This window comes from Argentina silus, assembly GCF_951799395.1.
Source record: "Argentina silus genome assembly, chromosome: 7".
NCBI classification, from domain to species: domain Eukaryota; kingdom Metazoa; phylum Chordata; class Actinopteri; order Argentiniformes; family Argentinidae; genus Argentina; species Argentina silus.
This window is the reverse complement of record NC_139661.1, coordinates 17,824,851-17,894,740: the sequence shown is the minus strand read 5'-3', so window position 1 is coordinate 17,894,740 and position 69,890 is coordinate 17,824,851. Positions and strand designations below refer to the sequence as shown.

The window sequence follows — 69,890 nt, the reverse complement described above, 5'->3', positions numbered from 1 at the left end:
TATAATCCTTGCCCAAATTGTTTAAGACTCGTCTATGAAATCCCTCCTCTGGGAGTAAGGATCTTATGATGAGGCTGATGATGTTTTGGGTGTATGTGTGTGTGCGCACAAGCGACACACGCAATTGAGTGAGTGAGTGAGTGAGTGAGTGGGACTGATTGACAGACTGACGGACTGACGGACAGACTGGGACCGTGGCGTGTGCTCTGAATGTGACTGCCTCACCACTCTCCTTCAGATGAAGGTAACAGAAGAGGACCTGTGGATCCGGACCTACGGCAGACTGTTCCAGAAGCTGTGTTCCTCCAGTGCTGAGATTCCCATAGGGATCTACCGCACAGAGTCGCACATGTTCTCTACCACAGAGGTACAGTAGGACAGGCTGGACTAATGATTCAGAATACTTCTTTCCTCCCTTTCTTCCTCCCTTCTTGCCTTCCTTCTTTCCTTCTTTCTTTCTTTTTTACTTTCTCTCTGTGGTCCATACAGTATATGTGTGATGACTTCACCACCTGCTGTTCATTGCAATGAAGCTTGCCTCGTTGGGTTATTTTGCTGCTATCATTGACACGAAATTATTCTGTACCAAGTAAATAACACATATTTACTATTCACAGTGCTGAAGTTTCAATGTTTATGTTTGCTTGGTTTACATTCCATACTTCATTATGTCTCTGTATGTGTTTGGTCTGTCTGTGTGTCCACCTCTGCTCCTCAGTTCAAGGACAACCTGCAGGTAAGAAGACATCCTTGTCGCAAACGATGTTGGTTTCATATTCAGTCAACTGCTGTCATCACCTGCTGAAAGTTTGCAGTACAAAAAACACGCTGCTGTTATTTTTCCGGCATAATCGCTTCTTTATATTTATGAATGCAGTTATAGCCGTCCGCTTTATTTCTCCATAGTGCACTTGAGCCTTTTAGTCTTTTAGCCTTTATAAGTCCATAAAGGCTGATAACGCATTAATAATTCATTACAAGCAGGTGGTCCTATAAACAAGTCTACAACTCAATGCAAATACACACAGTTGACCCGTCCTAGCATTAACCCTTGACCATGCCTGCCCGTAGTCTCAGGTATCCATCAACGTTGATGAGGGCGATGACCCGAAGGACCGCCGTGAGTCCTGGAAGGAGAAGACCGTCCACCGGACCTCCACCACCAGTGACCAATCAGAGCATCCGCTGCTGAGGAAGAAGAGCCTCCAGTGGGCACGGCGCCTGAGCCGCAAGACTACCAAACCACCCAGCCGCGCCGAGCGCATCTCCCAGCAGCGGCTCAACCTGTACCGCCGCTCCGAGAGGCAGGAGCTCTCTGAGCTGGTCAAGAACCGCATGAAGCACCTGGGCCTGCCCACAGTGGGATATGGTGAGCAGAAAGCGTCAGTACACCTCTGTAGCTCTGAGGATATTGCACGGTGTTGTGTCATTTATTGCTTCTTTTTTTTTTTAAATCAGGAAGTCGATTTTCGATAAAAATGTTTGTGATATACTGTATATTACATATATGTCTATGACATATATGTCTATATGTATATGACTTTCCACTTACGTATAAGCCTACTTATTGTTAATCTCAACAGATGGAAATACTATCTTTAGTAATATTGTATAATAGTAATTTAAATATATAAACATAAAATAAACGTTACTGTACATACAGTAGCTTCTAACTGTTTTCACAATGCAATTCTGCCCTCCATTCACCTCACCTCACCTCACCTCACTGTCTGCATTAAACAAGGAAAGGCGGTGTGTGTGTGTGTGTGAGCCCTGTTAAATAGGAGAGGAGCTGAGGAGAGACATACCATTACACCCCACAACACCTACTGTACCGTATAAGCATTTGAGCATCCCCATGACAAAGACATGATAAGAACCCTCAATTGTACTCCATACTCATCTTCCAAGTGACATAACGCAAACGAATATGACAATGAATGCGCATAACACCTTATGAATGTGCATAGCACCTTATGAATGTGCATAACACCTTATGAATGTGCACAATCCCTCATGTTACTATGGATGAAAGGAGGGCAAGTCTTCCAGAAGCATTTGATCTCAGACTGCATTTTGCCTGCATATCCTACTCTTTCACTTCTTTTCACTCTTTTTCTCCTTTCTCAACTTCGTCCTCTTTTGCAAAGAAAAACAAATCATTTTCTGGCATTATAATCCATGCCCAAATTGTTTATGACTCATCTATGAAATCCCTGCCTTGGGAAAATTATTGTTAATCTTCTTATTAAGAAATATGAATAGCAGTTGGATGATTGTATTTAAATGGGACATTTGACAACCAGAAATAGATATTCTCCATATCTATTCATTTATCAATGAATTTCGAACTGACTCTGCAATTCTTATTATGAAACAGGCATTCTAGTGTTTCTCTTGGTCAATACCTTCAATACGATCACATACAGTACAGTATTTACAGTTATAGTACATACAGTATTTCTTTCAACGATGTAGATTTTATAAGAAAATGGTTCTTTTCTTGCATATTAGGTCACCTTTATTGCTCTTTGAAAACTTTTGCTGCTTGCCTGATCATTTCTTCTTCTCTCTTTCTCTTTCTTTGTCTGTTCTATCTTTCCCCTATGGCTGTAGAGGATGTTGCTAATCTAACCGCAAGCGATGTCATGAATCGAGTAAATCTAGGATATTTACAAGGTAATTCCTCATAGTGCTCACATACAGTACAACACATTTACGGAGTGGTCCCTCCCATCAATAGAGTTGAACCAGGGTAGTCTGAAGTAATTTGTATTTCATCACAAAAGTACAGCTCCACAGCTCACAGCTAAAACATTTCTACATCTAACATTCCTATGTTGAATTAAAAAAAAAATCATCCCTTTTCACACTGCAGTATTTGAATACTTGTTGTTTTGAGAAACAGATACTGACAATGCTTTGTGATTGAATTCTTCTAGTAGTCTATGAAGTTAACAGTGCTGACTTGCTTAGAGTTGCAGGGCAGTACAGAGAATCCGTTTACAGAGGAGACCAGGCCGTCAGGTTAGCTGGAGATACATACAGCAATACTGCATGATTCTGTGTTCTGGCAGAGTGGCAGATCAGCAGTCTCACTCTCTGTCTATCGTGCATTGTGTTGTTGACTGAAGTGACTCAGGTGGTGAGAGATGGCCAGAGTACCATGTTACTACAAGGCAGTTGCTGTGGGTTCAGGGCACTGCTGGGACAGAGTGGAGCAGAAAGCATTATGCATGTGTTCGGGAGGTTAATTATGCACAATATAACAATGGCTGTTAACAGAGAAACGTTAGCATCGTTAGCATGCTATCAAGCTTTCCTTCAAAATCCACCGGACACTTATTTATTTTCTATGACAAAAAATACACGTATAACCATTCTGTAAGACATTACAAGATTATCCTAGATTGACGTCATACGACCCCCTTCCAGTCCCACACTCCCAATGTATTTTGCTTCACTCTTGTTTGGTTTGAGCCGCATTTCGTTTGGTCGAGAGTGCCGGCTTCCAGAGCATGTCCTTGTGTCTGTGGGTGTGTTCGACTTCTGGGAGGCTGAGTGTTGTTGGCATGGCAACCTGGCGTCGTGATGTTCCGCCCGCGAGTGACCCGGCAGGTTTGGAATGCGCAGGAGGGAATGGGAATCGATGCGGACACTCTCTGCATGTATGTATACCGCGCTTGCCACAGCATGGGCCTACCCTGTACCAGCCATGCCCTGTCAGTAACGGCTAGACCTTCTCTCTCTTCCACCCGGCCTGGCAATATAAGCGGCGCACTCAGGTGGGTTTTGAACAAGCAGATACACTTTACCCCCGTCCCCCGTCCCCGTCCCCCCCGCCCCGCCCCGCCCCGCCCCTCCCGCAAGCTTGAAATCCCCCATTCTCTCCGAGGTACACAGTTTCTCAGACTCTGACTCAAACAGGTAAAACAAAGCACTTCATCTCAAACACTCGACACCCAGGGAGACAAGCACAGGACATGTGTGGGAAGCTAAAGCGTGGGGTTTTCAGTTACACACCATTGATTATATTTGAAGAGACCAGAAGAACACGAGCGTGTCACTTACAGGAACAGGGCACACCGGACTTACATTAACATGTAATGCATATGAATTGTTATGCTAGTCAACTGCAGAATAGGGACTGAGGGAGTCTTATATTTCCGTTGTTAAGGGGATCATTTGTTCACTAATGTAGTGTGTAATTGAGGAACCTGAGGGGACGGTTCTAGAGCAGCTGTGAAGGCGGTCTTCCCTCTCTTTGTTCCAGATGAGATGAACGACCACCAGAACACTCTGTCCTACGTGCTCATTAACCCCCCTCCGGACACCATGCTGGAGCTCAATGACATAGTGTGAGTACCAGTCAGACAGTTCAACAGATTGTGTTTAGACAAACTGTTTAACACCATTACTATGCTTATTACTATGCTTATTACAAACGATTACTTATTATTTATTTGTTACTAGAGTAAGAACATAGATACTACACATGTATAGCTTATAGTGGCTCAACGCCTCAAATCCTTCACATGATGAAATCCGAGTGTTTTTCGTCTTCCTCTCTTGTCTTTATTTGCTATTTAGCTGACGCTTTTATCCAAAGCGACTTGCATTGCAGTGAGAGCATACATTTTTCAGCATATATGGTCCCAGCGGGAATCAAAACCACAACCTTGTCTCCCCTCAGGTACATCATCCGGTCCGACCCGCTGGCACACGTGCCCGATGACCCGATAGCGGCCCAGTCCAGTGGCAGGATGAGGCAGGACTTTAGCACAGAGACGAGGGATGAAACCCACCTCTGAAACCCCTTCCTCCCCTTACCTCCCTTCTCCTGGCACGATACAGAGACAAACGGGGGAGACCCCCCCCCCCCATCACCCTTGCCCCTCCCCCGGCCTCCCACTCCCCCTCCCCACCCCTCAGACTGCGAAAGAGACGTTTCACTAAGCTGCTATCGAAGGATGCATGAAGAGTGCCTCGTCATTAACCGCTGAAAGACCATCAGACAGACAGACACACAGATATGGCGTCAGCTAAAGATAAACGATGTATCAGGCCATGTTGGATTACTTTAGAAATGCCTCCTTCCTTCCTCCCTTGCTTGAGGTAATGACTGATGTAACATGATTGGATTGGTCGCAGCAAGCTTTTCATTACATTGCTTTCACCTGTCATGTTACGTTAGATCAGTGATTTCTTCAAGGAAGGGAAGAAAGAAGTGTACAAGTATTCCAACATGGCCTAGTACATTGTTTATCTTTTGCTGATGCCACATCTGTGTGTCTGATGGTATTCGAACAAGGCCCCAGTCTCTGGAAAAAAAGACACGCCCCTTCCAGGTGGGTAACCAACCAAAGGAGAGAAGAGACTGATGATGTCGGAGGTCATGTGCCATCTGAATACTTTTGTGTGTGGAATGTGTGGATGTTAGAATGAGAAGTCATTTACGTGTCCAAGTCAGTCATGACATTTTTTCACAGAAAAGGGTATTCTTTACCAAAATAACAGCTAAATTACGAGCACTTTTCAAGTTTACATTATCGTTTGACTTTTCTTCAATCATTTTCTTACTTTTCCCTATGAGCACAAACCGTTTATGAGCAAAAATAGCATCTTATTAGTAAATGTATGGAGGGACTCTTATCATATCATGTCTTATTTATTTATAACAAGTGTCTCAATGTTCATTCAAAGTTTTAGACAGGAATGTTTAAGTAATTTTTCATGATCATTACAACAATCCAGTTTCATATCTGTTGACAGTAGTGGTGATAGTATGTTAGGATTAGTTCTTGATTTGCACAGTGACAGTACAGTCTAATCTGTTAGTGGCTAGTACAGCACCTGAGACTTAGACTACAGTGTTGCAAGCTGATAGCCAAGATGTCGTTTCTGAATTGTACAGGTAACACTTCTACAGAATATAGTAGTGTGTGCAGTATTTAATCATTATTTAAAATGTTTTTTTTTATTATTATTATTTTGTATGCCGTTTGTAGGAGTAATATATATGTTTTATCACTGTAAATACTCTGTGACACTTTGTGACCTCATTTTCTGTTAAATGTTCTATTGGTCTTCTTGAGGAAAATGAAACAGGACTTGAAATACTTTTGCACTAAGCTCTGTGGGCGTTTATGGAGCATAATAGCATGACCCTTTAACCCTAAACTATACAATAAAACAGACAGTATTCGCACAGTATGAAGAATCACTATACAGTTGAAAAGTGTGATATAATATATATAGATAAATATATATATATATATATATATATATATATATATATATATATAGAACCTGGTTGTACATTTGCAAAGTTTTAAATGAGTTGTCATTGTAAACAGAATATATTTTGATATGTTCCATTTCTGTCTGTTTGAAAACAAAATGTGACAGGAAAGTAGTTCAGATGGACAATGTTTTGCTCAACGTCGCATGAATGAGATCTGATATGACACTGTTGGAACAGTTTAGGCAGGGGGAAGAAGGTAAAGTTGCACATGAACCTAATTCTGCAGAACTTTTGATACTGGATATCATGACAGAAAACCCTTTAGGGTGTATTTTTCTGTGTTTTGGGTTGTGTTGTACAGTATTGAAAAGTGTCCAATTGAAGTACTGTAGCTCCTGGATAGTACTCTATGTACAGTATGTCCTGAACTAGCTAGGCCCCATAACGGGCAGTTTACAGAGTTGACGGACTGAAGAACAGTGCAGTTAATCATTATAGATAGAAGCAGTGTACAATCCCATGACCGCTAAGTCTTCCTGTGCCATCTCACAATGTCCTTCCCTATCACTATCACATCTTTAACCACAAGGGCATTCTCTGTCCAGAGAAGGGGCTATAGTTCAGTTGAAGACTGTTGTTTTTTGAAGGTAATACTGTAATATACATGAGAAGGGGCATGTAAACACAAAAAGCATGTTTTGAGATAAAAAAAAGCTTGCCAAACCAGATATGTTTTCTACAGTTAGCTGACCGGTGTGAAGTATCACGACTAGAAGATTCATCTGTTTTTGACAACGTGTCCCATTTGTCATTTGTAACCATGTTATTTGATCTATTTATAATGGGCCGTGCATGTCCTCCAAACTGATCCAGGACCTATGTTTACCCTCACCTTTGTTATGTTTTTAATTCATTGTCAATAGGATTGATCCATTTTCTACTATTTCTAATATGAATTCTGTGTTCTTCTCTACTGTATGTAGAATATGAACCAATAAATGCTGCATGCAGCCGGAGACATTGAGAAAAACACTGATTTATTGATTGAGTCCAAAGCTGCACACAGATATAGACTCATTACAGATTACTCATTCAATGCTCAAGTCATTATAGGCTACTGCATGAATTGTGACATTGAGGACATTGTCTTAAACTTCACCTCTAAAATCCAGTTCTAATCACTTGTCGCTAGTCTAATGTCCCTGTCGCTGGTGCTTGTTGCGTTGTTTGTTGATGTGAGTCTGTTTCCACCTCTCCCTGGTCCAGCGGCCCTGGTTCTGCACCACCTCATGGAGCAGGTCAATGTAGGTGTACTCATTATTCAGCAGGAGGTTCTCATCACCAGGGGAGCCACCACTAGGGGGAGCCTGGGAGCCAGCACCATTCTTCTCCCTACTTTCCCTGCTGTTGCTGTGTCCCTCTCTCTGTGTCTGTCCTCTCTTTGGCTCTCTCTTTGACAGTGCCTTGGGGTTAGTCTTCCCTTTACCCTGGCTAGCAGGCATGTCTGTTGTCTTTGTGGGGTCTTCAGGTTTGTTCTCCAGTTCTTCAGCATGATCAGGATGGGTCTGGGTCTGACTCATGCTGAATAGGCTTGACTGGGCCTCACCAGACTCAACAAGGTGTTCAGGTTCAGAACCATCTAGTGGAACGGCATCACACTCTGAGGAGGCTGTTTCAAAGCTCACTAGGCATGAGTGAAGCTCACTGGGTCCAATGGAAGGTTCGGTAGATTCAGGTAGGACTGGGTCATACTCTGTAGTACAGGCTGTCTCCAAGCCTGGCCCAAGAGCCTCCTCAATGTACCCCTCCCCCTCAGCATTGTCCACCCGGTCCCCCTCCTCCTCAGTGTCCCCCTCCTCCTCCTCAGCGTTGTCCACCCTGTCCCCCTCTGGTAATGACACATCAGTTGGAGATGTTTCCAGAACACTGACATGGGTGTCGCCTTCCATAGAGACTTCAGCTGAGAGATTCTCTGTCTCACCTTTGACTTCTGAACCCTCTGAGTCACATTCAAGCTTAGGCTTAGGTTCAGGCTTAAGCTCAATGAAGAGACTCAGTCCCTCTCTCTGCACGGCACAATGGGCCTGCCAATGGGCTGATGTTGGGGGCCAGGTGGACACCCTCCCCATGGCCCTTTGTAATGTTTGACCCTGGCTGTCACCATGGTAACCGTCATTGGTGTCAGGGTTTGTTTTGGTCAGATCAGCCCCAATGCTGAGGTAAGGTATGGTTTCTGTGTCCTCAGAGGCCTGGATGTGGCTTTTGCTGCTGTTAAGAAGGTTTTCAGTGCCTGTTGCGTCTCTCTGAAGTCCCTGACTCTCTCTACTGGTAAGATCATCATTCTCAACCCGCTGGGACTCTTCCAGCTCTTTGATGTTCTCTTCCTCTGAGGTTGTTACATCCTCTGATGGGCCCTCCAGCTGCATCTCCACCCTGTGGAGTTCTTTCACTACGCTACAGAACTGGGACGTGGAGAGCACAGCATTGGCAGACTTGGCTCTGATGGCTCTGTGGTTTATCCTAGCCAGCTCTGGGTCCCAGCTAGGCTCCTTGGGGTCCACATCTCTCTGAAGTGTATCTGTTGATTTACCATTCAGCTTCTCTGAGCTCTCCTGCTCTCCTCCGCTCTCCTTCTCTCTCTCTGGACCGGGGTTCACCTGTTTCTTCTCCCGTTTTCTCCTGTACATCACCGCTAGGGCACAGACCCCACAGACGAGGACACACAGGACCACTGCAATACAAAATGGTTTACAGTTAGTGGAGTACTGTGTTTGGATCAATATAATGTAGTCTAGTTTTGTATGCAGCACTGTAGGCACATTTTTCACAGTACATATCCTTTATCTGAGGCACTCTGATTGACCTCATCGAATTTTGCTGCTTTTATTGATTGGTTGGATGCCAACATGACAAGACACACAGCATGTATTGGTAATTATGTTGGAGAAATGGATCGATTCAGAAGGGTATTCCAGTAACACTACTGAATAACTAATAACCTACCAATCACTCCGATGAGTGTGGGGACTGTGATGGACGGTGCTGTGGGTGGTTTGTGTGTGTAGTATGTAGTTGGGCTAACGGTGGAGTTCACACACTCAGACACGTTCCACACAGGTTGACCCTTCAGGACTGCAGGGCTCTCACAGGTCACCTTTTCCTCTCTCTCCAACAGAGACGCGTTCTGCAGACCTGAACACATACAGTAGAAAGGTTAATACATCCATCTGTCAGGCTGGGATTAAGTACATCATAAAACTCATCTTATTGACTAGTTCCATTCTATATGATTTTGACATCATAGTCACTGGTGTTTGAGGAATGACCGTCATTATTTATCATTAGGTTACTGAGTTCACGTTCTCTTTTATTTATGAACTTTAATAAAAAACAAGGTTTTTCCAATATACTTGTTACTCTTGATTACTGTGAGCTGATTTGATTGAATCTGTTATGATCACATTCTAAAGCACAGGTGTCAAACTCATTCCATGGAGGGCCGAGTGTCTACAGGTTTTTGCTCTTCCCATCTACTTGATTGATAAATTAAGGTCACTAATTAGTATGGAACTCCCCTCACCTGGTTGACAAGGTCTGAATTGAAAGGAAAAACCAAAAGCCTGCTGACACTCAGCCCTCCATGGAATGAGTTTGACACCTATCACAGCATTTAATTATTTCCCAAAAAGACTGAATGAGATAAACACTCAACCCTTCAGGAACGCAACAAAATCCTCCACTCCACAGGAGCAGTCCCAGGGGTTCCCATCCAGCTTGATCCGGGTGGAGGAGAGTTGAGGGAACGCCTGTGGGCTAACTCGGGTCAGCCTGTTCCCAGACAGGTCCAAGCGTTCCAGATGGGCCTGGGAGCTAAAACTGCCTGGACTGATGGTGTGGATCATGTTCCTGGACAGGGTTAGGCTGGTTAGGCCAGTCAGACCCTTAAGCATGGACTCCCCCAGAACCTCAATATGGGTTAGATTGTTCCCAGACAGGTCCAAGTGGGCCAGAGAGGCCTGGGAGGTAAAACTGCCTGGTGCGATGGTGTGGATCATGTTCCTGGACAGGTTTAGGCTGGTGAGGCCAGTCAGACCCTGAAGCATGGACTCCTCCAGAACATCAATGCGGTTCCCAATAAGAGTTAAGTTTTGGAGGATGGCTGGTTGGCTGAACCAGGCTGGGCTGAACTCGGAAAGGGAGTTGTGGTCCAAGCTGAGGGTCTTGAGGTTTTGGAATGAGTTTAGTGCCCCGGGTGAGATGCCAGTGATACCGGCATTGTTGATGGTGAGTCTGGTCACGCTTGCCAGGCTGTAACTGTTAAACACAGTGGAGTCGATCTCTCCCACGTTACTGACGAAGACGACAAGCGAGGACAAGCCAGAAGGGAAACCTTGAGACAATAAACAAACAAACACCCATATGTGTGGTGCAATGACATAGCATTACACATCTTACAGCTGTATCAGCATAATGTAAATCTTAGCATGTTAACTTATTGTATCAGCTCTCTGTTTTTAAAATAGATGTTCTTACTCTGTGGCAGCCCTTGGCAGATGTAAATCTGTACCTCCTGTGTACAGACACTGGAGAGCCCCAGGCCTATATATCCGCAAAGCACCACCACAGCAAGCCCAGCAGCAAGCACTGTGTAGATACACACCCGTAAGACAAACTCACAGCATATGTTTGATCAAAGTACCTGCTGTTTAACAACCATTGGAGCCTGTAATAGCAGCTGTAGGAACTCACCATTCATGATGAGCTACCTCTAGATGAAGCCCTGCGAGCCAGCCTCCTAGGCTCTCCTATAATACACTATGTACACTGTCAAACACACAGATGGTAGAGGAGACCTGATGGGACCAGTGAGCCAAGAGTCGCTCACAATGACAGTGTGTGCATGTCCATCCTGTGAATGCCTGACACTCCGAACCACCTGCAGAGAATAAACTGTCCGTTGCTATGGCTGATGCATGTGTCGTGCAGTCGTTTACCATGGTTACGAGAGCTGTCGTTGAGGCATGGCTGCCGCTGTTACAGTTGGGTGGTGAAGTGGGAGACAGTTAACGCCAAGGGAGGCCCAGAGGATTCATAGCAGTAAGCACACACCTCAAGAAGTCGCCCATCTCCTACCCATGTCATTTGACTCTCGCTGAAGTACACTTCTATTAACAACTAGCTTTAGGTGGGGTTATAAAAGCATACAAATATCATTAATATGTTAATCTTTTAGTTTATGTGTTGTACGATGGACAATCTTTACTGTGTGTTGCACTACTTCATAATACGGCATCCACACTTTTCTTTGGTGTCCCTGATCGGGAAATATACTGTGAACGTGAATAGTGCATGCAAGACTAACCATGACACTACAGTTGGTGATGCTGACTACCCTGCTGAAAGTAAACATGTGGTCTCAGACTAACAATGCAGAAGGAAATGACAAACTTTGCAAAAGAAACAGAGAAATTAAGCCATGAGAATGAAAAGAAAACATTTCAAAAGATGAAAATGTGTTTTATTAACTTGTAAAATGTATTCAGTTTCAGTGCTTCCTTTTAAAATAAATATTTGGGATGACATCAAAGAAATAGTCAAATGAACAAGGATGAAAATTACACTAGTGTAACAAAAATGGTGATCAATGCCAATACAATCGTTTAGTAAACATAAAACACACAAAATGTACAAAGGTCTATCAAAAAATAAACCAAATGCAGCAAATTATAATCAAGTATTCTATGTGTTTTTGGAGACAGCAGTAGTATAGATGGAGGCCCTTTAGTTTACTGGTCAGTGTAAAATCTTAGCGTTTGGTTACATTAAAGAAGACTATTTCTCAGTTTGGAGTGCACAGAGGTTCAGTTTTAAAACTATACCATCATCGTTTGTTTTCAACCAGTTTAGTATGCACATTTATAGTTGAATTTCATCAGCGAGTAAAGTGCACGTGCAACACTTACGGTTGTTCTTGAGGCCAACATACGGTTTCTAGAAAGCACTTGAACATAAATGAGAGAGAGAGAGAGAGAGAGAAATGAGAGAGAGAGAGAGAGAGAGATAATGTGGCAGTGTTTGTTGACACCTTTCAGGAATGTTCTTTAATGTTGGTAAATAATTAGACGACAGTCCCCACAGAGTAACCCATTATGAATATATTAAATACTGTCATTCATCCCGGTTACAGCGCGCACACACACACTCTTCAGAACAAGAGCATGCAGCTCTCTGGGAAAGCTGGGTAGCTGACGTCACTCATGGAGGGAGGGGGGGGGGGGGGGGGGGCAGGTACATTGCATGATAGAAGCCTTTGAAACATGATCATGTGTGCACCTTGAATACAGGACATAAGAGTGCCCAGTGGAGAAACACGACTAGCTCTAGACATCAGAGATTCATGTTATGAACAAATAACATCAGCTTGGATACTCTAGACCACAGTAACCACACTGCTCAATTAAAAAAAAATATATAACATATAAAACAAAGAAAAAAAGAAGCATCATGACATTTTGTACCAAAGCCCATCATTCGTGCCCTTTACCCCTCTCCACAAAGGGGTTAAAAGGCGAGAAGAAGTATTTAAAACGACCATCATAATTCTATACACACACACCAGTGCTAACGGCTGCGGTTAAAAGCGGTTGAATAAATAGACGATAGTACCACGATGCGTGAAGGCCAACAGATGCCCGGGAGGGGAGAGTCCCAGAGACAGGAGACAGTTCAGAGCAGCAGGTTTGGAGAGAGAGAGAGAGAAACTGGTGAGGCAAAGTTGGCGATGCTTGTCTGATAGCTATGCTGGAGATTGGTGCAGCAGACTGCGACTCCTAACAGGATGGAAGCTGGTCCAACAGTATATATTCTGCAGCGGAGAGAACATCCAACCCCCTTGGAGTGGAGAGGAGAGGAACACACCCTTCTGTCCAAAAGAGAGGGTTGGGGGAGGTGTATACGCTGCAGCTGAGCTCTCAACAATCACCATCACCAACCGATAAATACTTCAAGTAAAAAGAAATCCACCACATGAAAAAAATGCCACATGCTCGAGTCGTAGAAAAACAGAACCAAATCAATACCCTGAACAGATCACATTGAGATCGCAGAGGATGTCCTAGTCTACTCTGATGACCTTCTCACTCACGGCTGGGCATCACGCCCACAGATGTATCCATCCATCCATCCATCCATCCATCCATCCATCCGTCCGAGACACACAACTCTGCATGTCCCTGTCTCAGTTCCACCTACAGGGGACCACATGTCCATAAGAGTGGTTTCACCTGGGTGGATGAGAGAGGGGAGGGTGGTGGTGGTGGTGGTGGTGGTGGTGGGGCTGAGGGGGAGGGGTTCATGGCTGTGGACATCAATGCAGTCTATCCAGGAGAGCAGGTTGGGTTAAGGGAGAGACCCAAGTGGGTTGGGTTGGAGGAGGGACATCTCCCCACCAGGTTATTTTACACCCTTCTTTGGCACAGTGGTTCTCTTGGCCTGCCACAGATGGTTGTGGATGGTGATAGCATCGATGCTGACAGACACAGTCTTGGCAGGGATGACGGTGAACTGCTTGCGGTCGGAGCTGTACTTGTAGAGCTTGTCGATCATCTTCTTGCTGATGCTCTTGGGGCCCGTGCCGGTGAGCTTGTGGATCTCCTCCGTGTCGGGGAAGAAGGAGTAGAGCGCCCGGAACTGGCAGCCGGCGTCACGGAACAGGATCATCAGGTGGTTGGAGTCACACTTCTCCAGCTCCTGCGGGTGAGGGAGGTGACAAGGGATTGGTTATAAACATAATATACTGTACAAATCAACACAGTCAACTCCTGATAAATGAGATGGCTTGAGGCTGTTGTGAAGGCTTGTACTTGTGTAACCAAATGCAATGTATTTGAATTGGGACTGGTGGAACTGGAAGAGACATGGGAGTTTATCAATAATGCGACAAATTTCTCTGACCCACTAAATCTGACCTGGATGCTGCTGAGCTAATTTTCACTGCTTGAGGTTTTACTAAATCAGCACAGTTAAAAATGGACAAATAGGACAGAGGCTCTACTAGACTCTCTGGACCAAGAAACTCCTTAGACAGAAAATACATCAAATGGATCAATTGAAACAATGGATCCTCCATTTTGGTGATGAGACTTCAGGACAGTGAGATTCACCAAGTCAATTCCCTGTATGTGCAAATATACTTGGCCAAATAAAAGAATTCTGATTCTGATTCTGATTGACAATAAGATGCTAGCGAACCTCGAGGATGGTGTTCTTCTGGGGCTCATTGACCTTCCCAGCCAGGCAGCAGTGGGCTATAGCGTTGTGGATGATTGGCTTGTTGGATTTGGAGCTGGGTTCCTTGAACAGCTTGGGACCTGAGGGACAATACAGAGGACAGGGCTTAGCATTAGCATCCAAACACCACATACAGGGACACAAGGAACACTGCCAAATTATTTGTAGCATATTGTACGTTCTTTGATGGATTAATCTTAATTTAAATTGTGGTATCTGGTATCAATAAGCGAAGTATTTAACTGAATAACATTCCCTCTGTACTAAAGACAGTGACTGGATATGTACTGACCTGTGTATTCTGCCATGGAGGTGATGGAAGAAGCAGTGGATCCATTGTCCCAGTCTCTCTCTGTGTGCCGGCTGGCATTCTGACTCAGGCCTGGGAACGACTCCACAGACTCGCCCCTGGCAGGAGACAGTTGCAGAGAGCACACAGCCATGAGCAAAACAAATGGTGCACAAAGGAATACGAAACACACACACACACACCACACAGTACACACACACAGTACACACACACAGTACACACACACACACAGGTTTTGAGCTCCTTACCGTTGGGAGCCTGTCCCTCCAGAGTTGACGCTGTCTGCCTCGGTGGCCAGGGACAGACTGGAGCCAGACTGGGCACTGCTCAGGTTGTCAGCTACAGAGGAACAGAGAGGCCACCTTTGTGTCATACACACTGCTTGGTGCACTCACACAGAAATGCATGGCTATCTAAAAAGTCAATTGAATTGCTCTGCATAAGAACCGTAGTTAGGGCTGGAATCCTCAGGGACAGAATCGGTGGAAAACATTTCCAATCCATATACCTCTAATGCAATGCAAATTTAAAAATAAATTCATGGTTTTTTTAGAGGTTTATGGCTTTATTCAGTTAGATATGATTTGTAACCACTTCCAGGAGCTTTTAGGGAGATTAATAGCTACCCTAGCATCTGTAGCAGGGGAGGCTTGTTGGAGGTAGAAATTGGAGGACGGGCTCATTGTAATGCATGGAATGGAATAAGGAATGGTATCAAACACAGTATTTAATCCCATTCCTCATTCCATTCCATTCATAACAATGTGCCCATCCTCTGATTTCTAGCTCCACCAGCCTCCCCTGATCTGTACATCCTGTCTGGACCTAGTTAGTTGTAATTCATAAAGGGCTTGGAGAACACCAGACAGCGGGCGGAGGTTCTTACGGGTGGAAGAAGAGCACTTGGAGACAGTATCGCTGGAGGACTCCTCTCTGAACAGAGATTTGGGTCTTGTCTGTTTCTTGGCCTTGGGAGTGGGCTTGGGAGTGGGCTTTGGACTGGGCTTGGTCTTGGGCTTTCCCAGACCCTGCTCCTCCAGCAGCTCCTGTTGCTTCCTCCTCAGGTACTCCTGCTTGATCAGCTCCCTCCTGGTCTTCTCCTCCTCCTTCCTCAGTCGATCCTCCTCAGCCTTCCGTCTGCCAACAAAACAAGAACACAGTGTCAACAAAGAGCCGCCTCTGAAGTTTGACAACGCAGGGCTGAAGAGAAGCGCTGCAAGTCTACTGATGTATTTGACTCAAGGTTTGATGTGAAAAGTGTTGGAGCAAAGATGCAATGAAGTGTTGATGTTTGAAGATACCACCCCTTTTACATAATCACGTGTGCTTGGATGAGTGCTATACTGGGGGAGGTGATAGTGTGGCTGTGCTAGACTAGTGCCAGTACTCCAATCTGTGTGAGCATCGCTCTGTCCAGTTCAATCCAAGCCAGATCGGCTAATCTAAAATGTTCCAGATCTCCTAAGGCAGTGCATAATATAATAATATATGCCATTTAGCTGACGCTTTTATCCAAAGTGACTTACATTGCAGTGACCACATACATTTCAGTATATATGGTTCCAGCCGGAATCAAACCCACAACCTAAGCGTTGTTAGCGCCATGCTCTACCATCTGAGCCACAGATTTCTGATTTGTTCAAATTAATATTTGACCAAGATTTTTGGAGGTATGGCTACGCCATACTCCGCCATGGCTACTAGGGGGCGCATGTTACCTGGCGTCGTCCCGTTTGAGCTCCGTCTCTGCCTCTAGCTGCTGCTTGCGTAGCCGGGCCTCTTCAGCCTTCTTCTGCTGCCTCAGGAGAAACACTGCTCGCTTCTTAGCCAGCTCGTCCTCCGCCTTCTGTTCGTCCTGCACCACAACACAACACGCTTACTCGCATCATTCCTCTCAATTACTTTTATTATTTTTTAATATTATTATATTATTACTTTTAATAATTATTATTATTTGATGATTAATTAACAGTTCCACACACACACACACACACACACACACACACACACACACACACACTACCTTGAAGAAGAAGCCCAGCCCAGACTTCTGTTCCCCATCGCCCCCCTCCAGGGTGCTGTCCTGGCTGTCCTCGCACCCCTCCAACTTCAGGTTCGACAGGTCCACCTCGATCAGGTGGGCTTTGCTCCGGGACATGTCCTCCGAGGGCACGTTCTCCTTCCCCGAGCCGTCAGAGGAGTTCAGCTCTCCCTCCCTCAGGGTACTGGACAGGCACTCGTCAAAGGACACTTCGGGGGAGGCGCAGGCCGCAACTGGGTCGATACGGGCCGGCACGCGCAGGTTGGCCTCATCATGCAGCCGGAACGTGGAGCTTCTAAGGTGGCTAGTGGGCTTGTCCTGCCCAATGATTGTCTCACCTGCGGATGATGGGGTTCTGGGGCTGTGGGTGTCTGGCTGCTCCACCCTAGGGGACCTGCCCCCGGGGAACTGCCTCAGGTGGGGCAGGGTCTCCACACTCTGGGTGGGGGTGATGGCCCTGGAGCCCATCCTGCCGTGGTCCTTAGCCAGCTTCAGCTCTGAGGGCTTGGGCCTGGGGCCTCTGGCTGAGCTCAGCTTGGGGGGTTTCCGGACCGGAGCGCTACCTGCGGCGGAGATGGGCTCCATGAAGTGAACGGCAGCCCGGACCTTGGATTCGTTGGTCTTGTCGTTAGCTGCGGGGGGTAGTGGGGCACCAGGGGTGGACTGTACATTCTGTTTCATCAGGAGGTCCTGCTGGACGGACAGCTGCATCATCTGCTGCTGGATGCTGCCGATGGCATCGTTCAGCATCTCGATGGATCGGTTACACTCGTTCAGGTCCAGCTCCTCATCTAATAGGAGGCTGCCGCTTCCCTTTCGGTCCACACTCGCTAAGGCACCCGGGGAGGTGGCAGACTCCGCCTCTTTGGCGCCCCATAGCGTGTCCACGCACGAGTCGTCCTTCGAGCTTCCCCCGTTGAGCTCCTCTTTGGAGTGGTAGTCGGGCCTGAGCGGGTGGGGCAGGGTGTCGCTCTTGCCCTTCTTGACGATGTGCAGGAAGGCCGCTTTGCCCAGCTTCTGCCTCTGCCGCGCGGACAGCACCTCCATCTTCTTCTTCTGGTGCTCGATGGCCCGCCGCTTCTCCTCCAGCTGCATGTGGAGCTGCACAAGCTCCGAGGCTAGCATGTTCACGCCGCTGCCGTCACCCCCGCGGCCCCCCTGCGGCGAGGAGGGGCTCTGGTCCCTCTTCAGCCTCCAGGAGGAAGCCAGGGGCAGGGGGCCGCTGCACTCGGAGCCGTCCGGCGTCGTCCTCTGGGAGCTGGAGGCGCTGGAGCGCAGGTCGTGGTTGCTGCCGAAGCGCTGCTGGGCCTTGCGCTCTGCGAAGCTGGTCATGCGAATGCTGCCGCTGGCTAGGCTGCTGGCCTGGGAGTGTGTGCTGAGGCAGGGGCTGGAGCGCCCGCTGCCACCGTCCACCGCATCCTTGTCCTTGTCCTCGTGCTCCTTCACGTTCATGTCCTCCTGCAGCTTGGCCGACTCCTCTTCCTCGTCTTCCTCCCCGTCGAAGGCTTTCCTGGGCCGGGTCGGGTCCTTGGTGGTGAGGGCCTCGTCCAGCTCTTCCTCGTCCACCTCGTCAAGCTCAGGTTCCAGTTCCTGGCCAGGCTTCTGGTCTTCGGTGTCAGAGGAGTGGAGGTAGAAGCCCCCAGCCGGTTCTGTGGAGGAGGGGTCCACACTGCTGGTGACCAGGGGCCTGAAGGCTGCCTGACCCTGGGGATTCCCCGCCAGAGAGGGCTCAGTAGACAAGTCAAACTCCCCACTAGAGGTGGGGGTGTAGGTCCGGTTTACACTAGAGGGGGCTTTCCTCCTGGCCACTGCTGCAGTTGACCCACCTCTACAACCAACAGCCCCCCGCGAGCGCACCTCCCCGCTCTCCTCGTCCTTGTTCACGCATACAGACTTCTCTTTCGCCGGTTTTAACACAGCAGGCATCAGTGGTTCTAAGTAAAAGCTATCAGGTTTGGACTCTGAGGGCTTGGGCTCGGCGGTGGCGTTGGGCTGCGTCCCCTCCCCCTGGATGGGGACAGCAGGCACCTCAGTCCTCATGACCGCCACCAGCTCCTCCTCCTCATCCTCCATGTTAACGTGCTCCAGCAGGCCGTGGCCGTTAAGCCTGCGGGGGCCAGGGGCCGGGGCCTGGGCCTGGACCTGGGCCTGGGCCGGAGGGGGACCATGGTGCTTAGGAGTGATGCTGACCACATTGGAGGCCAGGCTGTCCTTACTGATGGAGCGGGCCAGGCTCACGCTGTCCCCTGAGGCTATGTCAGCATCACTGTCGGTGGCCGAGTGGAAGGCGTAAGGGTTCAGCTGAGACATCGGCCTAGAAAGAAAGACATATCACATATCAACACATCAGGGATGTGACCGACCAGTCAGTTAGACATTGGGCAGAAAATAAGCTACTGAACCATTCGAATGATAAGATAAAGGCTAGACACAAAAAAAAACATTAACTAGCAAGCTAGCAAAAATAGCTGGAAACGTAGTCATTTCTTTTTTACATAGGTGACTGATGCTATCTTGGCAAAAAAAATCATCTATAACGAAACTGACAAAACTAAGAGCACAGATCTCTCTCCCTCACTCCTCCAGGGCAGTGCTGTGTGTGCGTGTATTTAAGTGAGTGCACGAGCCCCTTCCTCTGGAGCTTTCTCACAGCTGAGGAGAGGAAAAAAAACGTTTGCATTTCACATTCTCCCTCATCTACTAGGTCAATGTCGATCCACACAAGGCTTAGACAAAGCCTGTGTTTTTTTTTTTAAAGGGATTGAGTAGGGATTTTCCCTAATCGATTATGAGTCCAGGTACGTGTACTCGTGTACATGTTCACCCCCCCTAGTAAGGCCAGTTGTGAGGACTGTCCATACCTCTGTCTCTTCTCAGGCCAGGCCACCACAGAGCCTCGCGGCGGTCCATCTACCTGGGTCAGGGAGTTGGAGCGGTTCCTGAGGCCTGGTCACATGACACATCAACCAGGGACCGCAAACACACGTTACAGAATATATACACAAAATAACACAATATATAAAAAGAGGAGTGCCACAACCATATCATCATAAGAGGAATAAAAATAAAGGAAGCCCATGAATGTGATCTGAAAGCCTGTTGCAGTGGGTTTTGAGTGGTAGATGATAACTGTGATCTTCACTACCTGAGGCGTCCTCTCCCTGCTGCTGCTTCTGCTGTCTCTGCCTCAGAGGAAGGAGAGGGTAGGAGGGGCTGAACGCAGGGCCCCCTTTACTGCTGAGAAACACACACACACATTACACAATTGGAATCCACACAATCCCCATAGATTTTTTTCTTTATTCTTTCTGGGTTGTCTGAATTAATTTAGCAGGTCTTCCGTACCCAGACAGTTTAAGGATTAGCACACTAACACCTTGAGTAAAGTAGATGGGCTGACCCACATTCTCTCAACCCACTGTAACTGGTCTATAATAGCAGAATGGGAACAAGATGTTTACTGAGACTTTTTCACTGCTTGAATTGTAATCAGCATGAGTGAGGTCGTTCTTTTGACGTTGTACAAAACAGAGCTCAAGGCCAACAGACATCAGACATCCAGAAAACAAGAGTATTAACAGTAGTATGAACAGTTGTACAGGCAGTATCAACATCATGTCGTCATGACAACTGCCCACCCTACAGATGAATAGGCTGTCAGTGGCTGTTACAGCCTGAGTCTATATGTCCCTTTAATCCCATCAGATCATCTCTGAACCTCCCACACACAGACCAAAAAACATGCACACACACACACAGACCAATACACACACACGCATAGACCAACATGAACATGCACACACGCACACACTAGCCATGCAAGGAGTTAATGCTATAAATCTCAGATGCATTTCGAAATGTACTTTAGTACTCATAACCATAACACAGTGGAGGAGAGAGCAAAGGGTTAAAGCGTGAGCCCAGCAAATGAGTGAGAGGCAAGAAGACAGTCAGTCAGAGATTTCAGCTAATACCAAGAATACAATGAGCTTTTTTCTATATCCCTGCGTGGCTCTGGGGAAGAGAAACAGGTGGATGAAATGAGAGGAGGAGAGTGAGAGGAAAGACTTACAGAGGGTCAGACTCTTCAGGGTGCAGGAAGTACCTGTTACAGACTTCAGGACTACTCTGGGCTGAGAGAGAGGCCTCTGCAATGCCGGGGGTGACCAGGAAGCTGCGCTTGGTGGCGTTGGAGATGGGGACTGTGGGGCGGGTGCACTTGGGCTGAGACATTGCTCGGGCTGTGAGAGGAGGGTAGAGATGTCAATCAAAAAGGAGTGAGTAATCTGAGGGCGGGTCTCAAATACTAACTATAATAATCGTATCCAAAACTGTAACTGTTCTTCTTCTTGTTGTGTTCTATTAAGCTGTATTTGTTGTTAAGGTAAAACAATATATTTGTTTTTATATGTCAGACAGTGTGTTATAGAGACAAAGATCATATACAAATATCTACAGAAATGTCACATGGATTAGTCTAAACAAATTAACCTTTAAAAAGGCAGTAATGAGGATAAGGCACTTGACACACCAGTTGAACCACACATTACCTTCTAGAACATTTATGCGAAAAAAGTGACACATTTCTTTTGTAATTAATTTCAGGTTGAGTCAGTTGATCCCTTCCTTGTTATGCAGGTTCAACAGCTTTGTTGATCCATCCGCCCTGCTCATACAGATAAAATAACACATCCATGGCTTTCACTTCAGAACACATCCATACAGCTCCTCCTCACCGTCTTTCAACTCCTGGAGGTCCCTGGGCTGGACAAACTCGGGCTTGACCGTCTCAAACCACCAGAAAAGCTCAGCGATGAAGACCATCACATTGTGCTGCACAGAGATAATTGTCGTCAGAGAACTCAATACGCGTAGCATGGAAAAATTACAATAGCAGTATTGTTACACTGTGTGGTCACCAACAACGACATGCTCTCATACGCTCTTACCTTGAGCACTAGCGGAGAGTAAAGCATGTCTTCCATGGTCAGGTAGAAGCTTTTGTTGAGATACTCGCTGGAAAACTCCTTGAGCAGGTGGATGTTGTACAGACTGTCCGCTATGGAGGTGACCTCCTTCAGGCAGACATCTGACGATGGGAGATACAAAAGGTCAAGGCAGGAGGGAGTTAAACGACCCGCTGCTTAGAAATGTCACATAGAATGTTCCGGGCACTGTGCAACAAACAGAGCACACTAAAAGTGTACAATGCATGAAATACAATATGACAGACACAGCACAGAAAATAGGATTATGATAGTAAGATATAAGAAAAGTATTATAGATTTTCTGAGGTCAGAAAACAACAGGAATTCTTTGATTCGAATGATGAAGTCCCAGAGTTAGCAACAGTGTGTGTTAGAGTGTGTGGGTGTGTGTGTATTACCGTCGAGCTTCATGAGGTCGGGGCAGTAGTAGTGGACCACGGTGAGCAGCGCCGCCCCGTCACACACGTCCCTCATCAGGTCCTCCAACAGGGGGAAGAAGGGCAGCTGGCGTCCCGAGGCATGCTCCCTGCGATATCGCACCTGACCACCAGGGGGCGAGAGGGAGACGTTAAACAAGGAATAGCCATAACAAAACCAAAACAGACTGGGGGGCTTGTTCCATGGGGTGCAACGTTTAGGAAATCGCAGATAGAAATGTAATGAACAGAGCAACTCTTCTCTACAAAGACACTCATGTCTGATCTAGTCAATACATTTTCTATCTGGTCATTCTTTCAGGCACCAACGTTCCACTCTCTTGAACCTGCCCCAGTGTTTAGCTAGAGATGGGTGGGGTGAGGTGAAGTGGGCAGTGTTGAGCAGTGACATGGAGATATCAGCGCTCCTGGTCTGTCAGCCACCCTCAGGCCTCTCTGGCAATGATGCGTCACCACAGTCAAACCAGGCCACTGGCACACTGAGAGGGACATATGGGAATCAATGGCCCAATTCTGGTAGCTGTGTTGGGCAGAGGAACACACTCTCCCCTGCTGCTGTGATGAAGCTTAACAGCATTCATAAGACTCTCGCCTACCCACACCAAACATGAATCTAACCAAGAAATCAACCAAGATAATGTCACGACAAGGATGAGGGATATACTGCTATACCTGGTACTGGAACTAAAATAACATTCCAATGGTTTTGCATAAACAGTTTGCACACAGGCCACAAAAACAGAGGGCATGTCAAGCTAACTAAGAGCCTTCACAGTGACACAACACACACTAATGTTGGATCTATGCTACTGGGGAGGAGCCAATTCTACAAGGGTAAGAAACTAACAGAGGAATCCTATCCCCGCAGACACTCGGGAGGAAGAGCGAGAGACATCGTCTACATCTGGAGGAGTAGTTACAGTACCACTGTGGAGAGCTCCTCCTCTGGGTCCAACATGCAATGGGCCAGAGTGTGCATGAAGTCAGACTGAGAGAGACACACCATAAGAGAGAGAGAGGCCATAGAGACAGCAGAGACAGCGTGGGAGGGAGAGAGAGAGACCAGAGGAGGGGTGACACGGCAGAAGAGACTGTGAGAGGGTGGGCGAGGGTGACATTGATATCTCAGCACATGAACAGAGGAGGAAAAGCAAAAGCTGAGCGATGGAGACATGATGGAACACACTCTCTCTCTTTCTTCCCATTTTGCACACACTCACTCACACACACACACACACACACACACACACTTAGACAGTGCACGGGGGCTTGAAATGAAAAAGGCGGAAAAAAATATTGTTCACCAAATATCCAAAACCACCTGACAACACGGTGTGACATTCTCAACCAAAAAGTAAAATCAAACAGCAGCCTTCTCCAACTGGCTAGACTCACTGGCTACAAGCAGCACAGAATGGGCTTGGATGAGCCACGGTGGTGTGAGAGCACACATCGACACAGAACTATGCGTGCAGTGGGAGGAGCAGAGGTGGTGTTGGGAGGAGCAGAGGTGGTGTTGGGACTAGCAGCCAACTTACAGGTACTAGTTTCCAATACCATTTGGAGGGAGACTATCCAGAGAGCAGGGAGAGGGGGAGGGGGGAGACAGTTAGGAATAGGAGCAAAAAGGTCAATAGGTCAGAGGTCAGGTCACACAGAGGATTGGATCTGCTTCCGGGGTAAGAATACAAAGTCAGATCAGTTTCAACCTCAACGTTGAAGAAAGAGCTTTGCATTGTTAAAAATATTTGACCCTGCTGCAGTCTTGAACCAGGTCTCTGTTCAACAAGAGAGTAGCCTGGATAAACAAATGATGAGTTTAAGTTTTACAACTTTAAAACTGTGTCCCAAAGGTGTGGACGTAGTCCAGAGAAATCACCAGGACGGCCATTTTGGCTCTAGTGTTCCAGTTTCCTGGTTCTCTCTCTGTGGGAGTGTCAATGAGTGGGCCGTCCGGCTCCAGCCTTACTGTACCTTCTGGTGGCCGGGGGACTCCAGTGGGTGCGGCTTGACTTTGAGCTCCCTCTCTGTGATCTCCCTCATCTTCATGTTCACCTGTAGAAGAAGACAAAGTGTTCATTCTCAGTCTTCAGGAGGCCCACTCAACAGTGCACCTCCTCTCATGTTCTCCCCTTCATCTGAACCACCCTTCAGTCTTTCCTCAGCTGTGCAACCCTTTGTTTCATGCATCCTACACAAACAGTAATCATCTAAGCAGTGGAAGAGAACAAATACTGCACTGAAGTGCTGCTCACTCTCAGCATAGTGAATAATGGACACTGCGTCAGGGCCTCTGAATGTCTCAAGCCTGCAGTCACTGATGGACGACTGTAATACAAGCCTGAATGTTAGCCTGAATGAGTCACCAGTGTGTGTGTGTGTGTGTGTGTGCACGCGTAAATCAGTACTCCACAAACCACTGGCCTGTCTCAGACTCAGGAGCCTCATGCAAGCACATTTTATTATATTATTATACTGATACGGGCATGACCGCACATATCCAAGTTGTGTGTGTGTGTGTGTGTGTGTGTGTACTATACATGTATGTGTTGTCTGTCACCTTGTTGATCCAGAAGACCATGGCGTCCTCCAGGTCGAAGGGCAGCTCCTTTGAGGCGCTGAAGGTGGAGAAGCGTTTGACACAGGCCACCACCTTCTCTATGCTGATCATCTCCACCGTGTAGGCCATCATCAGGGCGTCGATCATGGGCATGTGGGAACTCTGTATGGGGGAGGAAGGAGGAGAGGGAGTACGGACTGAATCAGACAACAACCTTTAAAAAGGTAAACCATCATCAGGGCGTCAATCATCTAGGCAGTCTAGACAAGATAGAGGGGGCAGGGTGGGCACAGACAGAACAGGACAGACATCATCGTCGTCATCATCATCATCATCATCAACAAGCACAAGTCACTCTAACCATGCAAATTGTCATCCAAGGCACTTCATTGGTTTGCTAATCTGCTCTACACAACATGAGAAGGAAGGACAGTTGAGGGCTGAGGACAGACTCATTCAGAGGGATAATGATGATGATACCAGTCTTCAGGCTATAAAACAATTAGATAGATAGACAGAGATAGATAGATAGATAGATAGATAGATAGATAGATAGATAGATAGATAGATAGATAGATAGATACTCTATTGATCCCCGAGGGGAACTTAAGGCGTTACAGCAGCTCACATCACAAACAACAACAACAAAATAAAGTGACAATACATATACAGTGACAATAAAATAGACATCTGAAACATTATATACAGTAAGAAAAGTCCAGTATGATTTAACATCCCCCAGCCTGACTATGACCACCCTGATCGAGCCAGCCGGAGGAGGAGTTACGCAGCTCGAAATAACATCCTGGGCTTTGTCTCATCTTCAACTCTTGATCCAGCAGCGCCATCAGAATCATCACACTCACCCACCCACCCACCCACCCACACATACCCCAGCACCCACCCACCACCCACACCCCCCACCCACACCCCACCACCCACACCCCACCACCCACCCACCCACCCACACACCCCACCAATCACCCATACCGCACCCACACACATCCTACCACCCACCCACCAACACACACAAGTTTTCTTCCAGGACAACTTTGTACGTGGCTTGATTCATGCATCCTTCACAAAGACAAATCTGCCCGATTCCAGCCTTGCTGAAGCACCCCCAAATCATCACCAATCCTCATCACCAAATTTCACAGTAGGTGCGAGACACTGTGGCTTGTAGGCCTCTCCAGGTCTCCGTCTAACCATTAGACGACCAGGTGTTGGGCAAAGCTGAAAATTGGACTCATCAGAGAAGATGGCCTTTCTCCAGTCCTCTACGGTCCAATCCTTATGGTCTTTGCAAACCTCAGCCTGGCTCTTCTTTGCTTCTCGTTGGTGAAGGGCTTTTTTCTAGCATTGCACGACTTCAGACCTGCCCCTAGGAGCCTGTTTCGAACCGTCCTAATAAGTACCTCATTAAGTAGAATGAGGTGTGCCTGTATTGGAATTCAACAGACACTGGAATGGAATGGCTTTAATTTAAGAAAAAATTTGAGTGGTCTCGTAATTTTTTCCAGAGCTGTATATATATATATATATATATATATATATATATAAGAAAATAGGTTCTGTACGGCAACTTGATCCCTTCAAAGATGTTTTATTTGCTGACCTCTTTTCGTTATCTATGGTAGATTAGGACTTCATAGAAAATGAAAAATGGACAGCACTCCAAATGGATTAAACGTTAAACCACAACATTTTATGCACGGAGGCGTTTCGGTGTGTGCCTTCCTCAGTGTGAGTGAATAGTCGATTCGTGCTTCTCAGCACTGAGTGATGGGATAGCAAGTCAAACACCAAAGGCCTGTCCTGCAGGCCCAGTCTCATGGGCTAGTAATACAGGCGTTGTGGCTCAGTCTAGGCCTAAAATGGTGTGTGAGCGGGCTGCCAGCGCCATTGTCTAGCTGGTCTGAGCGACTAGCAGGACGGTAATTCACTGAAATTACTACAAAAATCATAGCTTGATGTGCTACAGAGGCACCACAGCTACAGGACTCTGCCCCACCCATCCACCCACACAAACACACACACACACACACACACACACACACACAGCCAGTCTCTGACACACAGTAATCCTATTGGCGTGGGGGGGGGGGAGGGGGGGGGTAATAGAGGACAAATCAGGATTAGCTCACAGAGCCAAGGGGAGTTATTCAGAGCCCTCACTCACAGCAGCACAGACCTACATGGACAGAGCCAATGTTGTACGATCATTGCTCAACCCTCACACACACACACACACACACACACACACACACACACACACACACACACACCTGGAGAAAACAAAGGTGCTTCTGGCAACTAGTGATCAGGGTATAAAACAAACGTGTTGGTCGACCAGCTAAGCTCCTGTCGTAGGCTTTAAGTTTCATGTCTATCCCTGTGTCTAAATATTTTCCTCTGCATATTTAACAGCTTTATTTTAATGCATTATTTGGCTGTAACTAAGAAAGCTCAGAGAACAAACGTGTGTTTGAAAGTCAGAAGCGTGAGTGAGTGAAATGTGCAGCAGTTACAGTCACCAATTTATTTATTTTATACAGTCACCAATTTATTTGTATTCGTAAACCTTTGTTGGCTACCTGCCAAAGTGGCTGGTAAGATCTAGATTCTAGATTTACCCACCAATGCCAAAATCAACCCACATTTGGCGGGTGTTTATTTTTTGCTCTGATTGCTGTGGTTCAAATAGAGGCTGTCTAACACCCAGTGCTATGCCCCCCGAGTCAAAGGGAGAGTGAGATGAACAATAGGATGTAAAAACAGACAATGGGCTGAGTTGTCTGGCGTAGGGGCGTATTTCATCTATTCTCACACACACACATAATCTTCAGACTTGTCTGTATTGATGGAACCCGGGAGAGTATCTGGTTGTGTTGCTATATTGCCTTAAGCTCTCAGTCTTCCCCGTCTCTCTCTCTCTCTCTCACACACACACACACACACTTCAAACTCGTCTGACCCAGGAGAGAGAGTACACTGCTGGGTTTTTTCTTTTTCTTTTTTTCCAAGCCCCAGCTGCTCCCCATCTCTTCTCTTTGGGCAGCAGCAGTCAGACAAGAGGCTTAGCTGTCTGCAGGTACACTGTCTCTCTCTCTCTCACTCACACACACACAGAACATGGGCGTTGCCATAGAAACGCCTCGCCAAGTCAGCAACCCGGGGGGGGAGGGGGGTTCTCATCCCTTATAAAGTCTACCAAAGCTAAGCACTTTCAACAGGATTGCACACTTTCCAAGCATTTGTGTCGGCTGCTTACATTACATGCCAGCCCCTGTCAACGGTCCCAGACACATCCCCGACTAGTCAGCCAACAGAAGCCGCCTAGATCAGGAAGCTGGTTACCATGGCAGCGGCGGGGTAGAATATTTGAACGTTCCAGAGCAGCGTAGCTACTGTAAGTGCTCTCAGTGAAATGGTGAGACACTGGATCTCATTCTCAGTGAGGAGGAGAGAGGACCGGAGTAATGCATGTCTATTCAATTCACTGTGCTATGGCGTGGAGCGGTGTTGATTCCAGACTAAAGCCTGATGTTTTCAGGGTGCGGTGGCTAGCATGTGTTAAAGCAAAGCTGTGAAAACAGCCATCAGAGTGGGTCAGGACCCCCAAGCCCCCCCGTTTCCTGCACTGATACACTATGACATGTCAGCAGGACTTGTGTCATAACACTCAATTTCCCCTGGTGGACACAGGGCCATCAGGGACCAATCTAGCGTACCATTAGAACCGAGTCACAGAAATACTCATAAAAGGCCCCATCACAAAGGACAAACTCAGCTAGATGATAACTAGTAGCCTATAGGCTATGTGCCGTAAGCTAGGGATGCTAGCAGAGAATTTATAGTAATCAATCAATACGTAGCCTTGCATATCCTCAACAACTTTTCCAAACAGGCCAGACAAAGATGAAAAAGTAGGCTAGATCAGCAGCCACAAATGGTCGATGTCTGTCCCTACAATCACTGATAGTGTCAGTCAGAGGGGACAGAGCAGAGGGCGGACCAAAAACCACTATGTTGATTTACTCAACTTATTCCAACATCATAGACAACTGTGCCTTTTCTCCATCCTGTGTTTACATTTACGGTATTTAGCATACGCCTTTATCCAAAGCGACTTACATTTGTCTAAGTGAGTGAATCATCTATCCCATCAGTCATCATAAGAAAAAGTAATCTCTGCTAGGACCAGGGGCTATTGGCAGTCACAATGCTAGAAGAAAGGAATTTATTTATTTTTTTTCCCCAGGAGAGAAACTTGCACAGGCAGGTAGTGGGGATGAATAGGTCTTTATGAGAGACAGTTAAGATGGGTCTTCAATCTGCAGCTGTGTCTGTACGGAAACGAGCTTAGTCAGAAAACACACGTATCAAGCACAACTCATTGGTCATCACTGTAACAGTGATACAAAGAAACCAGAAGACACCAAAAGCCCTACTGATGATCTTATCCAGTATCACCGGAGCTATGGGGGTGTCACAGTAAAATCCCTCCCCCTTATTTGAATACCAAAAGGTAGGGAGCGATAAGGAAGCCAAATAGTCGGGAACCAGTTTTAATAGGTCAAACAATGACACACACCAAAATCAAGTTGACTTGGGAATGATGAGACATGGCTTCATGGGGGGGGGGGGGGGGGGGCCGGACCTCTAACCCTACAGGATCTCTCTAGCTCAGGATTAAAGGTCATGTTTATCAGCCCAGCCCAGCAGTATAGTATGATTAGACATGCGTGAGATACCATGCTTCATAGTGGGAACAATGTCCACTTTCACTGGTTAAATCAGCTGAGATAAGACATCTACAGCAGGAAGAGATAGTGAAACTCAATAGCAGCCCTACCTACCTGCTCACTCTCCCTCTCTCTCTCTCTCCCTCTCCCTCTCAATTAAAGAACAATACACATTAGTCTGAATTATCCCAAAACTACCAGCCAGCCCTGGAAAGAATCCCTCAAGAACCTCCCCAGCTAAAGGGCATCGAGCATCAATAAGCAGAAAAACAAATGAAAGAACAGATAAAAGAAGCCATGGAACATTTGTGCTTTCCTGACTTGATTGATGTAGCTACTGGCAGAGTGCTTTGGTGTTGGGAGAATACACAGAGGCACTCCCCACTACCCTCTGTCTGTCTGTCTGTCTGCCTGCCTATCTGTCTATAGATCTATCTGCTCTGAAATGTCTACATTGTGGCGTAAAGGTGGCGTGGCGCAGCGCCCCTCTTACATTCTTTGGGGAGAACCCTGCATCCATCCATCCATCCCTCCCTCCACCCATCCACTCACCCACCAACAAATGACCGACGGTCCCACTCACCATTTTGATGGGCACACAGGCGAGGTCGCCCTCGGTGACGGGCGTGTCATCACTCTCCATGACGTAGATGCCCTTGCGGGAGAGGGCCTGGATGACGGACATGTGGGACTGCAGGGAGGCGGCCTGCTCCGTCTTGAGGATGAGGGCGCACACGCGGCAGTAGAGCTCGCAGGACAGCAGCAGGTGGATGACGGGGGGCTTGATGTGCTCCTGGTCATACTGGTCCGTGTAGAAGGGGTCCCGCAGGTCCTCGGGGATGTGGTCTGAAGGACGGGGAGGCAGAGAGGGAAGAGCACGTTAGGCCTACTTAACTAAAATCGTTGCTGATAGAGAGATTCAACTTCTCCAACACGGCTTGTCACTCTCCAAACTCCCTTCTTTTCTAAGCATATGTATGGTACTCAGGTATGTTTGTTCCAGTACAGGGAATAGGGAAGATCTCAGGTTTCAGCAATCAAAAGGAATGTGACAAAGGCAACTGCTTGCAGTGTAAATATGTGTTCTGCGCAGGGTTCACTTTACTCTGGGTAAATATAGTTGCAGTATGACACCCACATCAGCTAAACGGCATATATATCTCCATGTCTCAGGGGCCTACTCAGGAGTGTACTCGGAAACAGATACAGTGCCCTAGCTCTAGCCAGAACAGCATTCTCAGGTGACATCAGTTTCTCTTCCTGCTCTGCAACAATGACCACAAAGGAACACACACAATGACCTGTAACAGGTAAATCCTATTCTGACATTTTGCATACATGCACCCACTTGTATCAAACCACTAGACCCAGTTGATTGCTTTAAACCCTGGCCTTGGCTGAAAACAAATATATACAAATCCTTTTAGCCTAGAATTCAAACAGTAAGGAGCAGGGGCATCACACAGAGAACTGCAGGACTGTTCCAGCTGCTGCGGTCAGGCAAACGCCTTCGCTGTCATGCAGCAAGAACAGAGAGGTTTAGACTGAGTTTCTTCCCCCACGCCATCAGGATCATTAACGATGACCCCACCAGTGCCCCCCTCAAGTCACTCACACACTCACTGACATCATAACATATACGCACACACACAATTACCCATTGCAGACTCATCTTTCACTGTAATTAACCTGTCATTGCCATTGTATATAGCCATTCCATTGTGTACATTGCTGTTAATACTGCTGTTTATATCCTATTTATTTTTAAACTTATTGTTGCACTACTCTGTGGCACTGTCACTTTTGCATTTCACTGTATACTTGTATGCACGTGACAAATAAAGAATCTTGAATCTTGATGGTCATAGTGATTGTTATGACTATGATGAAGACAGTAGTCTTGTCTTCTTCTTGATGTGTCCTTCTTTGTACAGTAGCATATGATTAGTGTCTACAATGTCTATGTAAAATACTCTCCCACATTCACTGCATCTTCCGTCACTTTTGCATTTCACTGTATACTGTATGCACGTGACAAATAAAGGATCTTGAATCTTGAAATCTGCGATTGCGTCTGTGTCTGTTTCAGCTGTGTCTGTTTCAGCTGTGTCTGTTCCAAAGCAGACTGCTGCTCCACATCTCTATATTCCTAGAGCCTGCTACTATGACCGATGGCTTAAACAAGAGAATCACTTGTCAGCATTCTCCCATCTACACAAACAGGAAGACATGCAGGCAGGCAGGCAGGCAGGCAGGCAGGCAGGCAGGCAGGCAGAACCCTCCCTCCACTGCTGCTTAAAAGAGCCAGTCAATAATTCAGCAGGTAGATGGATACTGATTGTACTGCAATAATAGGAAGCACAGCAGAAAATCTGCTCGTGGAAGAGACGTTGAGTGGAACAATATGCCAGGAGATGACCATAACCCAGCGTGACTGTATAGCAGAGAAACGTTACAGTCTGTGATTCCTGGAGTAATGTTTGTGTGTGTGTGCGTATGTGTGTGTACAAATATATATAATGAGTGCAAGCGTACGATAACAAGGCTGTGCTTGCATAGCTTCACATTGTATAACACCGTGTCATTTAATTTGTAATTTGCATGGAAATGTGTGTATTTACAAAAGCAGCCTCAGAGCAATATCGAGTATAACCGTACATGATAATAAGCCTGTGATTGTATAAGAGAATAACAGTGGGTAATGCCTGGAGAGCTGTGTGTGTGCATTACAACAGAGACCCTGATTGTGTGAAAACAAAAGGCGTCTGGCTCGGGCCAGGCGGGTCTTCACGTTTGACTTCCCTCCGGAGACCCTGATGCTGTGTGGCAGCAGCTGCCCCCCCCCTCCTGCCACAGCGGGGCTGAAATATTCAACTGCTGGGGCAGGGGTAGGGCTGGGTCTGGGCAACACCCCCCTCCGTTGTTGTTGCCAGGACAGGCTGTACTGTGGTTGGGGGTCACTAAAGATCCTACAATTACCATCCACACCAGACTGGAGAAGGGCAGCACCACCAGCATGCCCCAACGGGTGCCCATTCTGCCTGGCACTCCTAACAGGAGCCAGGCCAGGTTCTGTCTGGCACACATCCACATATTCAGACATCACGCACACACACACCCATCCTGACCTGCATGCAAGCACACTCTCACTCGCACACAAACAGATTCTGCGCACACACACACACACACAGAGATCATGCATGAACGCACACACATATAAACACACCTGCCCCCTCCCTGATACATCTGAGTGGAGAGGGGGAGGCTGTTTTGTTTCAGGCTCATGCCTGCCAGAAGTCATTTTATAAGGCTAGGCCAGCCGCATCTGTGTAGCATGACCAGTAGGCCTGTGTAGCCTGTACTCCACTCAAGCCAACAAAGCATCGAGGCACAGGGTGATAAGCAAATAGGGCTAATACATGCGGTCCTCAAGGGGGAAGATAATTACTGCTGCAGCTGAGAACAGTCCCCAAGGCCACCAAGGCTGCTGGCTACTACTGTATGTTCCTTCCCTAATCAAACAGCCTCTTGTCTTCCCCCAGTTCATCTTCAGTCAATGAGCACAGTAGATGTACGGCCTTTTATGTGACGTTATCGTGCAGCTGCTGGCGCTGCCTCTGCTCTGTCTCAACCTGCATTGTCAGGGCCCTTAGAGCTGATGACTAGCAGCAGGGAGATTCCTCTCTCAGTCGGAGAGGAGAGGCAGGCAACATTCGTCATCAGCATAAAAGCCAATTAGGAGACTGCACTGACCAGGGATATACACTGGAACACAGAGAGCAGGAAAACGGGTGAAAAAAAAAAAGAGAGAAAAAAAAGGGAGGGAGTGGGACGCTCCGTCCATACGGCCTACTGTACAGCCCAACCCTTAAAAACTATGCCTTCAGCTTTGATCGTTTGTTCGCTGTGTGTGTGCAGGCTTGTTGAATCTTGAGTGACATCATGGAATCACTATAATAATGACTCCAAAAAATCCCAAAATCGAATGGGCAGACAGCCTATGTTATACTAAGCTAGGCCTACATAAAATGGCCCAAGTACTAGTACTAATAAAGGTGACTGCTGTACAAAACAAGGATCCCTCGAGGTGAGGGTTTAGCAGTTACAGCAGCCTACATGTAGACTAGTCACTGCAACTCGCTCAACACACACTATTCAAAGACAAATGGGCCTGCATGTCCAAAAAGGGCAATGAAAAAGAAGCAATAAACCAAATAACAATGAATGCATGTCATGGCTCACTCTGAAGTTCTTCCAAATGATGACACACGCCGATGGCAGACGCTATTGACGTGACTGTGTGTTTAGCAATTAAAGATTCATAGCCAGCGCAAGTGCCTTCTGAGTGAAATTAGGTCAACGGTCTCACACATGACAGGTTTCCTCTACTTGTGACAGCCTTGGGTCTTCCACAAGATGTTTGCATGTATTCTGCATGGACCTGCAAGCCCTCAAAACAACATGCTGAGCTAAGTGCTGTTTCAAAGACACCTGTATGGAGTGACAATGCTTGAGGCACTATGTGAAGTGTGAAGATGGCCTACATTCAGTATGCTCCTCGATTTATATCAGTTACAATAGATAGCTTAGGATAACTACCATGGAGAGGACGACAGCTGACACCTTAAGCTTATGTAAAAGTAACTGTAATACTGCACAACAGATCAGCAAGCTTCTCATGATATTGCTGCTTTGCTCCAGCCTCCTACACAACAGGGCTACACTGGGCAGTAACTGATGATGTTGATAGGGAGTGTGAGGGAGAGGGAATATTTTACGCTGACATTTTTCATGCCCTGACGACAGTCCAACCAATATATCCTGTCGTGTCTTGTCGGCCTCCTGTGACTCCTGTCTCACTGTGCTGGTAAAGGCCACTGCACAAACACAGAATAGCAGAATCTGCTGTGTCAGTAGGAAGGCGCTTCACTTGCCAAGTGAATGATGTGGGTGAACAGTCCACACACACACACACTTCAAATACAATCAACTGTATTTTCATTTTGAAAAATATAGATGATAATACATTTAATTATGTTGGGTTCCCCTCCCATGAGCTAGGCCTGCTCCAAACACTGCTCATTAACTGCCTGTCAATCTGTGGCATGGAGGAGGTTCCCGTCCAACAACAACATTTGGGCCTGGTAGCCTTGAAGATGGGGAACAAAGGTCGCTGATTCTCACTTTCAAGTCCATGTTAAAAAGAAGCATACTGGTGACCACTAGTGATGGTGTCCCCTACTGACAAACCTTGTCATTAAAATCCTTAAGTCAAATGTCAGGCTGCTTCTATACAAGACAAAAAGAGCTACAGTGAGCAGACAACTCAATGCCATTGGTACTCCGAGTCTGCAACAACGAGGGGTGTGAGGGGTGTGTGTGTGTGTGTGTGTGTGTTCGTGCAAAAGCGTGAAATAACTTACCAATGCCGTAGGCTTTGGCGAACAGCCACCGTAGGTTGGCGTCTATTTTTGCTCTGGCAGAGTCATACATTTCCAAAGGTACAACCTCCATTGTCCCTTCGCCAGCCCCAACCGAATCCATTTTCCTTCGGGTGCTTTCCCCACCAGTACACATATCCACATCCATCTTCAGACACACAGTGCACACAAAATCATAGTGAGAAACATTCAAGTGAATTCATGAGGGGAATAGTTAACGTTTACTATGACAAGCATGGTACAAGGCATGTGGGGTGAAGACGCACGTTGTTGTTGCAGCAGGTTGCAGCAGGTACCTTACATTCTTAGCTACATTCCAATTTAGCTAGCTAGCTTTTTAGCGCCCATCCAGTGTGGCAGATGGGCAACTTCTTTAACTAGCCAGCGTTAACCTTCCTCGCCGGGGAAGTTACAAAGCACTCCTCTCCAACACATATGATGAATGAATTGGGTGTTGCTGGCTGGCGAGCTAGCTGTCAAAACAGCTAACGTTAGCTAGCTGGATGAATCAAACAAAACGGCTAGCTATAATGGCTAATCAAACAATGTTTATAGATAGCTACCTTACAATACGTGATGTATCCTGAATCCAGCGTTCAGATCAGACAGGATAAACACTCCACCATAAGGTCTTTCCTCACTATGCAATTGCCAGAGCAAAGCACCAGCAGCACATCGTAGCGCAGCGAGATGAACGGTCTCCTCCCCAGCAACAAAACCCGATTTGCGGCCTGTCTGTGACAACCGCGCAACGGGAGACTAGGAGGAGCGTTTACCAGTGCCAGACAGACTATGTCAGACAAAGATAGCTAGCTAGCTCCAGAGATTACGAAATGCAGTACCTAATCATTCTCCGATTTACAATCTATCTCTCTACTTAGTGACTCATTTTACGGAGAATATTTACGTATTCGTGGGAGGCACCGCGGGTACCTCCGTGACCGCGCTCTGTCCGCCCGTTAGTAGCATAGGTAACCAGTACCAATACGCCTGCGTGAATGGAGACAGTGCGATCATAGTGGGATTCAAAGTAACAATGTATTCAAATATGATGCATAGCGTATGGTATTATGAAACAATGTTACATTGTGTATGTTATTGTAACACGCATATGTTTGCTTGTAAAAATACTCGGAATCATCCCATCGGCCACCCTTGCAGCTGCTTTCTCATTATTCTGAAAAATGTTGATCAATTGAATGCACTGAAATCTATTTAACACATTTGCTACCGAATGAATATTGAAAACAAAACAAAAACAAGAGATCAGTTGAAGAGAACACATTCATACATACACATTTGATAATCATGTTCTGTTGTATTTATACTGATTGGGCTGTAATGCATACATAAAGTGTTTGACCATACTATACGCAAGAACTAATGATGTCGATTTACAGTTGATCCATAGACTGTAAAAAATAAGTTGGAGTCTTATGAATCCAAACTTATGGTCTGCTGGACCATTGACTCATAGTGCCCTCTAGTGGATACATCTGAAAGTGTATGCTACTAGAAATTAAAACTGCTGGGAAGGATTTATGGGGCAACTGGTACTGGAAAGTAAATTATCACTTTTTATAATGGATGGAAAGAAGCCAAAAGGACAAATAAATAAAGCATTGGCTACTTATCAAACGACAATAACACACACAATAAGTTCACACACACACACACAGGTAAATTCAAAACCCTTTTATTTGTAGTAAACAAACTCGAGAAGTGATGTTTACAAGGCTTTTCACATTTCCATTGGTGAGGAGCGAACCATTTCACATTAAGATGATCCAGAGTGACAGCCACAGTGTGTGAAACATGACAAGATAGTGAGTGAGCACTTCTTCAAGTGGAACAAGCATGGGTACATCATACAGCCCAAGCATCAGAGCAACGTTTGGACAAACTGAGAGAAAATACCATTTAAGTCTTTGTTCTGTTACACAATCAACAGACATTGGAAATGACATTGTTTCAGTGCTGCACACAAACATGCATCCTGAGAGCTCTGCGTTCGTGTGAGGATGACTCATTACAGTTCAGGCCAGTGATGCTAGAGCCTTTGCACAAGTGCTATAGATGAGTGTCAAGTGTAGCCTAAGATGGCAGTGTTTCAGAAGTGGACAGCAGCATCACATGGCCTGGCTAATGCTAAAACAGATAGACATCCAGGCTAGTAGTTTCTCATACATTAACAAAACACAAAGTAATATATGTATTAAATGCACTGATCACCCATGGTTTCCCCTCTCATACAAAGATCAATACTTTCTCATGATGATTTTGATCCCTGTCCTTTCATTATCAGGTCAATACTTGTTCATGGAGTTGACAGGTTCCCTCCATTTTAGCTAAACAAAGCACAGGATTCAAAAGCATACAGCAGAGAAAATGCTTTTAATATAGTGATAAAGAACTGAATGACAGTGGCCTTGTGGCTACTCAGCTAGACAGAGTGAGAGAGTATATTGCATAGGAAGTTGGTACCCGACAGACCTGTATGAAAACCAGACAAAGAAATCCCACTGGCACTGCCAAAATGACTCAAACACCAAGCTGCCTCTAAGCTCTGATCACAGGTCAATTTAGCTTTTTTCACTTTGGGTTTAGTAAGATCACAGACCTGTAGATCAGTTGGTGAACACACTACTTGTGTTTTAATAGATACCTGTGGAATATTTTCCTCCAGCAGGCTACTGAAACAGTATTTGCATTCGCATATTCCTCTTCAACATTCAAAAATGCTGCATTGCTCTTGATAGACCTGACATTTTTTCTCAAATTCTTTATCCACTTTCTCAAGAAATAAACATTAAATAATTTGAAGGACAGATTTCAGATTTCCCTAAAATGTAATAATTTAGAGTAAGTAACTGTTTTGGCTTAAATATTGATAACACACAAATTAAGCAAATACTTCTCTTTAAAAAAAACATTTAAATAATTTAAAATATTGCATTTACCAACCCATACTTAGTTACGCTCTGTTTGATAAGCCAAGTTTGAATGATTTAGTTAAAGCCATTTAAAAATGCCAAACTAGCACAAACAGAGAAGTGTTTGCCTTATGGCAGAGCTAAGAAAAACAATGTCAGCCTCCCTGAGCAGAAAGTCACATCAACACCACAATTCAAATATTGAATAAAACACTCAAAGCTTGGCAAAAACACACCACCCCCATGTTCTTTTTTTAAGATGAAAACTGACAATGAAATGTAGGAGAGGCTTCACCAGTCATATTGAATCATATGTTTATGAAAAGCATTACAAGTGTCTCTGGGTACTCACTTGCAAAAGGCAATATTGTTCTAGAGCCACTGCATCACACATTTCTAACACTCCAATGAAATATATATTTTTCACAGGTAAACATAATTTTAAGTCCGTCATTAGAATCCAGCTATTGCACAAAAAAGTACTGTATTATTTTTTTTGTTTACTGGTCTATCTAATGAAAAAGCAAGTAATCTCACAGTCGATAATATGTGAATTATGGTTTGGTTTAACAGCATATCTACTTTGCTCTCAAAGGAGAAAGGCAAACCACTGGACTAGCAGTTTAGCTTAGCTCAGTATACCACTGAAATTCTTCAACACCAAAGCAATTAAAAGAATACACTTGTACTCAAATAGTTTGTTCATCAGTTCATTAAGATGACTGGTTTATCAACATCTAACCGTTATATCATGATAATAATTAAACTACAAGTGGAGGAGAAACTCTTTATATTGGAGGATTAAGGAATGATACACCTTCATCTCTCACATCAATTAAAATTTCCCTTCGAAAAATTCCCTTTTTTACAATCTCCCTCAATTTCCCCTGAAACCTATCATTCTGCCCAGTGTCAAAACATGAAGCAGATCATAAAGGGTACCATCACTGCAGCAGTCAGCCATGTTAAGAGCAGACATGGGTCAAAACAGTATTTGACATTTTTCAAATACTTTTGAGCATTTGCTTGAGCCTGCCTGGAACGCCATATGGGCGTGTTTTTCACTTTTTGGGACTATTCCATTGGTTCCATTGCACCAGGCAAAATCAATTAAACACAGCAAAGTAATAAACATTATTTCAAATACTATTTGACACAAGGTCTGGGTAAGAGCAGTGAGAATAGGCGCAGAATGAGAGTAACATGATGATGTGACATTCAGAGCACATTGAGAATTAATACATAGGCCTATATATATTTCTTTTTGTAAAATCATGATCAAAGACTGTTACACATACTTGACTTCACAGACACTAAAAGACAGCTTATAGTACACTTTTTCTAAAAGGCAAAACTTTGCAAGTTAAATAAATATTTGGGAGAAGCAAAAAGAAAACATCCTCCTCTCTGCTTTTGAGTACAGTGTGACTCATGGCAGCCAGACAGGTCGGCTCTCAGGGTGGAACGGAGAGAGAGGTAACATCTGACCACCTGTACCTCCACATTCTACTTTAACTATTGACTAACAGACTCATTGTGATAAGCAGAACCATTGCCCGCCTTTGTGTCATAATAACCATTAATGTTCACATGCAGGCTTGTGTTTAACAACATGATACTGACCAGAGTCATCCACCTCTCAGAAGAAACATTCATCTTGACGAAATGTAACAATTTAACAAGACAAATGAAGCTGTAATTGATATTCAAATACTGGAAAACATATAAAAACAGTTTTTGAAGTGTAAACATTGGTTTGATGCCTGATGGTCAATTTTTGTACATGGAGAAATTATATAAAATAAATCATGTACGTCAACTATAAATTGTTCTTATTAAAATGTAAAAAACAACATAATCATTTTAATAATTATTATTGTAATCATGTTCATGTTAACATTGTTTTGTACAAGGTTTTTCTGTTGTGTTATAAATAGATATCTTTGTAACATCTGTCTGCATCACTCTTTACACATTTCAGGCTTTGACTTTTCAAGGCAAAAACATTACTCATGTCCCAGCCGCGCCCACACACACGCGCATGCACGCTCACTCACACACCCGCTTACACTCGCTCAAACCCGCAAACAGTCAACGGGGGCTCTACGTGCGATTCAGTGTCTGGAAGATTCTTGAAATCTGAAGCATGACAGGCCCAGTCTCTGGGTCGTTCATCCACTGTGTGCTGTTCAAGGGGTTCTCCAACATGTCCTCAAACGCTGCACAAAAAAAAAAAAAAAAAAAAAAAAAAAGCAGAGGGGTGAAGATTTTAGAAACCTGTGGAAGCAATGCTATAACCCTTTTAGGTTTACATGCCCGTATGCCTGGCATATGCCTCTGAGCACTTCTGTATAAATGAGAGAACCCAAAAATACTGTAAAACCACAGTAGGTATCATTTCACATACTGGTTTCCGTGCTGATTTGAATAGTTACCGATGACTAACATCTAACTGAACCCTGATATGGCTTGGGTTCAGTATGATGGGTCTGGGAGACAGCATAAGCCAAGGGGATAATGAGTGGTGCCTACCCAGCAGAGTTTTGGGGTTGGTGAGACCCAACTGCACCACAGGATTCTCCAGGATGGCCTGGAACAAGGGGCTGTTGGTGTCGATGCCTTTGTCCAGGTCTTCTGGAGAGGGCTTCCTGTCCCCCAACAGCCACTCACACTGCAGGGCAAGACAACATCTTGATCAGTTATCTAACCATTCTGGTGGTTTTATAAAGTACAGGCAAAATTACATTAGGAGACAAGAATATAACTTCAGTGGGGGCTTTGCTTGAAAGTTTTGACTTGCGTGCGGGTATCAAACACCTCAAGTTCAAAAGTGAAACACCTTGAGTTGTTCAGCGTGGACAGTAAACCTACCGCAGCGTCCTGTTGGTTATTATTGACACGCAGGGCATCGATCACCTCCTTCTCATCAAAGCCCATTTCCATCAATGCAATGACCGCCTGCAGAGACAGGGAGACAGGGCCTATTCATTTCTCTGACAGTTTACACTTTATCCGCACAATGAGTTAATCACACTCTCCACTTTCAATCCTCTATGCAGACAGATTCTGTAAATAATACTTCACAATACCTTCTGATAATACTTGTATAGAATCAAGTTACGTTATAAGTCTAAGTCTATAAACTTATGGCAGACAGTAAGAGGGCACATGGCAACATCATAGAAAAAATATGTTTTATGCACGTTAGTGTTGTACACAAGTCAGCATTAGCTTCCGAACTCCAAAGGCCCCAGGGCACCGAGACAGACGCTTACCCGTGAGTCCGGCCTGAACTCTCGTTTCCTGCGGATCCTCTTGAAGATCTCTGTGAGCTCGTCTTGCCTGGCCTGGATGTCTTCTGTGCTAGACTGAGAGTGAGTACGCAATAGGAGGGGGAGGGGGATGGGGAGGTTGCCCAAGGCAGATGCGGAGGCGGAGGCTGAGACAGAGGGGCCTGGGGGGGCTGCCGTGGCCCCCACTGCTCCTGAGGCATCCTGACCTGGCAGTGGGGTGTCCACGGAGGGGTCGTCTACGTGCTCAATAAGCCACTCCATGGCCTGCGTCACTGACATGCTGAAAGGAGAGAGGGCTCGTTAGACTCTTCAATCCTAACAGACTAACCATGACTCATTTGAACCATATTGGACTCACTGATTCAAATAACTGGCATTGATTAACATATGTTCAAGCTAAAATACTCAGTTTAGACAGAATTGGTCTGATTACACTGGTGATAGGGGTTCTGAATGGAGTCACTCTTGTGCTTGATTCTGTGTATTGTACAAACTCACTGGTTCAGTCTCAGAGCTTTGATGGCTCTGCTCTCAGGAAAACCCATCTCGGTCAGCTGCTGAAGGGCCGTCTCATCCACTCGGTCCTCCTCATCCTCATCCAGCATTGCTGCCAGACACACACACACACACACACACAAACACGTTATTAATGTATTGCTCTGTTATAACAGGCTAACATTATCATAACAGTGTTTCAATGCTAACAGTACTAACAATGCTTATGACCAGGTTCAGAGTGGTCTGTAACAGCTGATCAGACAAATCTCCCAAACCGGTCCTTCAGATGTCAAGGCTAATCATTTAAAAAGAAGCGCACTGTACCATTAGCCTTTTTGAAGAGCTCAACAGCATCAGGGTTCAAGGCAAGAAGCTTCTGGGCCACTTCAATGAGGGAGACAAGTATTTTCCTGAGCTCCGTCTGAAACTGGTGAAAAATGTACACACACACACACACACACAAACACACAGACACATACCAGAATCAATAAGACTACAATCTATAGCACAACACTGAGACCATTATTATGCAAGTGATCATTGATGAGGAACAGATGTATTATTATTATCAACACAGTTGATTTCAGTCTGATGACATTGCAGGCTAATGAGATTCAGGAACCTTAATTGATTTCAGTGTGACCTGTCAGTGGTCCCCTAGTAGTGCCCATGTTTCACTGACAGGTGATGATGATGATGATGATGAACTTACGTCTCGGATGTTGTGCTGGGTAACAGTGCGGTCGGTGTGACGGATGGACAGGCTGGCTGTGGCTTTCAGGATGGCATCTTTATCTGGCGCCTTGTTATCCTGCTTCTTCTGACAGACATGGAGGACAAACACATTTAGAGAGAGGGAGAGACTTGCACAGTTATTCAGTTTGGATCTGAACAATATGACATCAATATTGGTATATGGATAGGACAATCAACTTTGAACCTGAACTTGTTTGATAACCCACACAACATATGACATTGACATTGGAGGACAATCGAGTTTACCTTTTCTTCTGCAGATATGTCAGCCATTTTTGGCGGTGGGGGCGGCGGTCTTTTCTTTATCAGCAACAGGACATCTGAAGACAAGGGAGAATGGGGTCACTTCATGCAGGAAAAACATAGTTAGATATAATTTTGGAAAATATACCCATTAATATTACAACATATTTTATCTTTACCTTTATCTTTTAGATTTTCATCTGCAACTGTTTTAGTTTCAGTGAGGATCCTTTCTGTAGCAGCGTGAATGAGTTTGTGGTGTGTGAGTGTTTTGGGGTCTTCAAGACTTCCATGTACATACTGCAAAATAAGCAAAATCTAGTTGATGTGGGACAAGATAAAGTAAAATATGGAAGAAGAAATAGGATAGAGAAAGAGTGAGGGTAGATGACAGGCATATTGTATCATATATTTTCATTAAATAACAAACAGTGAGGTTTTAAGAGCATTTGAAACCGAAACTCAGGCCAGAACAATCACTCAGTCTGCGATAGATAGCTGGAGTGTTGTTGTTTCTGGTATAACTGTAGTTACTAAGCTAAGCATAACAACAAGAGAAACAGACTATTGTCGCTGCTTGCTGTGACATTTCGCTGCCTTCAAGCTTACGGGGTTTGCAGACAGGCTTACCCGCCAACTTGCTAAATTATAAATAGCAATGTCTACCCAGTTACTATAAATACTGAACCACTGACACTGACACTGACAATTTCAACAGGGCCTGCAAACATCAGCAAACAGCAACACCAACAATGACTCAGAAAGCAGGAGAATAAAATTAAAACACACTGACATACATGTTTCAAGCACTTCTCTTTGAGTTTTTCAATAGTGGTGTCTTCTGTAACTTCTTCCAGCCACTCCGTACCCTCCATGGTACAAATGTGGATCTTTAATACTTTTCCAGCGAATATCTTCTCCTCTTGTACGAACATAGCTGTAGCCTTGATGTACCAGTTCAGTGATGTTGTTGGCTGACAGCTAGCTGCTAGCTAACGTTAGCACGTTAGCTGTTGTCTTCGAAAATCAACGACAATGGTGCAAATGCATGCTCCTATAATTGTCTAACCATTTTCAGACCGTGTGATCGGGTTGAAATGCGAAAGCAATCGATTGACGTTATTTGTGTACAGCCAATGTGTTTATTTTCCTCGAAGAGACGAGTAGCCAGCGAGAACCCTATTTTGTTGGTAATGTCTGCACTCTGAACCCAGGCAGTCCTGTGCAAACTGGGAGTTGTAGTTCTTCCTTCAAGCAAGTCTGCAGGAAGTTGGCAAAGGTGCAGCTAAAATCTGTACCATGCCAGGCTTTGATTATACCAGAGATTATCTGTACAGTAAATTATTTATCCATATCTTTATTGATATACGATATGCTAGTTCGCCAAAACAGTATATTTATTCATGTGTAACGGGCAGTCACATCGGCGTGTGAGCATCTTTGCAGCGAATGCTAGAGCTAGCTTGCTGGCTAAATATGCCAGACCTGTTACCTATAGATATCGGACTTGAACGCTTCTGTACTTAGTTCGAACGAGATAACACTTGTTTGATCCACCGCCTCTAAAAGGACAGCCCCAAGTGACAGGTTGCATAAGTCTGGGACCCCTTTGTCACGTGGTCGTAGCTAGGTGTCGTCTGCGTCGCTAACCTGGATTTGGTGCCACTACAGTAGAGCACACGGGAAGGTGGGCTGCTCCATAAGGTAGGCTTGATAACAGAAGTGCAATGCAATCAGAAGTATGAGGCGAAAATATAACCACAAAACAACCCAATCGAGTTCCTGTTGACTGTAGAGTCTGATTATTAAGTCTGTGGTCTCGTCTGAACATGCCACACAAAATGAGTAGTTGGTTGCTTTTGCCATCCTTGGTCATGTAGACATAGAGTTGGCGGTTCAGTCCAGGTGAAGGTTGAGACCAGACCACCACACACACAAATACACAGACACGCACACGAGTACACAACAGTATTCAATAATTGTTTGCCTCAGTCTCTCTCTCTCATCCATCACCAGCATTTGGAAATTGCAAACATGTCCTCTGAGGAAGAGAAGACATCCCCATCATCTTCATCACCATCCTCATCCTCCCACTTGATTGGTAGGAAGGAGGACATCATTCAGGCGAAGCGTGTGACCAAACTGGTGGGAGGAAGGGACATAGTGATTCTTTACCACCAGGGGGAGCTCTACGCCATAGACATGCGCTGCTACCGTAAGGATGGGTTGGCGTGTGTGGATGGAAGTCAGCATACAATTTAAGTCACAGAGAATAGACTCAATGAATATTGATATTCGTCATGAGCCTAATTCTCATTCGTCATGAGAATAAGGACTGAATGTTTTAACAACCAGTATTGTACTGCATTGTGGTTCTAGTCATCTTCTTATGTCTCCAGATTCTGGTGGTCCTCTGCACCTGGGAGACATTGAGGTGAGCTGTCGAGATGTGTATCTGATCTCATGGTCTAAGGTCTGAGACTGTAGTATGTAAATTGTAAATAATAAAACTATCCAAATTGACTCACTGTTGTGGTTGCTGTTCACCAATACTCAGTAAGTACACCATCTCCACCAATCCAGTACAATGCTCACCTCTCACGCTTTGTATCATAGCAAGCTACACCTTTCTCACACCTTTGCCATGCCTCTTCTCTTCCATGTCTGATGTGCCCAGGAGTTTGACGGGCGAATGTGCATCGTGTGTCCGTGGCACAAGTACAAGATCACCCTGGAGGAGGGGGAGGGGTTGTACGAGGCCGTGGACCCCTCCGCCAAACCCCTTAAACCCACCTGGCGCTCTAAGGGGGTCAAACAGAGAGTTCACAGGGTCACAGAGCTCAATGGGGACGTGTATGTCACCATCAGTGACATACCGGGCGCCATCGACTCAGATTTCTACCAGACGGAGCAATACAGGGCCAGGATGGACAAGGCCCAGCCCAAGACTAAGAAATGAGGAAGTGACAAGAGGAGGTGACAGCCTGATTCTCGACCCATTTTCTGAAGTGTGCACTTATGTACTTCCCCATATAGATGAACAAGTGTAAGATTGGTTTCCTATAGGATTGGTAACCTGTACACTGACATTTTTTCTCATCCTCCGTACTAAGACATCCTCCGTCTCCCTCGGTCTCTTCAGTTTTGTATGATTGTGTGACTTTTGACTGCCTATCTTTATTGTTTAACAAATTACCTCATGAATGACAACTATTAAAATGACTTTTATCGTTTTATTTGGTACGAAAGTGAGTGGTATGTTCATATGTACGTTATTGCATGTGGTTTCATTGTAAACAATCCTGGAGGATACACTCATAAAGACATGGACAGTATAGGGGGTTGTAGTTGCAGTTGGTCTCTCTCTTCAACAGACAGATGGAAGGTGAAGGGTCCTCCCAAGTACAGCTTGCCAGTCATGACTGAGTTAAAGGAACATACTATAGGGGGGCTGTGGAAAGAAGAAGACAGGTGAGCTTACTGATCTCATCTTATGAATAATTAATGTCGACCAAAGATAGAAGCATGTGAATGTGTTCAACCGGAGACGACCTGGACCTCATTAAAGTGCTCCTATGGTCTTCAGCATCCCCTCTAGTTTCCCGCTCTTGTCCAGCACCGCAACATCGCTGCCCCCGCCGACGCACTTTTCACCGATGAACACCCGCGGCACCTTAACACAAACACACAGTCATTAGTCGGGAGACAACACAGAAGTTGAACACAATTGGCTTGTTATGTACTATTTCTGTGACAACTACTGTATGTCTCATACGCCTATGTGTATAGGTACACAGGGGAATAGACGGTTGTCTATCCTACGGATGGCATATTATCTGACAAAATACAATGTGAAAGAATTCGATTCAGCGTCAACAAATTGTTATGCTATGTAAAACAGGTTTTAGACAACAGGTTTTTCAACGTTTATTCCAGATACCTACCGAATGTAATGTTCTTTAAGTGTCAGGTCTCATCATAACTATTGGAAGATATTTGACTATTTTCATTTTCACGATTACAATTGCAAGCAGCAATTTACGCGGGGAACGAGCCAGGTGCAATTAATCGATTGGAGCGCTGCATGCACCCTTTGCGCAATTGCATTCAAACCCGCTTTCATTTAGACATGATTTATTTGCTGAGTCACTGTGACGACCAGTGAACAAAATTAAAGTTTGGATTCACTGTGATCATCTCTTGAGAACTTATCCTGAAATGCATAAATGTCAAAGATCCAAAGTATAGACAATGGGGCTTTTATTACCATTAGCCTAGGCCGCATAGCCTCAGGACAAATATAACAATGAGATAATTGTCTTTAGTTAAATAAGTCCATAATAGCCTGCTTGAGACTGGCATGGCTAGGCTTTGCACTCTATTTTATGAGGCCGAATAAAGGAAATTCAGATGAAATGCAACACAAATATAGGCCTAATGAATGGTTCAGTCGTACTCTTGGCAAACTACTTCAGTGGCTTGAATACAACAGCCGACAGAGAAGGCTACTTTATGTGTATTTGTTTACAAAAAGTGCGTGCAAAACAAAACTGAAACTACATTATAACTCACCGTTCGCTCCCCCGTTATTTTTTTTAGATAATCCTGTATTTCACTCATGTCATCTCGTCCAGTGATGTCTATAAATTCTAAGTGTCCAGATTTGAATTCATATTTTGACAACACATCCTTGGCCATTACGCAATACGGACACGACGGTTTTTGAAATACGACCACTTTATTCCCTTGAATTCTGGCCGTAACGAACTCTTGAGCCATATTTGTAATTAAGGTGCAAGGTCACAGCTAATAATAGAGTTATCCTTTTGCAGATTCTATAAATGTTGACTGAAATTGTCAACGTCAAACTATGATTTCACAAAACAGGGGCGTGTTGCGAAAAGCAGTAGTAGCAAGTTAAAGTGAACAGAGTGGGATGGGCCACAATAAAGCGCTTCAGACAGATTCACGTCACATGTGGTCCTTCTAGAAACACAGCCAGAACAAATGCTAACTCTTAAAATCAGTTGGACAAAAGTTGATTTAATCTTTTTATGAAAGAAAGAGACTGGCAAAAGTAGATGCAGGTTATTAAATTAACCATATTTTATGAGATGTATTCTTTGTTAAAGAAACAGTTTGAGTCATTATCCATGACAGACCACAGCAGCTAATATTAACATAGCTAATATGACATCAATTAATCCATCAGCCATCACTGTTTTGCATTTATTGCATGTTATTTCCATAAGTTATTTCGTTTTATGACTTAGTCCTTGCTTATTTTGCCCACCAGAGTCCGCCCTTACTCAAGGGAAAGGGTAGCTTCATGTAAAAGGTTCACACTCATACTGAAAGCATGCACCCTTCTTGGGGACAAAAGGGTTCTTCAGCTTGTCTCCACAGGAGAACCATTTAAAGAACCATTTTCACATAGAGGTTATATGTAGATACCTTTGTATGTGTTGCATTTATATTTATTTAAAAAGGGAACATGCACGGTGTGTGTGTGTGTGTGTGTGTGTGTGTGTGTGTGTGTGTGTGTGTGTGTGTGTGTGTGGAGAGGGCTCTCTCTATGACTATAAGAGGGGTGTGTCTATACGTATTACTTAGGCCAAACCTAACTCCTAGAACCTATCAACTCCTGGTTTATGGTTCATGTAAACTACTTTATACAATTGCCACGTCTATTCATTCATTGTCTCTCAACTCCATCTTTGAAGACTATCCAATATGTTCTATTCACAATTCATGCCCAAGATTACACAACATAAAATCACTGACACACATCTCACCAACAGAACACACGTCACAACCAACGTGTCTTACACACATGGCTCACATGTTACCCAACATAAGAAATGGCAGCTACATGACTCGTTCCAAGTCAGGGGTACGTGGGGTGTGGTTTCATCTCGTTGGGGGGGGGGGGGGGGGGGGGGGGCGGGTGGGGGGGGGGGGGGGGGGGGAATACCTCTGCGTGTCTCACTTGCACAGAAAGGGCAGTGAATGTCATAGTACTGCCCAGAATAGAGCTCACACATCTCTCCTGTGCTTGCCTCTAAGATGATAGAGTGATTGTGTGACAGCAACTGTCCCTGGTCCTCCATTTTGGAGTGTATGATGGAGGAGGGGGTAGAGCCACTGTAGAGCAGGGGAGGCTGGTGCAGGTAGTCATCGGAGGACGGGCTCATTGCAATGCATGGAATGGAATGAGGAATGGTGTCAAAAGTATGTTTGATACCGTTCCACATTCCATTCCATGCATTACTGCTGTAGATTCCAATCTGGAATCTGAGGTTTTCAAAATCAATAATTTTTAACATAACACCGCAACATTAGTTGATCAATCAGTTAAGTCAGGTTGGGAAAGGGCATTGTGTGTCATGACACAAACAAAGCACCAGGGAGTATGTTTCTTCTCTGAGTAGTGTAGGTAGGCTATGGAGCACATTCAGTACTCCATTTTGGCATCAGCAGAATTCCAACTTTTCTATCAGCCATTTTGCAGGCCACCTTGAGAACACACCACGTTGATCCACCTACATCTGACCTATTGACCTCATCTATTAAATGGGCTATGTAAACATTATAACCTACAGTCTCTAGCTGCCTTGAAGACTGGATCTATTTTAAGATATTTTGCTATTTGCTTCCACTGGGTAGTTACTGTCGATTGCTGTGTCATATCTACCACATATTATAGCACATTTGATGGGAGAAAGAGGTTTTTAGAGATAATTTACAGTTCAAATAAAATATGGGGTTCATAAGTGTATTTATGTATTTTGCAGTAAGCCATAGTTATCAAGCTACAACACAAAGGGTTCATTTTATACCACGTATGGTGTTATTTATCATATCGGTTCAGCAATGCAAGGTTTGCAAAGTAGGTCTTCCAAGAGGCAGTGGCATACCATGCTACCATTCCAGCTCTGTGTTACTGCTGGAGAGCCAGCGAGGCCAATGGAACCTAATTAATAACTCCTGTTGACTCTCACCAGCTTCTCTGTCTCTGACGGGCGTACCCCATCCCCCCATCTCTCCCCTTTTGACTAAACGTCTTTATGCTGATCTGACCACATCTGGGACGATGGAATGGCTGAAATAAGCCCAAGCCCTGGGGGCTGTCTCAAAAGAGAAAGACAGAATAAGTGGTTAGAAAGAAAGGAAGGGAAGGAGAGGATGAGAGCACATGTGTTGGCCCTGTGTGTGTGTGTGTGTGTGTGTGTGTGTGTGTGTGTGTGTGTGTGTGTGTGTGTGTGTGTGTGTGTGTGTGTGTGTGTGTGTGTTCATGCTTACTCTTGACTGATGGCTAGCCACAGTTGCTCCGGTTTAGCAACAGCCCGACAGAGGCACTACTGCATTCTAAACTCTCTCTCTCTCTCCCCCACCCCCTCTCTCTCTTTTTGAATGCTAGAAAGCCTCTCGTCTTCATTTCTAACATGCTCAGCCATGTGAGTCAGGGGGGGGGCTATCTTTATCTAATCAGAGGGCTTTATCCCAACTCTTTCCACTATGGTGAGGTGGGTGGCAGGGGGTAGGTGGTATGTGGGGTAACAGAGAGCCAGGTTTGGGGTGGGGTGGTGAGGGATGGCGGATTGGGGTCAAAGGTCATGGTTGGGGGTTGGGAGTTGGGCTCAGGGGAAGTTTCTGGAATGGAGAGAGGAGGGGGGAAGAAGTGGTAAGATGAGACCGTGGTGGGGGGCATCTAGAGGGGGCAGGGACAGTTTAGTCGGTGAGCTGGAAGCTGTGGGTGTGTGTTTTTTGGGGAAAGATAACATTCCTCTAGGTCCCTTGTGTTTTGGAGGAGGGTGTGACGGAGGCACTGATAAAGAGTACTAGTTAATGCTACAGAAAAGTAACATTTGGAGAGAGAATGTGTGTCCACACTTCTCCATTTACCACATTTCAAATATCCAGAATTCCCTTATCTTCTCTCATAGAGTAGGCTACAGAGTACGGACAGAGACACACAACCCTAAACAACCCCTAGGTATCACACCCCAACCTGGCAATTAACCATTCAATTCCATCTGTCTTTATTGGCACTTTGGCAGCAGAACAAATATGTCATGGCCTCCTTTTGCTCCTCATATTATTTGCATATTATAAAGGACCGTACCTGACTCCCAGAATGTTAACCCCCTCCATAATCTTGTTACTCGCGTTAATCAATGTTTCATTTCTCAGTCTAGACCTCTTCCCTCCATGCACTGTATCCCTCCATGCACTGTATCCCTCCATGCACTGTATCGTATAATAACAGGAGAGCAGCTAGAGCTGCACTAAACATACCGGTGAGGCCCTAGTTACTGGTGAAGGGGCCCCTGATGAGGCCCTAGTTACTGGTGAAGGGGCCCCTGATGAGGCCCTAGTTACTGGTGAAAGACCAGTTCCTCCCTCAGTCTTCATGTTTACCCATAACACACTACAGAGGCCAATCAAGCTGAGCTAAACCTTGCTGTCCTTGTCACACATCAACCATTGTTGATGTAACAGTACTGGGAAGAACATCCAAGCCTGTGCCGTACTGTTTGTATCCGCCCTGTGTGTAGGGTAAAGACGCATACAGGATATCAAAACCTCTCAACTGATCTGGTCAAGTCAAGTCAAAGTGTATTGGTTATATACACAGGATACAGGTTGTAAATTGTACAATGAAATGTTTACTTTCCAAGCTTCCTCTCAACTCATTATGGGTCTAGCCCCAATCCTATCATCCACTAAAACAGAAACCAGTTAATCCTCATAGGCACAAAAAACATCCACTGACACAGGGCCTGTCACGAAGACCTTTCCCTTAATCCTCTCTTAGTCATAGTCATAACCTAAAGCAAACCACTGTTAAGCCCAAGATCAACTAGTTAAGCCCTTGACATAAAGGGATATTGTTTTGTGGCAATTGAGGATTTGTTAGAAAGTTTGTTTTAAGAAACACATACATGGCTCCGGTCAGGACATTTGCCCTCATAAACAGCTCACTCTGCTGAGATAATAATGTTAAAAAATAAAATAATGTTTTAACAATAATGCTTTTGAAATGCCAAATTAACAATAATCTTGATCTACTGAAGTCAAACTGTTAAGTTGCGGGCACGGCATAACCTGTTATGTCTTGTCCGTTGCTTGTACAGTAGAGTGATTTGTACAATCCAGTATACTGTACATCTTGTGTCAGGGTTAGAGCCCTATGCTCTCCCATTGAATACATAGCTCACTGTACTGCGATGTCTTCATAAAATGATAACTCCTACTGATCTAAGGATTATTTCAGTATGTACTATTTCAGTCTTTACTTTACGATGATTATCTACTGAAGTGTGGCCAAGTTGCCTGTGGGTAATGCAGCATAACAAGCTATGTCTTGTTACCTGCCGAGTCAGCGCTTTGTAAAGGATGATTTGGGTTTCAGATTTGCTTTCTCCTGAAATGTAAGGTAAGAATCACCACTCTCCTCAACCATAATTTGGCATACTTGTTAGACCAGTTCACAGGAGCTGAGCTCTGTGAGAGACCTGACATACTGTTTACAGATTTACACACATACACACACACACACACACACACACACACACACACACACACACACACACACACACACACTACTAATAGCAAACTCAAACATAAGCTCGCCTGATGATTCCCAAAATACTATATGCAGTGCCTCCCTCCTTCTGAGAATGATTGACCCACCTCTCGTACTGCCTTGTTGCTATCTCCCTGATCAGAACACAGTCATGACGCCACACACATGTCGACCATTTGGCGCCGGGCCAGCATTGGGGAGGGGAGAACAAGGTCTTTGTCTTTCGAGAATAAGGGGGGGGGGGGGGGGGGGTCCTCAACAAAGAGCTGATTGACTTCGTTTGACAGACGTTGATTGATTCAGTCACACCTGTTGGTCCTGAGAGCTGTGTGTTTGCAGGAAGGTTGGGTGGGGTTGCAGGAAAACACGTTTGCTGATAGATAGACAAGGTGCCTAAGAAGTGAGGTAGGAGAGGGTTTGCGGGAGGAGGGGAAGCTGAAGTCCCCCATGATACGCTGTTGTGTAAGAACACAGTTCATCAACAATGAGGGTTAGGGTTAGGGTTTCCCAGGAAATCAGTTATTAATTATTAAACACTGTCAATCAGCATATAATCAACAAGCACAAAGACCCTCAGAACAGGTAAACAAATACACAAAAGAACATGTGAACTGGAATTCAAAAAGACAAACACCGACTTCCCTACTCCTTCTTTCATCACACAAACCAAACAGGCCCCAGGACAAGACCTTCTATATAGCCTACGTGGCACTGACACGATGCAGGCAGAAATACACACTCTCACTGACAGACAGTAACTTAAGCATGTTCACACACATACACACACACACACACACACACACTTACATACACCAATGTAGAGTATACAGTTCCACAGCTGCCCATGTCAGTATGTGTGTGAGCATGTAGATGGTGGTGGGGGAGGGTAGGGGGGCGGAAGTCCCAAGAATGCAATGAGTGTAGCCGTTTTCCCTTTCCCCTTTCCTGCAGTTATGCAACATTATACAGTGGCCCATTGGGGCCTGCTCTGCTCGAAGAGCAGCACGTGCATGGGGGGTGTGGGGTGCTATAGGGTAGGGTAGTTTGTAAGAGAAGGCAGGGGGGTCTATTGGAGACGTTTGGCAGTTTCTGAGTTGTTGAAGAATGTTTTCGAAGAACCTGTGTATGTAGGTGAAATGTGTGTCATAAATCAGTTTTTTTTTTTTTTTTTTTTAAATAGTTGGATGTCTGTGTGTGCATATGACAGAAAGAGAGAGCATGTGTGTGGGTGTGCTTTAGTGATTGTGTCACTGCACTTAGAGGTACAGCATAAGCATTGATGGGTATATGGAGTCAGGGTCAGGGCAGTGGACTTTGGACCCTGTGGGGTTATGGTGGTGAGCACCGAGGTATCTCTCTCTCTCTCTCTCTCTCAGCACTCTGAAGGGTTGTGGTTTTAAACAGCCTATTCCCACAGTTGAACATAGAGTACAGACACAGAGACTATGCGAGATAACATGAGACGTGGCTAATGGTTATTGGAGAACATGATAACCGCATTGGCATGTATGTGCAGTTGCACATGTGCATCTGCGCTGCTCTGTATTCATGTGTGGCTCAGAGAGAGAGCATGTCTGACCACGTGGGTCTAAAAATTAGTTTGCCTGTACTGCTCAGGTTATGGATATGGAGTGAGTGCAGTATATGACTGAGGGAGTTTATCTATAGTTACATGTGCGCAAATGTGTTTGTGTGAGTAAGTGCATATGAAGGAACACACGCACACACTTCAACCCTGTTTGTGATTTTAATCAGGAATGTGTGAATCATTACAGCAGACAGAGGCCCATGCATAGAATGTCACTAGAGCAATGGCAGTTCCATTCCAACCTAGATCACTGAACACATAACACCAACTTCACAAAGCGCTAAGGTACATTATGATCTCTCACAGCCCCCATGCATGACGATAAACACAAGCATGGAGACTCCAGCCGACATATATTACCATCCATAATATGGCCAAGGCATGACTCATACTACATGAACAGTGAGGTCATCTTCTTTGACACCTAAGTCACTCGTCACAAGTCTTGTCAGTTAATATACGGACGACTAACGCGCACGCAGACACAGCAATAAAGTGGATTCGCGCTCACAGATCACAAACAAAGGGAGCCCGATTGACACGCCCCCTTGTGTAATGTTCTCTTTAGAAATCTTTATGATCGATTCAAAGCAACATGATCATACAGGATAATAATGCGGTGGCAATGACTGCGCTGATGCTGTTTGCAGTTACGAACACCAGCCCCTGTGTTTTCAATTCAATGTACCGAAGCATGGCGGACTATTATCATCACCCCGCTAGAGCAGCAACACTGAGAGGCGCTCGGGGGTGGGGCACGAAGGAACACGTGCGCGCTTTGATGTTCTGTGATGGATTATTGCAAGCTATTTTCAGCTTGTGTAAAAATCATGAACTCAGTAGAGACCAACATACTTGCAATATACGCACACAGACAAACAGGGACACACACACATTATGACAGTAGATTATGTTTAGAGCTGCAGAGGGGGATACATGTTGCAACTAGGACAAACTGAAAAGGATAAGCGGTTCACTTCAGTTGACCACCATTTTATTCCGATTCAACGCATTCGAGCTCCGAAAAAAAGGGGCGGGCAACAGTTCTAGCCCCCGGTCGTCCATTCGAACCGAAATGATGCCGTTACATAACCCTTCACCATGCCAGCGTATGGAGTGGAGTAGGCCCACTCGATGCTAATCAACAGTGCGGTGCCCAAAGTGCACACACCCCTCTACCGTCAACGCCCCCTCCCCAATCTCCCTCCCCGATAGGTCCAGGCAGGAGATTGCAAAAACAGCGAGCGCTTTAAAAAGACACACATTATTCCTTCGATCAGTAACATCTGGTCAAAAGGACCGGAGTTCGTCATTGCTGCTACAACCTTTCTTTCTTTTCTCCGTCTCTGAAGAGGACAGAGATAAATATTTCTTTGTTTTTTTTTTGTTGCGTAAAACCCACACGCCAAAATGCCCAGTAAGAGGAAGAAGAATAAGCGTCGCATGAGGAGGGTGGTAAGTGCGCGCACCTGAGTTCCTTTGATTTTTGCAAAATGACCTGCGCCTACACCTTGTATCATTCATACCCTCCATGTGCGCCTCTCCTCCCATTTACCCTGTGTGGTAGCCTATCTTCTCAGCGAAAAGCAGCCTGCATCATGCAACGCAAATCACTTACCAGCCACTTTAGATTAACAAAAGTAAACTAATATTTTGGTTTCTGATACGTGATATCCGAAGCTCAAGGCGTCTCATCGAAGTCGAATTAACCTCACACTGCAACCTCACCTGCAGGATCTCTCTTGGTTCACAGTGCAACTAACAAGTAATTAGTTTAAAAAAATAAAATAATAATATGCGCACCCATTCAGACGCGTTTGCACATTTATACACTTTTAGCTAGTTTTGTTCAGTTTATTACATTTCCATCAATAACATTTCAATACATGTTTTACTTTAATATATAATATATTGTCACTAAGCTACATAGTGCTTTCACTGTGGTTGGTATCAGAATGCTGTTTTCTCTTGGCTCTCCGTTCTGCTTCATGCCTGCTGGAGCACGCGCATAGTTGGCAGTGTTTGCTAAGGACCGTGCGTAAAGATTGTCAAGGTAATAAAACAAATGAACCACAGCCAAGTAGGTTATCTAGGTTTTGCACAGCTGTCATAGTGGTTCTTTGATTTTGTAAATTATAAGGATTTATCAATGCAAAGTTTCTGTTGGTCCCTCAGTCTTTGACGCAAAAGGCCTACTTTACGCGCAACAAACGCAGTTTGGACTAATTAAGTAATTAACGTTGACTATTCATTAGATTTTTGTGCATCGGATGTATGACACTGTGCTCGTTTAAGTTTACTAATTGTAAAAGTATAGCTCATTTTGAGTACGCGTAATTTGTGTGGCGTTGCAAGCCCCCATGCATTTCTACCCCCATTTACACTCAATTGCCAACGCGCTGCGAGGGAATGGCAATAACATGTTATTTTACGCATGCGCAGGGTACTGACACGATGCTCTCCCCATACCACGTTTTAACCTGGGGCTAGAGTGTGGGGGGTGGGGCTAGGCCTAAAGTCCATTCCCTCAGAGGGGGTTGGGTGTGGTGGATGGCACTGGGGAGGGCCAGAGAAGTAACATGCAACCCCTAGCTTTTACAAAGGCTGAGGTCAGCCCCATGTATTACCAAGACCACCCCCCCTTCCCGGTTTTACACTTGTCATCAAACAGCAATCACACACAATACCCCATTGTTTACCCTCACATAAGTTATCAACAGTTTAATTAGCCTTATTTTCTTTGGCTTGAGGTGGTTTATTTAATCTATCCGGAACTCTATCTTGACTTGGTTTGTTAACATGGCACATCTAGTACTACTAGAGGTCTTGCAAGACTTCCCAGTATGGTGAGATGCCCCTCCCTCCTTCTCCTAGCTTTTGCCAGTGATACTCAACAGAAGCAGGCCTGTATTAGGCAAAGCATCATCGGAATGCCTTCCACCGGAGTGGCTGCTTCTGGCTCTGTGTAATCTTGTCTTTGAGGACCAGATAAAACTAGTTCCCAAAGCAGTTGCTCTTCAGTGTCAGCCTCATCACTCCTTTATGCCAAAGGATATCTGCGGAGGTGCAGGGAAGGAGACTCTGTATCTTGGTAATGCTCGACTAGGGTGAATGTTCTTCAGTGCGTTCTTGAGCGCTCTCCCCCTCCCCTAAATCCAGATATCTGGTTCCTGTCTTGGGCATGACTATGCCCAATAAGTTGTAAGACTAATGTTATTGATGACTGCCTCAAAATGAAAACCAGTCAGTAAGAGGGGGGGGGGGGCGGCGGCGGTGTTTTGATGTTCAGACCAAAGTGAGAGCTTGGTTTTGTATACACACACACACAGGGCTTAAAGGGCTTGGGAGAGCTGTGTAAACGCTGGCTGGCTGGCCGGCCCTCTCTCTCAGCGCCTAATGAAGCATTTGGTGTGATTATAACGTGATTATAACCTGATTATGATGTGATTAGGCCACTGTCTGCCTTGCGGGGCCCCATCCGGAGCTCTGAGCCGTGCTGACTCGCAGGTTTCTGTCCCCGCTCCACTAGACCTGTCAGAATCACTCTGCTTCAGCTAATGGCTGCCATTATCTAACCCAATGGGTTCTGCCCCCCCCCTCCCCTCACTCCTAACACCCGTTGCCCAGAGGTTTAGTACTGACTGGAAAACATGTTGGTCCTAGTTTGGCATCCGAGGTATTTCGGCAAATAGAATGCCAACCCCCCACACCCCTCCAAACCCCAACCAGTATGAGGAATTCAATAACAAACAGCCCTCTGGCAGTAATCTACTGCCCTCATCTCTCTCTGTTTCAATATCTCTCCTCTGTTTTAATCTGACATCTCTCCCTGTCCAACAGCAAGCCCAGAGGAGAATCTTAGAGGAGCAGCATGCTGTGTCTGCTAAAGGAACGCCTGGAGTGGCAGCAGTCAGTGCCCCAGTGTCATCTGTGCCCAAGGTGTCAAAGTGTCCCAAGGCTGTGCCCATAGCTGTCCCCAAAAAGGTCCCTGTAGTAGCTCCGGTTAAGGTAGAAGTACCGGCACCAGTGATACCAGAGCTGGTGCCAGCGCCCGAGCCTGAGGTGGTGGCTGTTGCAGAAGTCGAGGTTGAAGCCCCAGTCGAAGTTGAGGCAACGATTGTAGCCCCAGTCGAAGTCGAGGCAACAGTCGAGGCCCCAGTCGAAGTCGAGGCAACAGTCGAGGCCCCAGTCGAAGTCGAGGCAACAGTCGAGGCCCCAGTCGAAGTCGAGGCAACAGTCGAAGCCCCAGTCGAAGTCGAAGCCCCAGTCGAAGTCGAAGCCCCAGTCGAAGTCGAGGCAACAGTCGAAGCCCCAGTCGAAGTCGAAGCCCCAGTCGAAGTCGAGGCAACAGTCGAAGCCCCAGTCGAAGTCGAAGCCTCAGCCCTAGTCGAAGTCGAGGCACCCGTCGAAGTCCTATCAGAAGCTCCAGTGGAGCCCCCTACAGAAGAAACTGCTGCAGTGCAGGAGGTTGAAAGTGTCATTCCAGAGACTGAGCCAGTGACAGAGGTAAGGGCCCTTTTAATTCAGTACAACTTTATTGATCCACTAACCTACTCAAAGTGAATCTGTGATAGGTTTGGTCCAGTTTCTTTTGGAGCATTTTTTTAAATTTTATTTACAGTCAGTGTTTACCCAAGTCCCAGTATGGCTACTGGTTTAGCCTATGCTGAGAAAATGGTTGCCTTGGTTGCTTTCCATAGAAAGTAGATGGAGTGATGTCCCTGTGGAAGGGGAGGAGGGGGGCCGGCAGAAAGAACAACGTGTTCCATTTAATAGACCGTACACTGCTTAGAGGGTGGGCGGGGCTTGTATTGCAGTCACTTTACATTACTGGGTATACAAACTCTCTTGGAGGGACGCATGGCCTGTTTAGAGCAGTTTGTGTTATCTCTTGACTTTATAGTGAGTCATTAGATAAGATGAAGTACATTTTCTAGCCATTGCTACATGGATTTTGTTGGGTCAGGGGAAACTTGGTTTTAATCCTGTTTATTCCTTTGGTCTTTCTTTTGATCATTTGATGCAAGTTTAAACCCTATTGATTGAGTAGTTTGTAGTGTGGTGTTGTACTTTAAGGTCAGTTTCTGCAACTGTTGTGTGCATCTTGTACAGAATGTCCTGTTTTTAAACCTGTGTAGACCCTTGTCGTTTGTTCAGCTGTGGTGTCGGCAGTGCCTCCCTCGGTAGCTAAGTTATGACCACATATGGTGTGTGCGCTGACATGCGCTCATGTATGTGAGCGTGGGGGTTGGTGGCTCTGATGGGCTCTGGTCAGTCCATATGGGGGCGGCAGTGAAATGCCTCCCCCCCCCCCCCCCCCCCCCCCCTCCACCACTACTTCTCTCTGAGAAGGCCCAGTCCAGACCCTTGGATCCCCGCCCCCTTGCCCCACCCCCCCCCACCCTCCCTCCTCCTCGATCTATGCTGCTGCTCAGGCTGTAGACATGCCAGATACGCCTTAGACCTACACACCAGCTTTCTAATCTTTAGACTCAAACAGAAATAGACACACAATACTGGTTTAGTTGTATGCATTTAGTTAGTGAGACTTTGGAACCATTTGAGGTGCACAGCCTTGCATTGTTAGAATAGGGACACACACCCACTCGGTGCTGGGTGAATTAGAGTGCAGGCGGTGGCTCTTCCCTTCAGACGTTCGTGTGTCGGAGAGCTTCACCATGGGGCTCATATTCAGCTGGCTGCGGGGGCCCAGCTCAACAGAGGCTCCCCCACTACTGGATGTCACCGTGGAAACACAGGTGAGCCCCCCTCCAAAGGGGGTGTGGTTGTCTTATCCTGGAGGGGGAGGGGCATTCTGAGGCAGAACATTTTGTACCAGCATGCTCTCTCTCCCTCTCTGGGCTCCTATAGCCCTCCCTCCCCTTGTGTGTTTGCCTATGGGGCCCTTATATAGCACCTCTGCCTGGTATGTGCTGGGGGAGGAGCTAGGGGATGCACATGCACATGTGTATGTGCTGCTTTGTCACTGGTTGATGCTGCTAGAGTGGGAGGGGACAGAATCTGAGGTTGAAGTTGAGTTTTGGGGGCTGGGGGGGGGGGGGGTGTGTGCCAGAGCTAATTCTAGCATAATCGAGAGCAGGAACGTTCTAGCTTAATCTTTGTGGGAGATTGAACTTGTCAGTATTTGCTGTGGTGAAATATGTAGATGTGTGTTAATGGTTGTCTAACCTCTCGTTTAGAAACCATTGTGTTGATAAGGGATATGGAGTCTTGTAACAAAGGGGTGGCTCCGATGTCTCTAGAGTCCGTGCTGTCTGGCAGACTGATTAATCACCTAGTGGCTCTGCACGTGAGACCCCTTGACACCCCCCCACACCCTGTGCTCCTGCTCTGGGCCCCCCTCCCCAGCCTCCTCTCTGACTGTCTGGGTTCACTCAGAGACTGGGGCTTTGTTATGAGAGGCGACCATTAAATCTCGGCTGCAGCCTCGCTTTCTCTCTCCTCTCCTACATAGTGAAGCATTTTGCCCATAGTCTCCAGAGAAGAAAATGGGGCTAGCTGACTGTCCACATTTGTTTTTAATAGAACTTCTCTTGGTTTTTTTTCCAAATATTCTCTACCTCATGGGTATTGGTGGGCTGCAGTTTAGCTGTCAGCATATTTGTCCCAGAGAATGCATTGTTTTCTATGCGGGGGTTGCAAATGGCCCCCTTCCCCAGCTATTTTCTACAGTTAATACCCGGAACTTGCTGTCAGGAAACTGACAAAAGATTGGAAAAAGACGAGGGGGAAGTTGTTTGTGTGCTCGCAACATTAGGTACACCAAACACAGCTCCGTACATTGTGTTCTCGAAGGGGTTAAACTTGTGGTCTGTCAGTCAGATGGGAGGAGGAGGGGGGGCGGCTGTACTGAGATCGGTTTTTTCGTACATTTTGTTCCTTTAGGAGTTCTGGGGCCTGAGGTGCTGCAGTCAGATCAGTTTGGTACATAGTGTTCCTTCCTTACTGCTAGCAATGGGAGGAGGGTGTGTGGCTGTGTAGGCTGCTATAGATGAGGCGTAATGATGGCTTTCAGCCCACAGCCCCCCCCCTCCTCCTTCCCTCTTTCTCCTCCTATACAGTCTTATCCCAGCTATATATTTACCCCAGGCTGTAGGCCAAATGCAAGTGCACGTTGGCATGGTTATGGTGGCTTTGTTCAGGGGGGGGACTTGAGCACACTTAAAGTCTTGTCCCAGCAGTGCTCATGACAAAGGGCTGTTTGAGCTATGGTGTTATCTACAGTACTATTATTTGGTTGTCTTTTAGTGAGATGTGTAACCATAATGTTTGAACTGTGTGCAATCTCTATTCTTGGTGCCTAACTAGATGACCTGCATCCTTTGACTGTTGGATGATGGGGGGGGGGGGGGGGTTGTTTTAGTCTTGATAGTGACGGTGTTTGTAGTAGGGCAGAACAGACCTCACCATAAAAAGGGAGCTAGGAACTGTAAATTATTAACCATCTCTGCACAAATATAATATTGATGTGCTGCACATGCATGGTTGTCACAACGGCTCAACACAGCTGACAGCACAGCAGTGTCTCATGAGTACTTAGCAAAGTGCTAGCAGGCTAATTGCGAGTTGAGGCGTAGATCTGGGCCATGTGGCAGAGGGAGACAAAGGGTAAAGATGGCTGCCCATGTCACATTCTGAGCATCCTCGTAACCTCGGCCTTGGCCTCTCAACAGATCTTTGTTCTGCTCTTCCAGGGAGGGGAGCGTGGTGGCAGCCCACCGTTACGTAATTGGCTGTAACATTACTGCACGTTGCGTAACTGCCCTGCCCCCACCTCCCTGTTGCTGCCTTACACAAAGCCGCCACTGAGGGAGGTTTGTGTGGGTTTGTGCACCCCTAGTGTTTGTTCAAGTTGGGGTTTATGCTTTTGTTTTTTTAAAACCATTCCCTTTTTAGAAGATTGTAAATAGATTGTAAAAACCTTAAGGCAACCACTCGTGTGTTGCTAAAATCAGCACCATCCTATGGCAGTAGGAACTAAACTGACTTAGACCTGAACATTGTCCCAACACACAACCTGTTTGCTGCTCTGCCACAATGTGACTAACTAGTGTGTATTTGCATATAGCTGCTGACAGACAACCTAAACTCCTTTTTTTTCTCTTTGCTTCAGGCTGCAACCATACCAGAGGCCCCTGTGTCAGCTCCTGCAGAATTTGAGGTAAACATGAGCCACCCTTATCTTCATTCCCTCAACTCACAGAACCAGTTGGGCCATTTCCTGTATCTCACCACTGGCCCCTCTACCACATCTGCTGTTGCTCTTGGTGGAGCCATAGGTCGTGTTCCAGGTTATCGTCCAGGTTACCAGTTGTGCTGCGCAGATCAACATGTTGGTTCCTGATATTTCTCTTGCGATTTGATTAGTGCAGTGCTACTGTTGCAATGAAGACGACCCGGGGCGCAACCTTGTGGCGTACAAATGTTTCAATGTCAGCCCCCCACCTCATCAGTGCTACAGGATGTGGCCAACATCTGCCCATTTCCTATTTTGACCAGGTGATAAAACCATGTCCTGTGTGGGTGTGTTAGTGTCATTGCTAAACCTAGTCTGTCTGTTCTCCAGGTCCAGGTAGAAGACTCTGTTGCCATCACCACAGAGATCACACAGGTATGATCCCCACCCTGTCATTGTTTGTCATCAGTGGTCCAACATCATTCATACATCTGTATTCCCTTGCATGAATGAGTAACTCTAGTGTGTTTGTAGTTTTAAATGCATGGTAGGACCTGTTCTCAGTGTGTCAATAGTTTAGATCATAGTTCTGTAGCTACTGTGTATTAGTTCATCCATGGACCTGTTGCATGGTGTTTGTTGTGTGCTGTGTGGTTGACTGTGTTCCATTCATTGCATGTTCAGACACAAGAGGTCTCAGAGCCTGAGGCCCTGCCTGAGGCAGAGATCGTAGCCGAGGTAGAGGCTGTGGTTGAGGCTGCACCTGAGCCAGAGGTGGAAGTTGAGGCCGCCACAGTGGTTGAGGCAGTTGTCGAAGCGGAGGCCGCCCCCGTGGTTGAAGTTGAGGTAGCCGCAGTCGTAGAAGAGACCTCTGCCGTCGAGGCAGAGGTCGTAGCAGAAGACTCGCCTGTTGAGACAGAGGCCATCTTGGAGGTTGAGGCTGAGGTCGTGGCTGAAGTTGTTCCTGTAGTCGAAGCGGAGACCCCGGAAGTCATAGAGGTGCTACATCGCTATCTCTAACGGCACCTCCCCTGAAGATTCTAATCTGAGCTCTTGCCCTTTTGTCTGTCCATTTTCATTGCATGTGGTGTGACTTATAAATAACTTCTCTCCTTTTTCACTTCCTATTCTTGCTCTTTTCTTCAAGTAGCATTCAGAAAAAAAATCATAATATTTCTGTAGGAATGGGTCCCTAAACAGGTTGTTACTCCCTCTTTCAGGATGTCCCTGCCCCAACAGAGGTCACTGAGGAGGCATCAGTGGTATGTTGACGTTTGTCTTTTGTAGCCAATGGCAAATTTCCACATTATGTGGGGGGAAAGAAAGTTCTATTCTATCAGTTTGCCTGTTCTACAATTCTTCTGCACAATACAAACTTTTAGTCTACACTTCTGTAGAATGGCTTAATCTCCCATGTGCTGCTGTCGGCTCAATACAGGCTAGGCTGGTTTGTTTGGTGATGGCCCTGTTTAGTCGGCCAATGGCGCCATCTAGTGGCCAGTGGGTTAATTGTAACAGAAGGTGAAACGCTAAAAAAAATGGTGTATATAGGACTTGTACCACCTTCAATTTGTGTTTAAACCAAACTGCTCCCCCCCACCAGGAGGCCGCAGTTATCCCAGAGACGCCGGCAGAGTCCGTGGAAGCCCCAGTAGAAGACATCCCCACAGAGGTAAGGCTGTGCCTAAACTCACAACCTACTAAGTCATCACACTACTACCCTACTCATTACCGACACCCATTCACTTCCTTACCCAGCAAGTCACTACTTTAAATTTATATTGACCACCCTGTTAGTCCGTGCATTTATAAGTCTGATCAGAAATGAAGAAAAACCTATAGCGTCCTTTGCATTGATATGGCCTGTGTAACATCGCTGACTCCCTCTTTCTCCAGGCCCCCGTAGAAGCAGTCATAGACTCTGTGGCTGATGACTTTGTCATCACAGACTCTGCCCCCGCCGTGGAGGCCGCCATGGCCGAGCCCATCGTTGAGGAACAGGTGAGGCATGCACCCTATCCCATACACTCATCTTCTCTCAAGCATATTGTTTTTTATTATTATTGAAGAAACAAAGGTTAGACATCACAAAGGGCAGACAGCCATAGGACAGTCGTGTAGTTCTGTGACAACCTTTGTGTGCTGCCGCCCCTGACTGTCCCGTCTCTCCTCAGGTTCCTGCAGTTTCAGCAGACGCTCTTGACGCCCTATCAGAGTCTCTGAATGACATCACCCCCGTCCCTGAGCCCGCCCCTGTCCCAGCTGATGACATCATCAACGTGAGTTTCCATATTTTTCCCGATGCAGACAAGGGACACATCACATCTGGGCATGACCTCAATGTCCACCATATTGCTTCGTTCTTTGGTATGCTCGTGTAGAATTGGAACATGGCCCTAGTTGTAGGTGACATGAGACACACTCCTGTAACTGGTTATGTGGTTGGTCTCAGGAGTCGGAGTGTGAGGAAGAGAAGTTGTCAAAGATGGGGGAGAGGGACGATACTCTTCCACCAGCGTTCCAGACCTCCTTGGAGGCTTCGCTGGTCAGATCCACAAATACAACCTTTAAAACTACCTGATTCTTATTCACATAATGGCTGAATCATACTGTAATCAAACATTAATCACTTCGCTTTAAGATCTAACTGTCATCCATCCAACTGTTTCCAATATTCCTAGTATTCCTCATGTAATTCTCTCACCTTAAAACGGTATTCAAAGGGCTTCTTCCTCCCTTGTGGTTTCTCTCCCTCCATCTTTGGCACCACTCCTCCTCCCTCCTCTAGTCTTCCTTTTGGCATTCTGTTTGATCTCTAGTTGACCTGCAGCTCCTGCACGTAATCTCTACTCTATACTATCACTACTGATGAGTGGTGCTCCATGACTAACTTTTGGTTTGGTGTATTTCAGGCTGAAGAGGAAATTGAGCCCAAGAAGGTAAGAACATGTGAAGATACTACCCACATCTTGTGTGTTTTTATAAATTATCTCAGTAGTGTTTAGAGATGAGTTTCTCACTGCTCCCTCTTCCTTTCCTCCCTCTAGGATGCCATTGATGAGAAGACGGCCCTGGATGTTCTCTCGGGAGACTTCTCTGCTCCACAGCCCATCGTCGCAGAGCTGCAGTGTCACGCACAGCTAGCCGCTGAGCCTGTACAGCTTGCCCCCATGGTAAGGACTAGTACTGCACTTGCAGTGTCTCATGGGACTAGCAGTTGTGGCACATTTGTTGATGTGTGAACTGAATTGTTGATATGCCCTGGCAAATTAATGAAAGTCCACTAAAACTACCTCTGATGCAGTACTGAACTCCTGAACTATAACATCTGTAGATGGATAGTCATGCCTGTGTTATCGTACACCACCCCTCCCTACACTCATCTAACCTAATACTTTCATTCTGTAGGAGATCCCCATGGAGGGAGCGATGAACGGACACCATGCAGCCGAGGTGGCCATCGAAGGCTAGGTTCTCTACAGGTGAACACCTGTTTAACCTTATCCTTAGTCTACACCAAAGCAGTCGTGTAGTGACTGGTCAGGTGTCAACTCAACTCCTGCCGAGGGTAGATTGTTCATTGTATTATTAGCTGTCACTTTGTTTTATTTCGGTTGTTGAACCTATATGGTCATAATTCTAAAAATAAATAAATAAACCCCTGATTATGAAGGAGCTTGGGAGCATGCTCTAAACCTGAGTTTGTAGATATAGATGTGTTATTGAATGTGTTATAGATGTGTTATTGAAAGGGGACAAATGGTATGGATCCCTACTGTATGTCTGAGGCCTGAGCACTAACTGATGTCTTTCTGTCTCCTGCAGACTTCAGTGGAGGACTGAAGAGCGCCTCACGGCGAGCCGACCAGCAAACTTTACTTTTCATTATTTAGGGCTTAAAAAGGGACCGCCGGGAAGTTGAACGGACATCCACACTCAAAGTGCCTTTCCTGCTTGGGTTCTCATAAAAAAAAAAAAATCAACAAAAATACGCCATCAAGGCAGCGAAATAAGACTGTCAGAACGCTGTAACATAATTGGAACAAACAAATTATGGCTTCTTTTCATAGATTTTTCTGTATCCCAAATGCATGTTGTAGATTTGCATCGATTGTAAATTGCATACATTGTGTATGAATACTGTAGAATTGATGAATATGGCTATAGTTTGTACCTTAATATTTGGACCATGTTAGTGAGGATGGGAGGGATGTTTCCTTGTATGTCTCATACTTTCATCTGGTTTTGCTTGTTGTGCTCCTTTTTCTTTTGAAAGGACATGATTGCAGATTGTACCATATACCCCTGTTCCCCCCTCCCCCCCCTCTCCCCAATGTGGTTTGTTTTGTTAAAGGGATTGTCTGCGTAACAGCCCCACCCCTTGACGAGTGTCTGCAGTCCCGTTTGAGAATGTCTGTCGGGGGCAGTGTGAAACTGTTTGTTTCTAGGCCCTCAGGCCAGATAATCTTAACGTTCGACTAACGCTGTGAATTCTGTGCCCACTGGAAATGGAGGAAGGGGGGTGGGGGCTTAGTAGATCCTGTTTTTGTTATTTTATTTTTTATTTTCTAATTCTGTTTTGTATAGACCATACGATGTGGTACAGCGCGGTTTGTGTTCACAGTCCGTGCTCTGGAAGAGACCATGAGGAGTTGTAATGAATGGGCTGGGTTGGATTTCATTCACCTTTTTGAATAAAGATGTTACTCACCGTGATACGGTTGTGTCTGTTCTTACCTCTACTCTTTCTGTAACATGTGGTTCATGTATAGGTTTCCTGCTAGAAGTATGGATTCTGGCTATATTTACAATGTCTACTTTGCATTGGACTGTTTGGTTGGAACGTGATACCACATTTATTGTATTGGCTTATTCGTCTTTTGTTTCTAATAGCGTTGTTAGTTTATCCATAGTATGGCAGAGGTTGGGGAACTGCTGAAGTGAGTTGTTTATGCTCTGGCAATGTGAATTTAAGACTTCCCTGCCATCAGTAAAATCTAAATCTACTGTTTCAGGCCACCATAAAGAACTAGATACAAGAGTCGTTCACTAGTGCAGATGTACGGAGAACATTACCATTTCTAAATGGCCGCACAAATTCAGAAAAACGCAAATGTTGAATCGCAATGGCCCTACTGAAAGTGGAGGGTAGTCAGTTGGAGTTCACTTGAATTTGTTTTTAAAACATAAATGCAAATCCATCCTAGAGGATTCTGGCTATATTTACAATGTCTACTTTGCATTGGACTGTTAGATTGGAGGATGGATTTGAGTCGACACTACTCATGCAGAACCCACAATTGGGCACTCATCAGGACCTTAAGAGTTGCATGCATGTATATTACAACATTAAGTAATTATGAAATTAAAGCAGCTTTTTCCTTTCACTGTTTTATTCAAACTTAATGTGAACTTCCAAAATGTTCATAGTAGAGCATATTGCTCAACGTCAGTTGGCCCTGGGTCATATAATGTAGATTTTTATTTTTTTATTAAGTTAAAGAGAACTTCCATTGTTATCAACTGCCTGTTGACAGTGCATTCAGAAAGTATTCAGACCCCTTCACTTTTCCCACATTTTGTTACTTTACAGCTTTATTCTAAAATGGATTAGATTATTTTTTTTCCTCGTCAATCTACACACAATACCCCATAATGACAAAGTGAAAACATGTTTTTAGAAATGTCTGCAAATATTAAAATTGAAATACAGAATACATGCCTTGTACATAAGTATTCAGACCCTTTGCTATGACTACAATATTTTATTTTAAAATTAGCTCAAATGCAAAAGTCACTCAAGTTGAACTGAGTCCATCTCAATGCAATGATACTAGTTCATGTGATTTTGGAATTAATACATTTTGTTTTTATAGTCTCTGGTCTGCATAAGAATCAATTACACACTGAATGCTGAAGTTAAAGAGCAGTGAGGAGCAGAGCACAAAACACACCTGACAGACTCCAGTTAGGCCTGATTGATATAAAAGTTGTCCATGGAAGCCTATAAGCCTAAGCCTAGCCTTGTAGTTATTTCATTTTTATTGAAGGAACATAATTGTTAGACAATACAACATAGCAGACAGCTGTGCTGACCATGTTACACATTCTCATTCAGAAGAAATGTGGGTGCAACATATAGTACAGTAAATCATATAAAGCATCACAACTAGTTGTGAGGGAGGTAATCTACAATAATGTTGTTCATATTCAGAGGAACATATGTTCACTGTAAGCAAGACACCTACAGAACATTGATCTTCCTAAAGAAGAAATCAAGCGTATTGAGAAATGGTGAGCATAAGGAAGGACGTTAGAACATTTTATGTTGTATGTACATTTCTCTTGAATTTCTTTTGGATTATGTTTGAACTGGGCTTTGCATACCGTTTGAATATGGCATAGGCGTGAGTGAAGCTCATTGGTCTGTATGTGATGAAAAGTGAGATCGTGTGTGTATAAGAACTCAGCCGATGCCAGACTAAAACGCAGATGGACAGGAAGCTGACTGAATTCTGAGGATCATCATGAAGCTCTGTGTTCTTCTACTTCTCCTGGTGTTGGCGGGTAAGTCTTTTGACCTTTTACATTTTATACCCAACTGGCTCTTTTATGTTTCATGCCATTGAATTGTTACCAGCCTTCACAACCTAGTTCTTAATTAATCAATTGGCATTTTTAAAGGGATAGTGCACCGAAACACAATTTAACATAATCTCACATGTATCTTGGCTATGGTCAATACACCTAGATTTTTCGTTCCCTGAAATACTTGATAGTCATATTTTGTCAGCAGGGCCCCATGTCTAACTCAATCCATCTCTCATACTACTATGCCTCTCTGGAAGTAATTTGTAATTACTTGAAGTAATTTCTGTACGATAAACCACCATTGAATTTGCATGTTTTGATCACATCAAGTCATCAAATTCAAAAGTAGGCTAGAAGAATATTGTGTCGAAGGCCATATGTAACCGAGTTGAGATGGTAAACTCACTCAAGTTCAAATACCCCCACACGCACTAATGAATTGCTAGATTTTTGATAACGTAACTGGTTAATGTCGGGTATTTGAGGAGACGGTCATGTGTGTTGGCAAATTCAGAGGTCACAAATTCTAGACTCAGTTGGAGCAACTAGAATTTCAGAGCTACTGTTTGCAACAACTTGACTTCATTGGTGCCGTGACCAAGATTGGGAAGAAGAAGGCAGTTGGGCTCAGATCAATGGCTGGGCTTGCTGTGGTGGTGTGAGTTTAGAGGGGTGAGTGTAACCAAGTTGAGATGGTAAACTCACTCCTCAAGTTCAAACACCCACACCGTCGAATTGCTAGCTTTTCGATAGTGTAGCTGGTTAACGTCAGGTATTTGAGGAGACTATATGCAGGTCTAATTAGTGGTCTTGCTTCAGTCCAATTATAGCTCTTCCTCATAATTATTTAGTAGGCTTGGTTCAGCAAGTCCAAGTTCTTCCTCATACTTCTTATTATTCGTTTTCTTCCAACCTGTTCCCACTGTTAGTCCTACAACTTCTAAGTTATTCACACCAATCCAACTTTATAATGTGCAGAGACGTCTCACTTGGTGTGCTTGTATTCAACTTTTTGAAACTCATTATACTTTGAAGTATAAGTACTTTATATAAAATATTCTGCTTTTTGGTGGAATGTTGATAAGGCCAACATTCTGAGAGCCCCATAGGTTGTTATTATTAAACATGTCATAGTATGCAAACG

The 69,890-nt window shown here is 45.4% G+C and overlaps 6 protein-coding genes across 12 annotated transcripts in view; 3 read left to right on the top strand and 3 right to left on the bottom strand.

Annotated features, from left to right (window-relative positions):
• LOC310807485 (potassium channel subfamily T member 1-like) overlaps positions 1-4,811 on the top strand; it is a gene marked incomplete at both ends in the record, with an annotated part of 47,779 nt that extends 42,968 nt beyond the window's left edge. Inside the window, 4 exons of the mRNA XM_083673981.1 lie at positions 239-367; positions 1,072-1,369; positions 4,274-4,358; positions 4,694-4,811. Of these exons, the coding sequence (XP_083530107.1) occupies positions 239-367; positions 1,072-1,369; positions 4,274-4,358; positions 4,694-4,811 (630 nt within the window). The remainder of the gene's footprint in view (positions 1-238; positions 368-1,071; positions 1,370-4,273; positions 4,359-4,693) is intronic.
• Positions 4,812-11,751: 6,940 nt separating this feature from the next.
• camsap1b (calmodulin regulated spectrin-associated protein 1b) lies at positions 11,752-35,762 on the bottom strand. 2 transcript variants are annotated; one of them, XM_083673914.1, is made up of 18 exons: positions 35,622-35,762; positions 35,041-35,206; positions 30,201-30,463; positions 24,870-25,031; positions 24,284-24,364; positions 22,271-22,412; positions 21,834-21,973; positions 21,621-21,717; positions 20,957-21,125; positions 20,030-20,121; positions 19,746-19,830; positions 16,867-19,198; positions 16,562-16,698; positions 15,730-15,980; positions 15,092-15,182; positions 14,826-14,941; positions 14,495-14,613; positions 11,752-13,993 (listed from the first exon to the last, which is right to left on the bottom strand). In XM_083673914.1, the coding sequence occupies exons 2-18, from the start codon at positions 35,204-35,206 to the stop codon at positions 13,697-13,699; spliced, it is 4,740 nt and encodes a 1,579-aa protein (XP_083530040.1). In that variant the 5' UTR covers positions 35,622-35,762; the 3' UTR covers positions 11,752-13,696. The 2 variants fall into 2 exon arrangements, with proteins under 2 accessions (XP_083530040.1, XP_083530041.1); XM_083673915.1 differs by having other exon boundaries at positions 20,030-20,118.
• Positions 35,763-36,758: 996 nt separating this feature from the next.
• On the bottom strand, positions 36,759-43,976 carry ubac1 (UBA domain containing 1). Of its 3 annotated transcripts, none has more exons than XM_083672841.1 (10): positions 43,579-43,976; positions 42,961-43,081; positions 42,785-42,858; positions 42,495-42,602; positions 42,107-42,209; positions 41,783-41,891; positions 41,267-41,564; positions 40,863-40,949; positions 40,524-40,662; positions 36,759-40,210 (listed from the first exon to the last, which is right to left on the bottom strand). In XM_083672841.1, the coding sequence occupies exons 1-10, from the start codon at positions 43,714-43,716 to the stop codon at positions 40,095-40,097; spliced, it is 1,293 nt and encodes a 430-aa protein (XP_083528967.1). In that variant the 5' UTR covers positions 43,717-43,976; the 3' UTR covers positions 36,759-40,094. The 3 variants fall into 3 exon arrangements, with proteins under 3 accessions (XP_083528967.1, XP_083528969.1, XP_083528968.1); XM_083672843.1 differs by having other exon boundaries at positions 42,107-42,203; XM_083672842.1 differs by having other exon boundaries at positions 42,495-42,599.
• Positions 43,977-44,026: 50 nt separating this feature from the next.
• LOC310806660 (Rieske domain-containing protein-like) lies at positions 44,027-46,009 on the top strand. The gene is made up of 4 exons (XM_083672844.1): positions 44,027-44,485; positions 44,798-44,996; positions 45,181-45,215; positions 45,459-46,009. The coding sequence occupies exons 2-4, from the start codon at positions 44,816-44,818 to the stop codon at positions 45,738-45,740; spliced, it is 498 nt and encodes a 165-aa protein (XP_083528970.1). The 5' UTR covers positions 44,027-44,485; positions 44,798-44,815; the 3' UTR covers positions 45,741-46,009.
• LOC310806661 (glutaredoxin-1-like) lies at positions 46,001-47,691 on the bottom strand. The gene is made up of 3 exons (XM_083672845.1): positions 47,354-47,691; positions 46,340-46,454; positions 46,001-46,232 (listed from the first exon to the last, which is right to left on the bottom strand). The coding sequence occupies exons 1-2, from the start codon at positions 47,558-47,560 to the stop codon at positions 46,344-46,346; spliced, it is 318 nt and encodes a 105-aa protein (XP_083528971.1). The 5' UTR covers positions 47,561-47,691; the 3' UTR covers positions 46,001-46,232; positions 46,340-46,343.
• A 7,517-nt stretch (positions 47,692-55,208) lies between these two features.
• On the top strand, positions 55,209-66,871 carry LOC310807124 (uncharacterized protein). Of its 4 annotated transcripts, none has more exons than XM_083673439.1 (15): positions 55,209-55,413; positions 57,799-58,098; positions 58,141-58,464; positions 62,093-62,140; positions 62,546-62,590; positions 62,840-63,154; positions 63,376-63,417; positions 63,759-63,827; positions 64,052-64,156; positions 64,330-64,434; positions 64,608-64,700; positions 65,068-65,094; positions 65,203-65,328; positions 65,564-65,637; positions 65,981-66,871. In XM_083673439.1, the coding sequence occupies exons 1-14, from the start codon at positions 55,369-55,371 to the stop codon at positions 65,624-65,626; spliced, it is 1,707 nt and encodes a 568-aa protein (XP_083529565.1). In that variant the 5' UTR covers positions 55,209-55,368; the 3' UTR covers positions 65,627-65,637; positions 65,981-66,871. The 4 variants fall into 4 exon arrangements, with proteins under 4 accessions (XP_083529565.1, XP_083529564.1, XP_083529563.1 ...); XM_083673438.1 differs by having other exon boundaries at positions 57,799-58,464; positions 62,840-63,010; positions 63,044-63,154; XM_083673437.1 differs by having other exon boundaries at positions 57,799-58,464.
• The last annotated feature ends 3,019 nt before the right edge of the window (positions 66,872-69,890 follow it).

Bases quoted from the DNA above. Each gene is read 5' to 3' on its own strand.
- camsap1b (XM_083673914.1), bottom strand. From the start codon at position 35,206: ATGGATGTGGATATGTGTACTGGTGGGGAAAGCACCCGAAGGAAAATG. The intron at 21,718-21,833 runs GTAAGAGCGTAT...ATCTCTGTGCAG, and splicing joins ACTCTCCGCTAGTGCTCAAG to CACAATGTGATGGTCTTCAT. The intron at 15,183-15,729 runs GTAAGAACCTCC...GTTCCTCTGTAG, and splicing joins CAAGTGCTCTTCTTCCACCC to CTGACAACCTGAGCAGTGCC.
- ubac1 (XM_083672841.1), bottom strand. From the start codon at position 43,716: ATGTTCGTACAAGAGGAGAAGATATTCGCTGGAAAAGTATTAAAGATC. The intron at 42,603-42,784 runs GTAAACTCGATT...CATGTCTGTCAG, and splicing joins ACATATCTGCAGAAGAAAAG to AAGAAGCAGGATAACAAGGC. The intron at 41,565-41,782 runs GTGAGTTTGTAC...CTCTCCTTTCAG, and splicing joins AAAGCTCTGAGACTGAACCA to CATGTCAGTGACGCAGGCCA.
- LOC310806660 (XM_083672844.1), top strand. From the start codon at position 44,816: ATGTCCTCTGAGGAAGAGAAGACATCCCCATCATCTTCATCACCATCC. The intron at 44,997-45,180 runs GTAAGGATGGGT...TTATGTCTCCAG, and splicing joins CATAGACATGCGCTGCTACC to ATTCTGGTGGTCCTCTGCAC. The intron at 45,216-45,458 runs GTGAGCTGTCGA...TGATGTGCCCAG, and splicing joins TGCACCTGGGAGACATTGAG to GAGTTTGACGGGCGAATGTG.
- LOC310806661 (XM_083672845.1), bottom strand. From the start codon at position 47,560: ATGGCTCAAGAGTTCGTTACGGCCAGAATTCAAGGGAATAAAGTGGTC. The intron at 46,455-47,353 runs GTGAGTTATAAT...GTTTGTGTTAAG, and splicing joins AAATAACGGGGGAGCGAACG to GTGCCGCGGGTGTTCATCGG.
- LOC310807124 (XM_083673437.1), top strand. From the start codon at position 55,369: ATGCCCAGTAAGAGGAAGAAGAATAAGCGTCGCATGAGGAGGGTG. The intron at 62,141-62,545 runs GTAAACATGAGC...TCTGTTCTCCAG, and splicing joins CAGCTCCTGCAGAATTTGAG to GTCCAGGTAGAAGACTCTGT. The intron at 64,435-64,607 runs GTGAGTTTCCAT...GGTTGGTCTCAG, and splicing joins CAGCTGATGACATCATCAAC to GAGTCGGAGTGTGAGGAAGA.